The sequence below is a fragment of the Leptosomus discolor genome, chromosome 4 (genome assembly GCF_034619465.1).
Source record: "Leptosomus discolor isolate bLepDis1 chromosome 4, bLepDis1.hap2, whole genome shotgun sequence".
Lineage (NCBI taxonomy): Eukaryota > Metazoa > Chordata > Aves > Leptosomiformes > Leptosomidae > Leptosomus > Leptosomus discolor.
Window position 1 is genome coordinate 28,393,413 of NC_141394.1, and position 71,036 is coordinate 28,464,448.

General features: G+C 43.9%; 2 protein-coding genes across 2 annotated transcripts; one reads left to right on the plus strand and one right to left on the minus strand.

Moving 5' to 3' along the window:
* Positions 1–6,119: 6,119 nt before the first annotated feature.
* MTTP (microsomal triglyceride transfer protein) lies at positions 6,120–33,472 on the minus strand. The gene is made up of 18 exons (XM_009951802.2): positions 33,412–33,472; positions 28,423–28,610; positions 27,705–27,848; positions 25,600–25,707; positions 24,734–24,850; positions 23,402–23,541; positions 22,390–22,540; positions 18,671–18,828; positions 17,620–17,788; positions 16,955–17,062; positions 15,794–16,006; positions 14,518–14,729; positions 13,792–13,889; positions 13,569–13,690; positions 12,565–12,792; positions 7,712–7,836; positions 7,208–7,378; positions 6,120–6,288 (listed from the first exon to the last, which is right to left on the minus strand). The coding sequence occupies exons 1-18, from the start codon at positions 33,470–33,472 to the stop codon at positions 6,120–6,122; spliced, it is 2,682 nt and encodes an 893-aa protein (XP_009950104.1).
* Positions 33,473–39,494: 6,022 nt separating this feature from the next.
* On the plus strand, positions 39,495–49,769 carry TRMT10A (tRNA methyltransferase 10A). Its single transcript, XM_009951803.2, has 7 exons — positions 39,495–39,730; positions 40,908–41,070; positions 42,988–43,059; positions 43,536–43,610; positions 44,605–44,754; positions 45,927–46,032; positions 49,603–49,769. The coding sequence occupies exons 1-7, from the start codon at positions 39,510–39,512 to the stop codon at positions 49,767–49,769; spliced, it is 954 nt and encodes a 317-aa protein (XP_009950105.1). The 5' UTR covers positions 39,495–39,509.
* The last annotated feature ends 21,267 nt before the right edge of the window (positions 49,770–71,036 follow it).

A 71,036-nucleotide genomic window follows, 5' to 3' on the forward strand; every position in this document is an offset into this window, starting at 1 on the left:
AGGACCTGGGGGTGCTGGTCGACAGGCGACTGAACATGAGACGGCAGTGTGCCCAGGTGGCCAAGAAGGCCAACAGCATCCTGGCCTGTATCAGAAATAGTGTGGCCAGCAGGAGCAGGGAAGTGGTCGCCCCTGTACTTGGCACTGGTGAGGCTGCACCTCGAATACTGTGTGTGGTTTTGGGCCCCTCACTACAAGAAAGACATTGAGGTTCTGGAGCATGTCCAGAGAAGGGCAACAAAGGTGGTGAAGGGTCTAGAGCACAGGTCTTAGGAGGTGCGGCTGAGGGAATTGGGGTTGTTTAGTCTGGAGAAGAGGCGGCTGAGAGGCCACCTTAGTGCTCTCTACAACTACCGAAAAGGAAGTTGTAGGGAGGCTGGTCTTTGTCTCTTCTGCGCGGCAACTATTGACAGCACAAGAGGTAACGGCCTCAAGCTGCGCAAGAGGAGATTTAGGTTGGATATTAGGAAAAATTGCTTTACTGAAAGAGTGGTTCAACGTTGGGACAGGCTGCCCAGGGAAATGGTTGAGTCACCATCCCTGGAGGTGTTCAAAAGATGTGTAGATGTGCTGCTTAGGGACATGGTTTAGTGGTGGGCTTGGTAGTGTTAGGATAATGGTTGGACCTGATGAACCTAAAGGTCTTTTCCAACCAAAACGATTCTATGATTCTGTGAAAATGTTTTATGTTACACTTTTTTTAAAGTGAACACTAATGTCACTCTCCGAGGAGACCAGCTCCAGTGCAGGTAAGTCCGCACTGGGGAAAAGAAAATCGGCAAAAAAGGGCCGACAAAGAGCTCTTTTTGGGGCCTTTTTGAAGCCAGGAAAGCGGCACGGCTGTGCTGGGGACCTGCAGCTTGAGGGCGGGCTGTGACGTGGCACGGGTGGAGCTGGAACCACGGGCGGAGCTGGAACCATGGGCGGCAGATCCAAACGGGGCATGAACACGTCAGCGGCCACGCGCCAAGACCACACCCCCCCCGCAAAAAAGGAGCCCCAAGGGAGCCCCGAGCAAACAAACAAGAGGCTAGGGGACTTCACCTGGGGTGTTGCAGTTTGTGCAGCGGGAGCTCCACTGGTGCCAGAGGTGAGTTCAGTCAGTTCAGTTAGTGGTAACTGGTCCCTCCTGGCTTGAAAAGCAAGGGTGAGCCCTGTTAGTGGTTGTCACCCTCTTGGAAAGATCTACCGTGGCGGTTGTCTGTCCAGGCAGGGAAAGTGGGGAGGGCACAGAAGCCCCGACAGCAGCTGGTTTGGCCCTGACGAAATGGGGGTACTCGCCCCGGAACCAAAACCATTGCTTCTTCAGAGAAAGCCGCAGTGATGTCTGATGTATCCACCCAGACAGAACCGGTAACAGAGGAAGCTTCAGGACAGGCAGTAGGCTGCAGAGACTGCCCAAAGCCATCTCCTGGGGAAAGGGTAAGTACCTACACAATATGTGTGCAGGTGGAGGACCTGTCATGTCAGGTGGCTGAGCTGCAGGAAACAGTAACTAGACTGCATAGCGTTAGAGAAGCAGAGGCAGAGATTGACAGGTGGCTTTGGAACTGAGTTCCAGCAACAGGCACCGCTGAGGGTGAAGCACCCTGGACACTGGTGTCCCACAAACATAGAGCTCCACCACAGGCTCCACCCTCCAGCATCTCAACTAAAACCAGATTTGACAGTAGACAGCCACGAGCAAGGCCCACAAGGTGCAACAGAACCAGCAGCGCACCCGCAGAAAGAAACGACGTGTGCTTGTAGTGGGAGACTCGCTGTTAAAGGGCACAGAAGCACCCATCTGCCAACCTGACAGGGAGTCACATGGGGTAAGCTGCCTTCCTGAAGCTAAGATACGTGATGTTGCTGAGAGGGTGCCACAACTTGTCGAAAGTATGGACTACTATCCACTATTACACTTTCATATAGGCACAAATGACACCGTAAGCCAAACTTAGGCAGAATCAAGAAAGACTATAAGGCCCTGGGGGAGAAAGTGAAGAATTTTGGTGCCCAAGTTATCTTTTCTTCCATATTACCAGTTCAAAGATTGGGGGCAGGCAGGAATAGACATATAATGCAGATCAACTTCTGGCTGCATGGCTGGTGTTGCTGTGAGAGTTTTGGCTTTTATGATAACGGGACCTTGTATGAGGACTACAACCTACTTATAAGGGTTGGAATCCACCTGACTAAAAGAGGCAGGGCAATCTTTGGCAGCAGACTGGACAACTTGGTGAGGTGGGTTTTAAACAGAAGGACTCAGGGGCGGTGGGGGGGAGATCCAAAATGGCAGTGCCCACACCACCATCACCACTCCAACCAGCTGGGGAATACATCAGGCCAACCAGAGTAGTGTGAAATGTGCCTCAGCTGTCTTCCTAAATGAAAATCAAAAGACCAGCCACCTGAAGTGTAGGTATACTAACGCCCACAGTCTGGGAAACAAACAGGAGGAACTGGAGCTCTGTGCCCAGTCAGAAAGTTATGATATCATAGGAATAACCGAAACATCGTGGGGCAACTCACTTGACCGGGGCATTAGGATTGACAGCTATAGGCTATATTGTAAAGACAGGCAACTCACATGACCGGGGCATTATGATTGACAGCTATAGGCTATATTGTAAAGACAGGCAGGGTAGAAGAGGAGGAGGAGGAGTCGCACTCTATATTAAGGAGAACCTTGAATGTATAGAACTCAACAATGGTAATTGTGGAAGCCCTATCGAATGCCTCTGGGTCAAAATCAGAGGGGTTGTCTCCAAGGGAGACCTTATAGTAGTCATCTGTTACTGGCCCCCAAACCAAGACAATGAGACCAATGAAGCGATACTTGGGTCAAGCAAGCAAGCTTCAGGTCGACAAAACCTGGTTCTTATGGGAGACTTTAACTACCCAGACCTCTGCTGGAAGACAGCAGTTCACCTGTCATCCATCAACTTCCTGGAATGCTTAGAGGACTCCTTCCTCATACAAATGTTAGATGTGCCAACCAGGGATGGGGCACTGCTGGACTTGCTGCTCACTAACCAAGAAAACATGCTCTGTAATGTCTCGGTTAGTGAAAGCCTTGGCTGCAGTGGTCACAACATTATGGAGTTTGGGATAAAGCTGAGCATGCTGAAGGTTAGTTCCAAGACAAAGGTTTTAGACTTTAGAAGAGCAAACTTCAGCTTGCTCAGGGCTCAGTTGGAAGGGATCCCGTGGGAAGCTTCTGTGGAGGATAAAGGAGCTAGGGAGTGCTGGGAGTTTTTCAAGAACACCCTCCTAGACTCACAAAACCAGTTCATCCCCTCTAGAGGCAAGGGAAGTAGGTGGAGTAAGAGACTCCCCTGGCTTAACCGCGAGCTTCTGGGTCTGCTCAGAACCAAAAGGGAATCATATCAGAGATGGAAAAGTGGAACATTACCTGTTAAAAATTACAAGGGCATTGCCAGGGTATGCAGAGATGCGGTTCAGAAAGCAAAAGCTCAGCTTGAACTGAAATTATCCAGGGATGTCAGAAACTCTGAGAAAGTGTTCTTCAAATAAGTTAACAACAAGCAGAAACAGAAGGAGAGTATTGGCCCACTATTAAACAGGAAAGGTGAACTAGTCACCAACAATGCTGGTCCTTAACGCCTTCTTCACCTCTGTCTTTACCAGTGCTGTCGGGTCCCAGGCCACGGGAACAGATACAAACTGCAGTATCTAGAACCATTTGATTTTGATTTTGGGTTGTGTAGTCATGGGTGAACCTGGCAGACTGTTGATGCAAATTAAGACATGGCGTTGAGGTCATCATTTGTTGAAATCTCAATTTGCTACATGCAAAACAGTAATCATAGCAACTTCTTTGTGCCACTCTGTCCACCTTCTATATTTAGGGTGTCAGATCACTGCAGGAGGGGACTGCCTCTTTCTAGGTGTGTGAATACTTACCTCTGATCTTATTTTTGTTTTATACGACAAAAATAGCAAGCGGTAATGACAAATGTAAAAGTTTGTCTTCAGTTTCAGTTCCTAAAACAGTAGTGGAGATACCAAACAGTGTCTACAAAACAGAGGGTGCAGACTTTGAGCATGGATATTGAGGGGAAGAGACAGCTTTGTGAGAGCCTTGCTGAGAGCAGAAGGACTGCATTTGGGGAGAAGGAGGGGAGGTTTATAAGGGAGGAAGGAAAAACTTGCCCTCGTTGAGGGAAGAGGAATGCCTGGGGATGGGGTGTTGCATAAAATCTTCAACAGAGGAGTGAAAGAGGGCGTTTAAGGCCGAGGATCAGGAGCAGATTTGCTGTCAGTGCTGGCCAGGCAGCAAGGTGGTGTCACGGCCAGCAGTGTTGGTATTGCTTTGGCCTTAACTCATTTCTGCCAAGTATCGACACTGTAGAGGAGTGCCTAGGTCTTACCTTTCCTCTGGACAGAGGATTTGGGCAGGCACCTCCAGCACTCAGTGCATCCTGCTTGGGGTCTACAGCACCCTCTGGAGACACCTCTGCTGACAAGAGGGGGAGCCCAGGACAAGTGGGTGTCCAGCTTATGTTACTGGTTCCTAGGTGGTGCTGAATTCAACTCTTCTTCTAGCCAGTATCAACACAATTCCTTCCCCAACGAGATGCTTTCCCTACCCAGAAGGTAACAGACAAATCCAAGACTGAAAACAAAACATTTTTTTCACACTGTATTTTTACCTGTTTTATTTATGCTTTGACTAGAAGTGTGTCAGCGTTTTCAGGAAAGACAACAAGCAGACTATTTCATCCCATTGATAGTTTGATTTTTGCGTATTTCTGCACTCTTGGTTTTTTACAACACAAAAGAATTTGGAAATTTTTTTTATTCTTGTAATACATTTTTTTTCATGAGAATCTAGGAGTTTTTCCTGCCTGGTTTTGTTTGTTTGTTTGTTTGTTTGGTTTTTTTTGAAAAACAATTGTTCCCAGCTTTTTATTTTACTGTTTTGTGAACAGCATTCACCCACCTTGTCCTATAAAAATTAAATCCGATGGATCATGTCAGAGATCAGCTGAGCTGGGCTGAGGTATGTTCTTTCTTAATCTGCAATGCTGTTGTAAATGTAGAATGTATTTATTTTTACACAGTTCTTATGAAGACACTGCTCGAATGACCAAAAAGGTATAAATCATTTTAATCGGAGGACTTGTAAGAGTAGTGATTACTTTTTTGCATTGAAATATGAGCCTAGCTTACCTAGAAGAAAACATGGTGGCTCTGCACAGGCTTTGCTAGACTGTGCATTCAAAATGGATTTCTTCAGGACCTTTTCCTCCATCAGAGTTCAGAATTGCCTTGGTGCTCATTTTTTGAAATACACGTGCCTTAACTGTACACAGGGCCATAAATTGTCAGGAAGCAACCCTGAAGAGCAACCAGTGTTGGCTTAACTCTGCTCCTGGTGGTAACTACAGAAATTACACCGTTGATTTAAATGGAAACAGAATTAAGGCAACCCTAAGTACTTCTGGAACATTAAAAATACATTTTTAATCAATTGTATTTAACTATAGCAGTTAATAAAAAACCCCAAAAGATAAATAATAACAATAATCGAGCTCTGACAGCTTTAAAAAAGTGAAAATCCTTTAAAATCATGTAAAATAAAACCTGCTTTTTTTGTAAACAGGCAGTATGAGTAAGCAGGAATTCATGGTCCCATTTAGATGTTAATTGTACTTGAATATTTGAATGAGGATTGGTCATAGGTCTAAAACACCTAAATACTTTAAAATATATTCATAAATAATCATTCTTTAGACATCATTATTGTTCTTACTGCATATCAAAAACATGGACTTCTGTATTCCCCAACAAAGAAAAATGACAGATTATTTTTGCTTTTGGCACAAAAATTTAAAGAACTAGCAGCACCCTTAAGGGAGTGCGTGGAATACTACCAAATTGGTCTTCATTTGCCTTAGCTTTTTTTTTTTTTTTACAAAAGTCTTAAATATAGGTTAATATGTAAACACTGTGCACGCCCTGAGAGTTTGATCCTGGCCTGTTGAAATCAACAGCAAATTTGCCATTAACTGCAGCAGTGCAGGATCAAGCTCCACGTTAGTATGGTACGTACAAGCCTAAGTCACTGAGGGAGCCGTGGACTCAGGAAAGCAAAAGCTCAGGTACTTGTTTCAAAACCAGTTGCTGGAGGAATCGGACTTTGCGCTGAAAACCTTCTTGCACATGTTGGAGTTTTCTTGATGGAGAGGGTATTCATTACCTGCCAACAGTTCTGCTTTTCCTCTCCTTGCAGTGTACCGTCTGCCAGATGGTAGACTTTCATATTTAGTCATGTAACGCCTGTAAAGACACAACGTGGTGGTCTGGCATTAGCAAATTTATGCAAAATCTGTACCCTGTAGGTGAGGCTACACTAGAGATAAATACTTTACATACATACGAGATTACACTTCCACAATGTGTGGGTAAAATCAGAAGATGTTTTAGTATCTGCAGAATAACAGATAACTGTTTTATTAGGATTTCCTGAAGTTCCTTGAGTTCTTTAATTCCTCTCGGGCTTACCATCTTTTGGATCAGAAAAGCCTGAATGGAAATCTGGCACAGGCTCTGCAAATGTTTTTGACCATAGGTCTTGGGAAATGGGGATTAGGATGGAGTAGTAAACCCAGCTTCTCACATGGCAATGCAATTACTACTCTTTGGCTACTGGAATATATCTTTTTACCTTATTGCACAGTTGTTTAGCTTTCAGGAAAGTTGGTGCCTTAATAAAATATGATTGAACAGGACAGTTGCAAGAGCTTAACACACCAGGTATTTTTGTTGACACTAGTAAATAGCAGACAATGAAGAAAATTTCCCACTTCAGCTAGTTTATGGCTATGCATTTCCTCTCTCAACAGTGTAACAGAGAACTACTGCTGGCAAAGTGTCAGGTCACCATCAGAACTGATCATACAGTTTCCTACCACTTCAGTTACTTGCAAAACCAAATTAGAAAATTGGTCTAAAGTGCACGTTCAGAGTGAGCTGTGGTCTTCAAAAAGGTCCTTTCTGAGTCTCAGGGGTGAGGGACAGGGAAGAATGGGTTATCAGAGAGATTGGTGTGTGTGACGGCCTATGCTCCACCTGATTGTGTTAGGCTGAAATTCGGCCTCTGTTGTTAATCTCTCGTGGCTGTGAACACCAACGAAAGTTCCAGATTCAGCAGCTGGCTGGAAGGATGCCTCAGAAATTGTGTGCTCTTAGTTCTTACCTGAATGGAGACTCAACTCTGTCCATCTGCATACAGACTAAAAATGGGTACTGTGAAAACTGCACCGTGGAGATGAAGTCTAATGTTGTTTCTACTTCCAAAGTGGTTTCCATACCAGTTTTTACAAAGAAGGAATCCACCTCAGCATTACCAGCTACAAACATGGCTACCCTGCAAATAAATTCCAGCATTACAATTAATTCAAAATGCATTAAGAAAGAGGAAATTAAATTGCAAACAGTCCTACTATCCATACATAAAAACTGCCCTCAAAGGAGCCTGTTCTTCAAGTAAACTTGTATAAATTCAGATAAGACCAGTGGGAACCGGTATTACTCAGGTAGAAAGGAAAATAGAAGTACAAATGATCTCTCATGCACATAACTGTTATTTAATTTTAACTCATCTTCAAGATCTTTTGTATTTAAATTCTTCTCATCTGGACTACCGGGGCTCAGGAGCCTGAGCTCTCTACAGCTATAGCATATGCTGGGAGCATCTCACCGGTTCTTGACGTTGGTTTTGGATTCCCTGTACCACAGGCTGAACTCCATCCCTCCCGAGATGTCGATCGCCAGGCTGCCCAGGAACTCCACGCTGGCCTTTGGCCCGGACTGCAGCTGAATCTCCTAGAGCCGGAAAGCACAGATAATGCCCCCGTCACTGGCTGCAGACCTCAGTGGTTTCCTTACTCCCTTTTGTGTGGCAATCACGCCACTTGTCATCTTGCAGGAACAAAAAGGAATAGAGGGCTTTTCTGAAAGGGTGGACAAAATGCCCTTGATGTACCTCGCTCCCTAGAAAATGGGAGGAAGTGAAGGTGAGGTGCCTTGCATCCTTCCCCTCTCCTCTATGCACCAGCTGGTATAATTTCTGCAAGGAGTATCACTGCAAGGAATATCATGGCCTCTGTCTCCAAGAGCCTCTCTCATGGAGGCTCTGCTGGCAGTCTGGCTAAGTCAGATTAAACTTCTTGCTGGAGCCCCAACAAAGGTGCAGTGCAGTGTGACTTCTTCAGCATGCCCGAAGGCAGCCCCATCCTGGCAGTAGGATGAGAAGTGCTGCAAGCAGTTGTGCAGTGGGTAGTGGCTCCTAACCCACCATATGGCAGGAATTATGTTCTCAGTGGCTGGGTGGCCAAACCCATCAGCTAATGCACCTGACTTGCCACTGTGAATTTGCATTTAATGCATTTTCCATTAAACTTCGAGTGTGCTCATGGCTTCTTCGAACCTCTACGGCTGGACTGGAAGCACATCATGTGGAGTCTGTTTCGGAAGTCATAATACAGCTCGGGGTCACGGCGGCTCATTACTTTTAAGTTTTGACACACAGCCAAGATTTTAAGGTTCACTCAGCTTGGCAATCTAACTCACTTTATATAGTTGTCCTGCTTCCCTAAGAACTAGTGGATCAATTCACTGTTTTAAAAGAATCATTAATTTGGGAAAAGTTTATTTGGATCATGTCCCTCGCATACAGGACACTTCCTCCTCTCTCCCAGCTGGTTTTCTCCCTTCTCCTGGGTTTCTGTGCCTGTGGTATTCTCAGCACTGGTAATGCTGCAGGCATTTGCAGGATGTGTGAATACCAAATTTCCTCCCCGTTTTTGATGTCCAGGCACCTTAAAAGTCTCTCTCCTCTTCTTGGCTATTCGGTAGTCCAGTGGTTCCAGCTAATGCTATCCCAAGATTTCAGAAAGAAGCAAGCAGAGACAGTCTGGCTTCCTAATCCTTATAGCAAGGGGCATCATTTGAGGAGGTTTTTATTCAGAGCATTAAAGTTTTCCTGCTGTAACTGAGGACTTGGATAATTATGGTGGCTGTTTGTGGTTACTTCACCTTTTAGGGTAAATAAACAGTCTCTGTAACAATCTCTTTGGCAGAACCAACTTGGCAGTGAGTTGTTGTTGAAGTGGGCTTGAGATTTACTGTAAGAACACAGTGGAGTGGCTACTACTTATAAAGCCAGCACGCCCCCATCAAGCGTGGTCATATCGTGCTCCGATTTCTTATTTTCACCCAAGTAAAAATCACGGGTTAGAATTGTGGTCTTTCTGAAGTCAAAGGGAGCTTTTCTACTGACTGCGATGGGGCAAGGAATACTTTCCTCATCGGTCTGTTTAGGTGTAGAGATAAAGCTTGTTTTACTTTATTTTACTTTGCTTTTAATTGGGACGGAATTGATGGGAGGCTGTTAATGAGCGAGAAGGTAACAGTACACATTCTGGCAAAGACATGTACACACAACCAGAGGAGCAGGTATTTTTAGATGCATTGTCAAATTACACCTAATAATATTAGAGCAGGTTTGGTTTGCAATGGCTGCACAGTTTAAGGCTTTAAAGGCTGCTTAGAATTAAGTCACTGAAACCAGCAGAGAGGCTGAGGAGCGCTTGTCTTGTGTTTTACTAGCTCATCTATTTCCTTATTTAGAGCTCAGCCCTGTCCTTCACCTCATGTGCAAATCCAATCCAGGCTAGTAGGAGGTGCAAATCACAGGGACCCAGCCTCCTCAGGAGCAGCATTTTCCTTTCCCTTCCTATTTTAAGCTTTGCGTGTCATTTGCAGTGGAAAATGTGATCTGAAAGATCAGAGTTGGTAGTTTGTTACCGTTTAAAATGCTGAAACATGCTATGTTTCAACTAAAACCCAGTTTCTTTATGTACTGCACTGTCAGTGCTACTGTAATACAATGCAGACGGCTGAAATAGACACTTCTTTGGGAACTGGCTATCTTCCACTGGGGTCTGGCTTTCAAATGGTTTCTCTGACCTATTAATACAGTATTTAATTTCTCTGTGCTTCTGGCAGGTGTGTTGCCTAGGAGAAATATTTACACTACTGAACTTTAATGCAGGTGACTTAGGAGCCTCAAAAACGGTTTTATGAGAGCTGTTTATTTTATAGAGGGAATTGTAACTTCTGGATGGTTATTCTTAGCCCCCAAACAACAATGTGAGAACTGCCAATGGCTGTATTTCAAGACACAATAACTTGAAATAATAATATTTCAAGACAAAATAACTTCTTCCTCCCAGGGAGGGATTTATTTGGTAGATTTTACAGCACTTTGAGTAAAAGTCAGTTTTGATCTTTCTATGCAAAATGATCCTTATAAGCAGCAATAGGGGAGCAGAACTTTTCTAATATTTAAAAATCACTTTTCTCAAAATCAGGCTGCACCAATGCAAAAATTGCAACCCAAATATTACGTAAGTTCTTTCCTGACAATTCAATTGTCACATTTTTACGTCCCAGTCTTGGCTTCCAAGCCATGCCTTTGATGCTTGATCTCAGCTGCACTGTCTGTGTCTTACATATGGGTTTTGCCTGTTCTGAAATCACACTGTGGCCAGCTGTGACACACTGAGTTTTGGTATCATAGAATGGGCACTGTTTCCCATGCCTGGTTTTCTTCTCTGAAAGAAGATAAATCCACGTTTGGCTTGGTTGTCTACAGTACGAATTTGTAAAGGGGCTTATGTTCTGGGCAAGGCCTGTCTGTGCTGGCCAGGGAAAGCGGAGGTAGTATTCAGCTATCAAGAAGCTAGATTAATTATGGCTCTCTTGCACTGTTTTTCCTCAGTTCCAGTGTTACACCATTGACACTTCCATTCTGACCGTGTTTTCTGGTATAGTTGTAATCACAGTTCAATCACAGCTTGACAGGTGAAAGCATTTCTAATGAAGCCTAACCGGGTTATGTGGAAGTGCCCAAACTGTGTTGGTGTTGCTGTTGATCTGGAACGTAGCTGTAAAACCATACTTAGAAAGATGTGCTGTGTTTAAAATTCAGCTCAGTCTGAAGCTGTGTTCAACAGTGCTTTAAACAACTTTTGCCTTTGTGGGGTGTAGAGGTAAGAACGTGTGCTTTTCTGGTTGTGAACACACACTTTTGGTTGTATTCACTGCTTGAGTCCCAAAGAGCTTAGGCAGCAACTGTAGTAGGGGTAACCCAAGAGAGAAAGCACGGTGGGACCGCATCTCATCACACTGCTGCCTAGGCTTCCAGAGAGTCAGTGACTGACCAAACATGTTACACACTGATATTGTTAAAATTGGTGTGCAGTCCCAGCCCCAGTGTGCCCCAGACTTTTGTGAGGTTCTCCAAAGACAAGGAGTGGAGATTGTGCCAGCTGGCAGAGCTCTCGTGGTGCCCGGCAAGCTGATTCATCCAGGGTATTTTTGGGGCTTGGTGCATGCACAGCAGTTGGAAATACTTAGTTCTGTAAGCACCACGCTCATACACTCAGGACTGGACATGATTATCTTTCTCACCTCTGCTGTCACTTTCTTAAATAGGTCATGGTAAAGTTTTTGCCCATAATCTGCGTGTGAACTGTAAAGCATTGTTGGAATGAGCTTTAGTTAGCCAATTTGTGCACTACATGGGAAGCCCTCTAGACTTATAATACTGTTATAAAAGGGCTGAGCTGGGTTCAGGATGGGGACAGCTGTCATGTCCAGGCAGTGTCTCTGTGTAATTTTGATCAGAGTGGATTTTCTCATCATCTGCTTTTGGCATTTTCTTTTGCCAAGAATTAAAGGGAGAAAGTAAAAAGTGAAGTTTAAGCCTGCAGATGTTTCATGAGCTGAGTGCTGCTGTTAAATCCACAGGTTCTAAGGAGATCCCTGCTTGGGAAGAACCAAAATATTAAACCAAATGCTGGCCGTGCACTTTCAGAGAGATGCCTAGATTTTTCATCCTCCAATAATACATTATGTTGCCAATTATATTTGTGTATGAGTCTATATTTAAGCATAAAATTAACAGACCATTTGGGTGGCAGTTGTATGAAAACTGTGTAATCCTCATTTTAATTCCTCATTTTGCCTAGCAATAAGCATTTGAAATTTGGACCCCTTAGCATTGTTCTTTGAATGTTAGTTATCTGGGAAAGTCTGAGTACCAGTGATTCATTCATTCAGCACCTGACAGTTACTGCTTAATTGGACACAAGGTCCCTGGACAACTGGCGAAGAGGAAAACTTAGGTGGTCAGATGGGACAATACTGTATTACATGAAACTGGGAGGGGAGACCATAGCTGATAGCAATTTTGAGTTTTCTACAGGAAACACAGTTGGATTTGCTTTTATTCAGTGATACTTTGTTTTCTAGAATGATAATGTGTTCTCACCTTTGTTCTAGACTGCTTTTCCTGTAATTTCATTCTGGTTTTTAATACCTGTGACTTTTCTATTGCTCCCACAGTAAGAGAAGCCTATGTAACATTGATCAGATTTATCAGCATTGAAAAAAAAAGAAAATAAGATGTCCTAAAATAATGGTGTGAGGGAGGGAGCGTCTGTGCTTAAGTGACAGAAAAAGAAGCAAACAGTGTGCTACTAGTACCTGTGAGTAGTCTGTCAGGAGGATAAGTCCTTTCACCACGTTAATGGGATCTCCAGTTGCTGAGAACATCTTAGACATTAAATCACCGTACCCTTGGAAAAATGTAACTGGCCTGAGTTGGACATCGAACAGAATGGCTGACATGCCAGCAAAGGAGTCCAGGTTTTCCTCGCCTTCATCAGGAGTTGCAGCTATTATGGACTCCAGACCTTGAGCTTCAATCACCACCTAAGAAGCAACAGTAATACAGAATCAATAAAAAACCTGCCTGACCCAGGCCATTAACAACCCTACACATTTTCTTAATGACTAAGAGCCTAACTCTAATTTATGTAGTTGTAGATGAAAAAGTATGAGGTTAAGACTGAAAGGATCTAGGTAGAGCAGCTAGAAAAATGGAAGATAAAATAATTTCCTGGCACGTTTTTTTCCCTTTAGATGCAGGCAGAATTTACCCACAGGCAGATCACAATTCCAAGCCCACTTTTCTTTCAAACAAATTTTCCTTTATTCATATGACTATTTTCCACAGACAGTTGGAAGAAAACCCAGTTTGGGAAAACCCAAAGATGTTCCACTGCACAACTTTTGTCCTGTAGAAATTTAGGAGGGTTATAATATTGAAGGTACTTGCCAATATTAAGAAAAGTCCAAATCAGAGGCATCTCATTTAAATCTCTTTGTTTTGTAAATTTGATCTACTCCTTGTATTTCCATTCTACGTTATACCCGAAACACAGGACTTGATTTTACAGACTCACAGAGCTTTTACTGATTACATCAGACAAACTGTCTAGAGACAGGACTTGACAGAACAAAACACCTTTGCTTAGGGCAAGCATGTGCCTCATTGGCTGTTGTGAGTTGCTTTTTCCCCTGTTATTGGCTTGTTCTCTGCCCAGTGCAGCAAACCTTATGGTCTTAAGCATTAGCTGAATTGATTTAGAAGCTGCAAGAAGAGGACTACATACTGTCTTAGCTTTTATGTACAGTGTGGCAGTTACCTGGATGGCATGAAGTTCAGCATTTCTATCAAAAATACGGATGTTCATGTTACTTCTCCTTAAAATGCCAGAGCCTGAATAGAGGATGTCAAAGCTATATGTGGATGATACATCAGGACCACCTTAATTAAAAAAGAAAGAAGGTACCTGTGACTAAACTAGTGGATTAATCAAATGTTTGGGAATACAAAAAGTATTAAAAGGCAGTTTCATGTTTACATACGGGTAATATAGCCAGAGTAGGCAGAGGAAGAGCCCATCTTGGAGAAGCGATCATAGTTATGAGCATGCATGTCCTTCAGAACTTGCCGAACTGTTTTGCTGTGGTATTTTGAAACAAACAAACAAAACCATGCAAAAACATTATGCTACCACACGTATTACTGTTCTGTAGAAATATCAAATTTGAGAGAGGGTGAATTTCCCAGTAGGAAAGAGGGTCTTCAGAACCCTTGCATTTTCCCACTAAAAATCTGCCCTAACCCAGGGCATCTTTTCCAATTTAAGCTACTCTCTGCAGTCACAGGTAGAAAGGCAAGCAAAGGTCTTGCCTGAAAATTAGTGATGTTGAGAAAAAGAGATATTTTAATTATTTTCATTCTAGTGCTGTGATGTTTAAAATTTTTCTGGTTCACAGGTTCTTAAGCTATAAAAGCAAGGGCCCCACTGAGAGAATTAAGATCAATAGATGACATTTCTTACAGTAGTGCAAGTTAGAGGCCTAATTCTTATTTGTACCTCTGAAAATGTGAATAGCTATTAAATGAATGTCACTGAAATGCAGAGATTTATTCTGAAATATCAATACTTAAAAGTGACACAAAAATCGACTGTCCCTTTATATTCTGCTTAAATTTTACAGTATTAGTTTATGAGAACCTGTGTGTTCTTCGGGTTTATGCAAAGAAGTAAGTATAAGCTGTATTTATTTATACTGAACTTAATGTACCTTGAAGGCATTTCAAAGTGAAGTATGTCTTGGATCATGGAGAGCATGTACTTGCTCATTTCTGGAGGCAGTTCACCAATGGAGAGCAGGATGTTTTTCACTTCCATGTAGGATGGGTTACTGTTTAAGATGATAGCAGCTGCAGTGGTTCGCACTGTCTTTTCATGGACTTTACGATTCTGGTGGTATATCCTGTTCATTGTTTCCTTCACCTGGTCAGGAAACAGATTATTCAGTCAGTGCTCACACAGATGACTGGGCAAAGTACAGATTGGCATCTCTTTTATATCAGCTTAAGCTAGGTCCACAGCTAAGGCTGATACATAAGGATATATTTTCAGCACCCTGTTTTTCATGGTCCTTTTGGAATGTCCCTGACATGTATAGCTCAGTGACCACATGGGCAAGCAAGGCATCTGTTATGTTCTTTCAGCCACAGTCCAAACACAGCCTTCTACACTGATTTTCACAGTGGGGCTGTAAATAAGTAGGAGCACTAAGATCAAAATACTGTGGAAGTGGTAAGATCAAGAGACAGATTTCCTTGAGTCTTAACGGAATACGTGCTTTTAAAAAATCAAGAATCTTGCCATTTTAATTTTCTAGATAGTGTCTGTGGTGGCCTTGTGTCCCTGAGAAGGTTGTGACACAACTTTGTTGCAGATAAGTCCATGGAGAGCCATGTATCCTCACTGACAGAACGGCCTCTGGCATGCTCATTGCAGAGCAGCACCCTGGCAACCTCAGTCACAGCTGACAGCAGTAGGTATGAAATGGGATGCAGGGTGATGCAGCAGAGGCAGGACCTCATGTTCTGCTATATTGTATGTCTTCTCTTACTCCTGGAGGCTGCAAGGTAAGATGCAGCTATTTTGCCCTTCTCTTACTTCATGCCTTCTCCCTGGCTATGTGAAAGCACAAGAAAGAACGGGGGTTACACAGGTGCCCAAGGTTCCTGTGCATCACAAGGAAGGCAGCGCTCTTGCGAAGGGAGCCCAGTTTTCCTTGCAGACTGCTTCCCACCTTCAAGGGCTGTGCGTGACTCTGGAACCAAAGGCTGACTAGCACTGGCAGACCGGGAGCTGGGATTTGGCAAGCAGGAATATATAGTTCTCTGTCTGGAACTGAGATGTGTGTAATAATTTCCTGGAGGTAAAAAAACCATATGTGGGGCACCTTTAAAAAGAGTGGGACTGACAAATGAACCCTGTTAATTTATACTTTATGTTTAATACAGTTTCTTGCACTCCTCTTCTTGGGCAGTATATTTTCTTACCTCTTTGGTGAGAAAAGAAGGATTGTATCTCTGTAAGGCAGTGGCAGCCAAATTGCTGATGGCCCCTTCTTCTGACTCCACGTACTTCAGAAGCAGTGGAATTGCTTCGGGAAGGAGGGCATTCTTCAGTGCTAGCAGGTACATCCTCACATTATCATCTTTCTTAGCCTTCTCCAGTCTATTTAGAATCAACCTTTTGGCTTCCACAACAGCCTAAAGAAAATCAACAGCATGTTTAAAACAGTAATCACAAACCTACCTTTTTCCCTCATGGAAGTAGGAGGGGCAGGGCTGGGTTCTGTCATGGTTTTGTTTCAAAACATCATTAGCAGAAGTGTCATTTGTAAACTGTATGTTGATGGCTTCCTTCAAGCACAACCAAAGTGGCTATAGCCACAGTGACACCTGGTCCACAGATTTACCATTTCCTAGATGCTGCAGCCCTGATTCAGGGACTTCACAGGTCTTACGTGTGGGGCCAACATGCCCCCACAAAAAAAAGACAAGGGAAGTTCTTTAGTGCTTCATAACATAATGTTATAGGAGTACTTGGCAATTAACAGGGGAAGGAAAAATGGCTGATCAGGTGCCCTGTGTCTTTTCAGCAGCATGCTGCAACCCTAAACAGCACAGATCCAGCAGGCAGCAGTGCCTAGTCTCATCATTTTCATCCTCTATCACTAGCATCTACTCAGTCCGTGGTCAAGGTGGATTTCTCCTGGGTTGTTCTATGCATGTTTGGGGCAGAGTTGAGTACTTGAACAAACGAATTTTCTTCACAGAGCTGAAATAACCTAAGGTGATTGCAAATATTAAATAAATCCTGAGTTTGCCAGTGTTTCTCTGAGGACATGCAAACCTTTGGACAAGGGCGCACAAGTACTGCTTCTGCTGACATACTAGGCAGTGAGAAGAAGTTCTGTCAAACAAGAGCAAACTGGAAGAAATCCACAGAAATGGAGAGAGACCAGGTTAAAGCCTAAAGCTCACAAAGTATTAAAAAACCCCAACCTCTCTCTATCAAACATAGGCGTTTATGAGCTTATTTTAAAACAGGGGAATATGCTTCCCATGTCTCTCATGCTCTAACATCAGCAGCAACAGATCATTCACGTGTGTTGCAGACCAGAATTTGGCCAGCAGTGAAAAGTAGCTACTCACTGGAAGCTTGCAGCCTTCTCTGTCACATAGCTTTCTGATGAGCGCTCCCATGACGATCACAAGAGTTTCTCTGATTTCTTCATTTGCGATATCACCCTTGAACTTAGCCTGTTATGCAAAAGCAATGCTGTTAGTCTCTCTGTCTAAATATGATGAACCACAGTCAGTAGTGGGCTGAATACCCTCCCTCCTTTCCTGTGAACATTAGTGCAATGCAACAGCAGTGATGACCACGGGCTCAGGTGAAGCAAAGCACTGCTCTATCATTACATGTAATAACTGACTTCCATTTTCCTGTGAGTTACATTCAGAGTGTCATATAGTAGATTCATTTTGAAGCTATGTTTTTTAAAAAAAAAGTATTAAATGGTTACAAGACTTTGATAAGGAAACAATCAAACAATCCTCAAATTGTTCTGCTAACACTCAGAATTATGCTTATTTTCCAAGTAGTGGCTATTGATAACATTTTAGAAAGTAAATAGACCCACAAATTTTTGCTATTTCCAGGCTGTATGCTACTGGCACACTTAAAGGAAACCCTGGAAGGTATAAAGAAAGGAAAATTTGAAACAGCAGCCGTTGTTTCTTCTTTCCTTCCCCTTTGACACAGAGGAGGCTCAAGAGTATTAACTCTGTTGTATTTGTTTTGTGCTTTGCCTTACAGTTAAAGATTTCAGGAGCATTTCACTGGGGTGAGAAGCAAATCCACAGGCATACAGGAATCGCTCCTGCAGGGTAGAAGTGCTTGCATCCTTAAAGTCAAGAAACTCCACTATGGCCTCCAGTGATGCTGGGGTCTGAGCGGAGGTTATGGCATCCACTATCTGCGGACTACAAAGAAGTGGAAATGAACATATCATTGTAATGACCTCGAAAATACCAGAAAGACTCTGCTGCGTATAGAAAGAAAGAAGCTAATAGGCTGAAACATCTCTTCACTGCAGGTTAGAGACAGAATTTTTTACTCTTGTTGGAAAAAACCCCGGTGTTCTTGAATTCTTCCAACTCAAAATGGTAGATGAACTCCAGAAATTACTCATATGCATGGATAGTAGTATTTATATTTAGCAAATGTGGGACAAAAAAGTATTGAAAAAACAGAACTATTAAGAGTGTCTTAAAGTTTACAGGACAACATTGTAAATGGAAAAAGGTGTTTTATTTCTACATACACAATGGCAACTAGGCTTCTATACTACCTGAGTTACTCCCAGGTTTATCTCTGTTGTTAACAACTGCTATAATTTGTTTGAAAGATTCTGACTATATGGTGGGATTCAGAAACGCTTTCCAACTCCCAAGTCTAGGTGTACACACTATTCATACCCAAACTCTAATATTAGAACAATATCCAGGCGTGAACATCCCCTTTGCTGTATTTCCATTTGAAACAAACAAATGGACAAGTCAAGAACAAGTTAGAGTGTTTCAGAACAAGCAGTTGGGATGAGAATCTCTGGGTAAGATACAAAGCACATTTGCCTTGCATTGCAGATACAATCTTGGTGGCTGAACAGTGTGCTGCAAACAGATCATACTACAAGAACAAATAGCTTTTTTTTAAAAAAAAATCCTTTTTCTGTAGACAGTACTGAATACTGGTTTTGCATTGCTAGGACATCACCAGTAGAACTGAATCTGTTTGCATGTAATTTGCCCATCTGCGGTTTTAAGTAACTTAAACTTTTTGAGAGCTTGTTCATGATGACTTACAGAAGTTCTTTATTTTCACTTCTAATAATCTGCAGTATCTCTTCTTTTGTAGCTTTTCTGATGTTCTGAATGAAGGACAAAAAGCTTCTTGCTGCTTCAGCTTTGGAAAGCTTTTCAGGATACATATGTTCTCTGATGCTCTGCCAGTGTTCAGAAAGCTGCAAAATAATCCACGTTATGTCAAATGTCTCAGATTGTGGTTTCAGTTCTTAAAATCAGGCTTACTAAATGTGTGGGCCTGCTCACATTAGCTGAAATCAAATAGACTGATGATCCTTTAGCTAAATATTATTTAATTTATGATAACCCAGCACAAATATATTTGAAACCATTAAATAGCTGTTTCTCTTCCAATACTTTAGTATTTTCCTGATAAAGTACATTGCCTTAAATGCAATCTATTTTGGAAGAAAACACGATTATTTTTACTGTAACTGGAATAAGGCCAATTCTCTTCTCTTGCAAATGCACTATGCTTTCTGGTGACCACAGAGTTTGCCTTCTGTTTCAAATTTCTTCTAAGTCAATTTTTTTAAAGTGGGAGATGCACAATCCCCAATTCACAAATTGATCATATTTTCTTAGAAGACAGTAATTTTGTAAGCAGTTAGTGTGGAACGGGAGTAAATGTCCCATAAGTAATTCCCATTTCTTATTCATAAACCTGCATGAGATGGGGAGGGATTTGTGTTTATTGTACAAAATGATATGTAAGATGGTATTAGAAGAGTTATCAGCTTCTTCATATGCTGTTGCTGTATTTATTCCATACAGCATTTTTGACCTGAATGAGCCAACACGGTACCAAAGCACCTATACCTGCCCTTCCAGATACAATCCGATAAGAAACTGGTGCAGGTATTTTGACCTTTCCTCTCTCGCTTGCCTTTGCCTCTGTTATCTCAAATTATCAAGAACATTCCTTGGTGAAAACTCAGCTGCTCTTTGCAGCAGTGTTTACTCCAGTTTTCCCAAATGGGAATAGCACCCATTTGACCCTTACTAAAATACTTCCCCTCTTCATCATGGGTTTTGTGTTAGGCAATAACACTTGAACATGCTGGCAAAGAGAAGTATCATTCAGCAGTACAGAGTGCAACTTCCATCAACTGTAACAAACAATAATTAGGCAACAATGATTGAGACATAGGATATTTCCTGAGGATTAATGCGCAGCCGGGAGGAGCTCATGTTCTGAGGCACAGATGGGTCTGTTAACCTCAACTGGTGATTGGTGCTTAGCACCAAGGTCAGTGTGGCTATTATAAGCTGAAATTGGATAAACATATGGGGCACTTTCTATTCCCCCTGTTGAAGTTGCACCATAGCCCAGCAAAAAATCTCTAACCTTGTTAATCCTGTATTTTCTCCTGTGTTGTATGGGCTGCTTTTGGTCAGCTCAGGCCATATCTTAGAGCTGAGCAAGGTGGGAGATGCAAGCTGAAGCCATCTCAAGCAAAAGAGAGTGTAGAACAAGTCTTCGTCTTTGGGGGGGCTGCTCTAACTATTCAGCTGCTACAAGCAGCAGCTGCCATCTCCTGCAGTGACCATGACTTTAACAAACAGCATTCACAATTGACTTTTGCGAGGGGCCTCGTTCTCCTGATGTAGCAGTTTGGTTTGAATACCCCAAGTATTCAGGCACAGATGCACACGCTTCCACATGGCAACTCAGCCAAGCTTGGACACAGAGAGATCAGACCATTACCATGGTAGCGTTGTGGGTACTCTAGGAAATTCATGCCAAACAAAGAGGTCCTAAACTGAGCAGGAGCTGGTTTTGAACGTCAGTGCCTGACAGCTGCTTTACCAACCTACAGAGGCTGGCTGCACAAAACAGAACAAACCCACCTCAATTTCAGAAGGGGCAAGCATCTGTTCCTGTAGGAACCATGAGCATAAAAAAAAAAAGTAAGAACCATAGCCTCTTCTGAAAAGAGCATGCAAACGTTGGCCATAACCTCACAAGAATCTCATGCTGCCATCTGTGAAGCGGGGATAGTAATGGTTATTTTACCACAGAATCACAGAATGTTAGGGGTTGGAAGAGACCTTGAAAGGTCATCTAGTCAACCCCCCTGCCAGAGCAGGACCACACAGGATCACGTCCAGGCGAGTTTTGAATGTCCCCAGAGAAGGAGACTCCACAGCCTCCCTGGGCAGCCTGTTCCAGTGCTCTGTCACCCTCACAGGGAAAAAGTTTTTCCTTATGTTAATGTGGAGCCTCCTATGCGCCAGCTTGCACCAAATTCATAAACATAGAGATAAGACCTGTTATGATTTAAAAAGGGTTTTGAAAATGTAAAACTGTAGGCCATACCATGTCAGCATGGCATTAATGTATACTATGATATATAAGTACCAAATGTTATGTTGCTGCTTTGGATACAGTGTTCTGTTTATAGACCTCATCTTTTCATAGCAGTTACTGTAAAATTCAGTGAGAAAGCAGGACTTCATTCTCATCGTGCCATTAGGTTTATAATGACATAGCTCAGTCCCCGTGCAGTGCTCTGGAATTATACCCTATGTTTGTTATCTTGATCTGGAAATCATCTCTATAACTATTATGACAAACTCGGTTCCAAGTGACAAATTGGTCAGCACAAATCCTGATGGGCAGAGTCAGGGAAAAAGCACCTGTCCCTGCTCTGATCCCTTGATGTTCCCTGCTCAGAACTGCTCCAGCACACATGCAACATAATTTCTATTTCATTTCCTCCAACATATTTTTTTATCTTCTCTGTGGCCCAACAAGCATTGGACAAGATAAATTATTACAGTGCAATGCTACTTTCAAATAACTAGCACAAGTTCCAATACAGCAAGGCATTTGTGCTCATAAGGATATCTCTGGAGGATTAAAATTATGTGTGCTGAATAGAAGCCTTATCTTGCTTATTAAAAAATGTCAGAGAATAATAATCTTTAAATTAATGTTCCCATTCACTGCTAAATTCATTCCACAACAGTAACAGTATTAAAACTGTTTGCTAACAATCACTATATCAATTTATATTAGTTTATGATAAATAGCATCAGTAAAACAAAAGGTGACACATTTACAGTACCAAGCTCTTAGTAGCCTTTAGATGTCTTAAATACAAAAACCCAAGGTAATTCTTTTTTTTCCAGGGGAAAAATGAGAACAGTGTTTGTCCTGCCAAGAATACTAAAGCCCCATTTTATATTTACAAAATAGCTATGAAGTCTTTTAAATAAAAGACTTCCTTCAGGACCAGGCAGTAAGAAGAGGATAGATATATTACCAACAAATGTTTAGCCTGCCTAAGGAATGGCTAACTACCTTTAATTTCTAGGAGCAGTTTAGCTCCTCCATGTCAGAATTGTTCATAAACACTGTCTGACCATCTTAAAAGTCATTTCCCACTCCATTACCCAGAGGAAATAAGCTCTTGCCAGCTCAAGTTTAGCAAAGATGAAATAAAACAAAAGGGTGTTGTATTTTCTAGTGGTCTTGAGAACTACCTCACTCAGTCTTTGAAAAAGATCACAAAGGTTGGTACTTTTAGAGGTACATCTTAAAACACCGTTGTGTGGTGGAGCACCATTGCGTCACAACTGTGCTCCCCACTCTGGGGTGTATTTTAAATTGCTACGTTAGACCTCTCCTAGTGGGCTGCTTGGACAGAAACTTCCTTCACACTTGTTCTGCTCAGCTTACCAACCTGACTTCCAATGAGCCCGTGTTTACTTACTGAAGGACACTTTTTGCATTCGGATTTGACTGGCTCTGCTACCAGTGACACAGCAGTGTAACTGGAGTCCAAGGTCTTGATAACACTGGTGACTTGCTTCCCAGCGATCAGTCCAGGGCCAGCTTGTACTGACTTCAGTTCCAGTCTCTGCCTGTGTATCCATACAGTGAAGACACTGTTAGACCTCAACTGTTAGAGCAGAAATGCAGAAATCTCGGCAAGAGGAAAAAAAAAAAACCCCTCCACAGACCAAAACATAAGACACGGATTTATTGAAATCTCATTTTTAAAATGTTCAGAACATGGCAAGTCTATGGCTTTTTTTAAGGTATCAGACACTTCTGTTATCTGATACCAGTAGAATTACTGCTAAAGGTATGTGGCATAAAATATCTAAATAACAGACTTTCTAAAGTATCTGTTTATAGCACCTGGTAAACAGCCTTCAGTGAAACATTCTGAACATTCTGAAATGTTTCTTATCTGTTCATAAGAAGATCTGGAAAGTGAGATTTTGAATGCACATTTTTAAAATGTCATAATACTAAGGAGATGCCTGAATCATTTCTCTTGCATAAGTATCTCCAATCTCCCAGCATTTTGGAGTCTGCAGCCTAACAGATCTAGGTTTCACTGTTGTTTCCTTTCTATACTTGTTTTCTACACTTCTGAACTTTCACATACCAGAAATGGAGATCCGTTGGAAGTATTTCTTAAGAAATGAGAGGACACAGAAACAGAATATCTTCAGAAGTAACGTGTTGCTTAAAATGTTTTAGCCAATTCCAGCTGGTTTAATTTAACTTCTTATGAATGCCATTATTTATTATTTGCAGCATGGTAGAGCCCTTAATCAAAGTTGGACTAGGTACCATACGGATACAAAAGAGACCTAAATCTGTACCTGGAGAGTTTACAGCCTTAGATCTTGATGCTATAAGACATACATATATAACCTGACTGGAACCACTAGTCCTGCTACCATCAATGACAGTCCAATTGCCCAACTTACTTTGAAACTATTTTGGCACCTGTTTTTCGTCGGAAATTCAGAAGCAAAACATAATTTTCTTCTGCCTTAATGGATTTAATGAAACTGTCTTCCAGCACATAAATTGTGGCAGATGAGGCTTTTGTACTGACATCCAAAATCTGAAAATAATTTAAAAATGAACCAGAAAAAAGGGCTGATCAATAAACAACAGAATAGGAAAATTGCTCACAGTTCCAAATCAGGGCAAAACCCACGATGAAATAGAGCCAAATAAGGAAGGTGTGTGTGGGTTGACAACATCTCAAGCTAAGCCTATCAACCAGCTTCTCAAGAATTCCTTCTGCAATAAGGAGCTACTTACTTCTGCACCACATGCTTCAAATTCAATACGTACCAGGGGAAAAAAAAAAAAGGGGGGGGGGGGGGGGAGAGGAGGAAGCTATGGAGCAGGCTGCAACTGAGAAAATGCCCAGTACTACATTTAGTTAAACTTGAAATTAGATGAGAAGCTTTTCCAGGGAAATGTCTTGTAAACAACATTTTCATGTTCACACCCAGGAAGCAAAGTCAGACACCTTGTTTGATCTGTTTGTAAACAAGATGAAGTCTTTGTGGGGAGTATGAAAATCAAGAGTTCAGTCACAGAGTTAAGGTGGTTTATTAACAGAGTGTGTGCTACCTTTGTACTTCTCTGAGCTGAGAAAGGTCAGTTTCTGATGCAGAGAATCCCAGTGCCTTCAACATGTGTCCAGCTTGCACTCGGTAGTAACTGCTTAGAAAGGCATTAACTAGTAGTGGAGGACCATTAGGGCCATAGTAGGGCTTCAGTTACCTTTACGGCACATCTCCTGCATTAGACCTGTGCATTAGGGAAGCCTTTGACCTTCTAGGCAAGCCTGACCGGTCAGCGTCTTGCCTGGCATTTATTGTGTACACTAAATGCTGTGACTTAGCAGCTGGGAAAAAGGTTACTGTTGTCACTATGACTGTGACTGTATCCAGTATTTTCCTCCAAAGAAAAAAGAAGCCTTACATCAATTAAAACAGTCAGGACAAAAGTGCTGTAAATCTGCATATAAACTATGTTATGGATGAGATCCAAAAATTATCCAAATTGGTGTGCTGTACTCAGTGTCAGCTAAGCCAAGGTGGTTTACACAGGAGGAGAATCCTTTCCCTGTTCTCCCCACGGGTGCTACATATGAAATTTGTACTAGTAATCCTACAAAATGTACATGTAGAATTTGCTTTCTTAAATGTAAGAAAGGACTTTTGAGAAAATGAGTAATAGCTGCTAAGAATGCATTTTAGATAGGCAGAAGAGATTTTATTTTGATAAAGAAATCATACCCGGTTGTAGCTGGTAAATCCTTGTTTTTCTATTTCACAGGAGTCCAGGGCTTTTATTTTAGTCACTTGATCTTGCCGCACATGGTAAGTTGTATTGCATTTCCCAGATACGTCCACCTTGGAAAAAAGAGTTAGATTAGGACAATTTCTTGAACTTATGTTTGGGACCCCAGGACACCTTCCAAAGATGAACCATTTTCTGCTGTTGGAATTCTGTATCTGAGATGCTGCACTATTTGGGTTTATTTACCAGTTTCGAAGGTATCAGTGTTTCTAACTACCTGCTTCGGATCGGCAGGGGCATTTTTCATTAGATGGCTGTGAAGGAAAGCAACAATGTTTGTTTAAACAGCAATTTCAGGAAACACCTGGCAGCCGGCACTATACTCTCAAATCGAGTTAAATTCCAGCTTTGCTCATGTGGACAGGCGTAGAAATTTAACAACGTAACGTAGGTTAAATGGATGGAGCTAACCATGGCTAACTTTGTGTGGATACTCTGATTTAAATGGCCTAATCCATTGAATTGCATTTAGGAATCAACTGACTTTATACATCAGTATAATCTCTTTTATAGTGACCCGGTTTAAGTTGGTTTATTACCAAATTCTGCTAAATTGATAAAAACATTTTAAATCAAATGAATTTCAACAATCTTTTACGTTAATTGCAGCAACTCAACTTGTGTCACCAAATATTCAGAACGCTGTCTTTACATCCCCAACCTCAAAGGCAACCAAAAGGCTGATTTCTGTCACAGTTCATTCCTTCTGAAGTCAGCCGGAGACACAGGTCTGCCTTTCAGAGCAGACCGCGCTCTGCCTGTTTCTCTGATGATGATTATCTTGCCAGATATAGCACCATACCTCATAGGCAGCACCAGAGTGCAGTTGTAGCTGGAAAAGGCTAGCCAGACCTCTCTTAATATTTTGAGTAAAACCAGGTTCATTTTGATACGAGTAGAAGTTTTTAACCTGCAGGAATAAAAAACAAATATTCAACAAATCTGGTTAACTGATAAAGGGATAGTGAGGATCCTCTTTAGAAAAACTCCCTTTACTTTTTTTTTTCTGATTGGGAAGCTGAATTTGGACCTGTTGCCCTTACTTAAGCAAACTCCAGGGGCCGCACAGCCTGCTGATAACAGTACAAACATATTTCGGCCTTCAGCTATACCTAAGCACAGTTTCAGTGCAGTGAGCATCTTTCCTCCTGTTAATTAGAGAGAATTTGGAAGGGAAATGGGAAACTTTACATAATTTCACAAGTGACTCATTTTTCTGTATAATCCTCAGATAATCCCTCCCCCCAGGGCATAAAATATGTTGCACTTTAATCACAGGTTACAAAAACCCAGAATGAATCATAGGTAAATCACAGTTAGAGTGACTTAAATGACGTGTCAAACACATCACAACCTTTGCACTTCATGGGTCAACTGTTGTGCTTGAGCCTCTCCTCTGGTAACAAGACTTTGCACCTCCACTCTGCATTCAAGGTGCTTTAAAAGTGGACTTTTTTTCAGGAACTGTAAGTACAATCAGCATGTTATCTCAGGGCAACCCTGGAAAGTGAAATCACTGTGCCAGGGATGAAAGAATCACACAACAGAGAAAGCATAAAAGTGTATAGACCCTATTAGCTGCGAAAAAGCCCAAGTTTTTAATACTACATCTCAATCTTAGCATGTGAACTGCATAATGTATTAGGAGCAGATGTATTTTGACTGTGTTCTTCTGATACCTCTGTTCTCATTTAGAGATGTGTACAGTTGGGAGCCAGTCCTGTCCTGTTTCTTTTTATGTTGTGTAAAACTGATGACAACACTGAGTCTGAAAGTTACTGAGCAGGCCTGATAGCAGCTGCAATTCAGTGGGCTGAGCTGGCGGCCAGGGTGTGTGCTCAGTGCCTATTTACAGCAGGAGGTAAAGATCTTGCTGGGATAGGGTGTCACAGCCCTCACTCCGCTCTGCAGAAGAGAAAAGGGAGTGTGACCTTCAACCTTCCTCCTTTCTCACTGCCCCTCTACCCACATCCCACCTGCCGAGCATTGCTCAGGCTGTAGAGGGGAGAGCAGGGTTGCTGGCCTAATGCAACAAGCAACGAGAGGGTGAAGGAGCATGAAGGGGAGGCAGGAGCAGCCATGGTTCAAGTCTTGCTGTTCCTGGCCAGAGCAGTAGGCTGAGCACAAGGGGACAAGTGAGCAGCTCTGCAGGGAAAAAGAGAGGGAGATGGATTTATCTGAATCCTCTTCTGAGCAAAACTGTGACTCTGAGAGCTACAGTTGGACATGGGAGCTACAGTTGGACATGGGTGCTTCTGTGGTGGGACAGGGCTTTCTTTGGTGGTCTCTCAAGGCAGGCTATAAAACCCAGGCACACACTGAGACACACCTGCTCACTGTCCCTTCTCTTCTGATTTTTGGAGACAGTTTCCCAGTAGAGGAACACCATGACAGATCAAGCTCCTTAACTTGGGACCATTGAAACTGCAGGTGACAGTGAAGTAAATAAGCAAGCCAGAGAGGTGGGAAAAGTAGTCACGCTGAAATATTTGATAAGGTTTTAAAGTGATTAACACTGTTCCTCACAGACTCGGTATAACCTTCCTCGTGACAAACTGTATCTCCTTTTCTGCCTTCAGACCTTGAATAAAATCCTGGCCTCACTGAAGTCAAGAGCACAAATCTTACACAGCAATTGTTCATACATATACATGTGTACCCATATATTTGTGGCCAATCCGTTTACTTCTGTACTGTATGGTGTTCTCAGTGCACAAGAGGCTCGGGCTGGAAGGTCCCCTTGTACAGGTAAATTACAGTCTGTTCTAAACTACTGTACTTTGTAGAGAAAGATAGGACATGATGGCCTATTAAGAACACTGAGAGGATATAAAATTCTCCAAGCCTGTAAGAAAAGATTTGTCTCAGGTTTCCTTATGGATTGAATTTTAAAAGAAAGGGTCTTACTTTTCCACGGACTAGCTCAATAACTATGGGCCTCTGTAAAGCTTCCAGATATTCTTTCCCGATGATCTTCTCTGTGCTTTTTCCTTTGAAGATATTTTTAGCAGCTGGACGTTCATTCACATTTTCAACTTGAACATCTCTTATCTAGCAAAGTAAAAGCAGAAAAAATTTGTGTAGAGAGCAGTCTAGCATTGGCCTGGGGTAGGCTGGATAGACTAAATCACCTAATACATATTTTTTATTTCTTCATTTCTGGTTCTGATCATTAATATTCCATGATTCCTATGTCTATGTTTTCAGAAGAAACCAGTACTCACCACTGGCAAAGTAAGTGGTAGAAAAACTCACCATAAAGCTAAGTATCAAACCCAGTTTGTATTTACCAAATGTCATGATTTGCAGCTAGAACTGAGGACTTGAGACAACTTATTGCCCCTCAGGTAGGTGCTTGCACACCAGTTGTTTGAAGCTACAAAAGCTGCATGAAGCAATTTCAATATATATGAGATATTCTGAAGGTCTGCCTTACGATGTTAGATATATTCTTGTTTTATAGGAACCAGCTTATCAAAGAAGCTGGTTTTAGTTGACAAGACAAGAGAAGAATAAAAGATTTAGCTCATCTTCTGAAAATCAGTTCTTCAAGATTAGATAAATGCAGTTAGATAAATGCAGAAAAGATTGGGCATGTTTTAAGTTGTGTGATGGCATTAATTACCGTAATTTTGATCAACTGGTCATCGTCATTGTCAGGATTTCTCCATAAGAGGTTGACATCCACACCAGAAGAAATCCGGTATCCTGCACTTTTCTGCAGTGATGCTTTCACCCGATCAACATACACTTCAGTTGAGTAAGCAAATTTATATAGCTTGTCATTATTTAAGCTTGGTCCAGTAGTGTGCCCTGTTTGTAAAGCAAAACCAAACTGTTTTAGAATTGACTAACTCTCATAATCTGTCATTTTCTCTAAAAAACACCTTTAGAAATATTAAAAATTTAATTGCCAACAAAAGATTTATGGGACTGATCCTGCTACGCTTGATTACAGAGGCTGTCTCACTGGAGCAGATGGGTTTTTTTTGTGATTAAGTTGACACTAATCTCATGTATTTAAGATAAGTATGTCCACAAAATCCTTTGTTCTAGCTCTACACTCAAATAAATAAGAGAGAGTCAAATTTATTTTGGCTATGTTAGCATTATAAATGAATCTAAAATCAGTTGCAACTCAAAATACTGTAATTAATCATGCAATTTCTGTGCTTAGCAATTTGAAATGCACTGACGTAATTTGTTGGGGCCAACAGAAATTGTTCTCTGCATTTTTTGCATGTTTATTTGGACTTTTTCCATTGAGAGCATTGCCCAGGGGTGACATGAATGTAATGAAGACATTGGGAAAAAATGTTTTAGATTAAATAATTAAGACCTTGTTCTTTAAACTAAATAATTGTCCCCCTAGCTGTGCCTCTGCTGTTAATTATGTATTTTAAGGGATATAAAAGCCAAATTCTAGCATAAATGCAACTTGCATACCCAATTTATAGTGCAGTTTCCATCTGCATTAAAAACAACTCAGATGATAGACTGTTTCCTAGGGATTCCGTTGCACTCGTTAGTGTAAATGAAATCTGTAGTATACAAACGACTTGTATTTTTCCTTTATAAAACTACGTATTACCACACCCTTTCCTGTCTTCTCTTTCTTTTCTCCCATGCACAGCCACAAGGGGAATGAGTGGCACCAGTGTCACAACTCTCTACCCAGCCTCAGGCACAGGAATCAGACTGTGCTCCTAAATTCTGTGGCTAAGGAAAATCAATTTCTTCTTGAATACCCTTTAATGTTGTGTCATGAAGGGTATACATAACATCCCTTTTCACTGCTTTCAAGGGCTTCCCTCCTCTGGTGCGGATGGCTACAAAGGTCTCTTCCACACAAGAAAAATGTCAGTTATGAAGTCAGTTAGTAGAGGGAAGGGAAAGGAGGAGAAGCTGGCTGCACACAAAGTGCTCTTACATCCGAAAAGCAAATACACATACAGTGACCTTAGGTGCTATCTGTAAGCAGCACGGCACTAGCCTCTCGGACCCAAATGCCTCACCACTGGATCCATTGGGAATTCATGGATTTCAGGAGGTACAGAGCAGAAGCAACAACTTCACAACAGTTAATCTAAGAAAAGCAAAGTGCTGTCCTCTGGGAGATGCATCTCCATCTTACGACAAGTGCAGAGGGAAAAGAAAAAAAAAAGAAGAAAAATCTATCAAAACATCTCAGACAAATTCTTAAGCATGCTGTAATGTAATCAGTGTGTTCGAAGTCCCTTGCAGAGAATCAACAGGCTATCTTGATTTATGTCTTGTCTTTCAGTGTTTTATTTGACTCTGCTAAATAAATTTCAAATCACTGCATTGGTAAAAAAGGAAAACCAAAGCCTTTTCGTATTTCACTCCCAGATTTTAAATTCCAGTTAAGTAGGGGCACAGTGCAGTTCCATCGTGGCTGGACTGATATATTCTGCAGTGCTCAAAGAGTCCAAAACCCCCCTTTTTTGGGGTTTTGCTCGCTTCCTTCCCCTGTTTGCTCAGATGTCACAGCAGTAGGTTAAGGTCAGCTTCAAAAAATGCTTCCCTGACCCCACCAAGTCTGGACTGCAAGCTGCGTAAATTGGAAAAACTACACAGAACTAAAATGACTTATGCATTACGCCAGCTGGATGTGGTGCAGCAGGTTTGGTAAACCTGGGAGAGCAGCCTGTTTGCACCTGGGAGCTCAAAGCTGTAACGAATTGATTTTTTTGCAGCGAGGCTGCAGCATTAATGTTAGCACGATGAGGCTCTTCTGCTTTTGCATGTCTTGTGTATCTGCTTCAAAACAAAGTCACCAAGAGGTGTACAACCCTTCCTTTGGGCTTACTATGGATTTCCTAGCCACTTCCCCAATTCCTCTCACTCCTTTGAAGCTACATTGTCTTTGAGAGTAGAGGGTGCTCAGTGCCTGCCCAGGGATGGCTGCACCTTGCAGGGACACCTCTGCTTTCTTGCAGTACCTCGGAGCTGGTTGCTTCCTCATTCAAAATGTCCTTCATTTGCAGCAGAAACAGCGGTGCTAATGATTTAGTATCAGCTGAGATTTTACAAATGCCACCCATTAGGTGCTTTCTAAACACAGAGGGTGACACAGTCCCATCTAAAGATAAAAGATAGGGGAAAAGCACATCCAAGAAAAATGATCTGGGTGCTGAGAGATGTGTGTTATTAGTTAAGGTGGGTGCTTGTGGTTTTGCTCCCTCTCTTTTTTCAGTTAAAAGCACCTCTCACCTAATCTCTTCCTTTTCTCAACCTATAGATCTTTATTTCCTTTTGCAGGAGTTCCTTCCCTCTTCCTCCCTTTTAGCATTTGCTTCTCCCCATATACAAAAGAGCTGTTCCCTCCTGAAGGAAACAGATGAGCAAATGACACAGCAGCTTCTTGCAGGTGTCATGGAAGAGATGAATAATTGCCAAGTATTTCTGGGAGCTAGAAGAATATTAGGTTCTGAAAGCTTTCACCATTCATGCATGTAAAACACTGCAGGAGCCAGGGCAGAAGATGTCTTTAGTTTCCAGACTGGTGTCACTGACGGGAAACGGTGGGCCAGCAGTAGATCATGATAAGAGAAGCAGCAGGGATGAGGCAGTATTGAAGGCACTCCCAAGAAGTTAGCACTTACCTCGGTGGAAATGTGGAAGCCAAGAGAGATAATCAGATAGCGTGGTCAATTTGAGAAGCAAGAGGGATATTGGTGACTGAGGGACAGAGACACAGTGTCACTGCCCAGAACCAGTATTCAAAACAGCATAACTAAATTTTCATGCTATCTTTCATGAAGAAAACATCGGTACTATTTAAAAATGAATATTCCTACACCTTTCTGATAGAAACTTTTCTTAAAAAAAACGCCCTGCCTTTAGAAGCTCTTTCCTTTGTATTCAGCACAGCACTGGGATCCTTGCTGCCTATAGCCATTGCCGTTTGAGCTGATGGCAAATGTCCCACTGACTGAGAAGGAAGGAGAGAGGGACATAAAGACTGCAATCAGCCATGCTCTCTTGGGGTCAGAAGTGCCTGCTTTCAAGGTGGAGTGCATAACGCATAGTTTGAGTAGTAATGTTAAGTGTCTGTCATTAAGGGTAACATGCCAAGTCTATAATTAAATCATGATACTGTATAATACAGAAGGTTACACTGCATGAGTAGAGACAGCTGTCAAGTCCTGTGCCTTTTATTAATACATATGGCATGAGCAGAATGTGCGTCTCTAACTACTTGCTGGCTCTACCTTCATAAATTATATTTGCAACTGTTTCTGATACCAGATACCTCTAAAAAGCAAAACCCATCCACTTCTTTGAAAACATTTTTTAAGTGGAACTGCAGAAGGGAAGTTTCATGTGTGCTGATCTAGCTGACTTAAAAGAATATTCTATCAATATTTCCAAAAGGCAGCATGGCCTGGTGGAAAGCTAAAACACTCGTCCTAATTCCAGCTCTGTCACTGAGGCACTAAGTGGCCTTTGGGCCAGTAATTTAGCTCTCAATCTCTCCGCACAAGATATGAGACCTGACAGAGCTGAAGGGAGGACTAATTAATGAGAAAATGCTTGCTCAGTACCCTGGGGATGTAACATGACAAGCAAATATTACCTCACATCAAGAAGGAGCTTTGCCTAATTGGTGTTAAGGAGAAGCTGGGAAGAGCAGACACCAGAAATGTGGCGTATTGGTGCCTAGCCATAAACTTGGCAGTCTGGTGAAATACACTCATGGAGAACTGCCCGTAAACTTCTCTGCTTTTAATAACCTCTGTTAAGGGAGTATAGAGGTAGAGGGGAAGGTTGCTGTTCTGTGCTTACACAGATAGTGTCCTGAATCACCTGCAAGGTCCAGGAGGAGGCACCCATGAGAGCACCTCTACAGCCTTTTTAACAGTTTAACCTAGGATGGTGTGCCCCCCCTGCTCCTCATCATGATGAGGACATCCTCGTTAAACTAAAAACTAGGTCTCAGCTCATATTTAAGATTGCTGCTTCTCTAAATTTGATGTCAAGTTGTACATGAAGGGCCACTACTGAAGACACCTTTCTTTGCTTCATACACTGGCACTGCTGAAGCAGGCAGTCTCGAGATTTCATACCCTTGACATTTATCAGGACACCTGAGCAAAGCCCTGCTCCCAGGGATTGTGCAGACATCCAGGTTTTCATGACTTATTGCAGAGCAAGCTCCCTGTGAAATTAATAGGATACTTGTTACTGACTTCAGTGGTAGCTGAGTCAACTGCTCAGAAGCTGAAACCTGGAGAGCCCTGAGCACTTCCTGGCTGTGCTCCATCAGAGCACTTCTGTGTGTTTAACTTTTGGGCGTGTGAGTAGTCCCTTTCAAGTCAGTGCCCCCACAGCATGTCCTGACTAAGCAAGGTCAAGATCCCTGGTCTCCTGGCTCACACTGCTGGCCCTGTGCACCTGAAAACATTGTCCTCTCCATCCCCCCTGCTGACATGAATGCCACAAGCACTTAAACCTTTGTAATTACTAAATGTATTTAGTATTACTCAAGGACAGATGAGCAAATAATTTTTGATGCAAAACAGATCTGCGTACACACACTGGTTATGCCTTCGCTGAACAAAAAGCTGAACCAAGCCCGTTACAGACCTACCTTTAACAGAGGCTGAGTAGGTGGAAATGATGCAAAGGAACAGCACGGTAAGAAGAATCATGCTGGACTCCCCCGAGCACCTGACTGCAGCATGAAGTATGAGAGGCTCGAAGAAGTGAACTGCTGAGAGTGGAGGGGCGCTTGCAGAGAGAGCCACTGGGTCGGCCACACTGTTTATCTAGATGTAGTAAAGGTCAGATTCCAAATTCCACACTCAGGTACTAAGTTCATCAAAGGACTTCCAGTTAATTATTAAGAACTAAGGTAACTGGTGGTTTCTACCCCATTTTATCGATCAGCTCGGCTTTCATTTTTGAATACTGCATCCACACAGCCACATTTCTGAGCCGGGGAGCCTACCTCCAGGCCTGGCAAGACCAGGAGATCCTGCCACTCCTCCTCTGTCTGAACAAAACGGCAATTGGGTCTGTTGCTGCCAGGAGCCAGATCCTGATCACTGTCTCCATTGTTTTATATCAACTCTGTGAGCAACCCAAGACGCAAATGCTTTTTAAGGGTCTTCATGGAAGCAGAAGTGCATGGGATTTATCAGTGCCATCCCAAAAAAGTGATGCTACTTTGTTATGCAGACTCAGATGCAATGTCAGTTTCTGCTATATTGTATCATACCAAATAAATTCTCCATCTTGCATAATTGCAGTGGCACATGTTAGAGACTGAAAACATGAGATAAACCAGCCATTCTGTCTCACCTTGGTGAAAAGTACCTGCTTGTCTGGGTCTGGGAGTGGGGCAAACCAAGCCCTCCTTTTCACCCCTATTTTCCCCTTTTCTCATGCTTACTTTACCACCTCCCCTGATAAGCCCCTGGCTGACTAAGCCACATGCTTCCCTGTATTCTTCGAGTAAATTGCAGGCCGTCTCACACTAAGCCCCATGGCCACAGGGCTTGCTAAAGGACCTCCTTGGCCCTCCGGTGACAGTGGGGCAGTAGGTCATCCCCCTTCCCCCCCAACACATTTCTTGGCACAGCCTGGGCGTCACAGTCTGTGAAAGGGCAGCCTCTCCCCTGCCATACAAAGCCTCCCTGGCTCTGTGAGGAGGGAGGATCTGGTCCTGCTTGTAGAGGAGGCACACCCATGAGCCATCACCACTCTCTTTTGCTCCACTTCCAGAGGCTGCTTTAACAAGACTGCAGCTACATGTACCCAACTGAACCAGTGCCGCCCCAGGCTGTGCTTGGCTGCTCCCAACGGGCCATTTCTGCCACCAGCTCCTCTGTATTAGTAAGGGATCATGAGGCGAGAACAGTCTTTGCCTTGAGTGGTATAAATGCCTCCTTTGTTGCCTTGCAGTAAAGGAGAAGCTGAGCACCACGGATGCCAATCATCACACAGCAGTGGGAAACAACAGGTCAATGCCGATGCTCCTCACTCACACTCATCTCTCACCTCATTTTGTGGAAGTGCTCCCAGGAGCTCTTTGTGTGTTGTGTGTGTGTGTGCGTGCACATGGGAGGGAGATTAGTAGGAAACCCTGAGGACTGCTACTGCTGCTCCCCAGTTTGTGGTTATTTATGCTGCTTCCCCAGTGCAGGCTGTGACATGCTCCTGAATTCAAGGGGCTGGGGCAGAGGACTCCAGTTGATCCTTTTGCTGTGTTTGGTAAACGAGGCCAGGCTTTCTGTGCTCTTTTGAAAAAAAATAAGGACATCGTCTGTGTGCAAAATCAACTCTGGCTAGAGAGACCAGAGGTATGGATCCTGCTTTGGAAATGTAATGTGCACACTTCACTCACGAGGAGGAGTTGATGTTGGCCTGAAATCTGAAGAAGAGCAATTGTCCTCTTATGCTCTTGGGACACAGGAAATGTATTTCTTCCTTGAAATAAAGTTATGAAAAAAAAGGGCCTCTCTTAGACACTAGACTATCAGAGACCAGATCCCCTGCTGAGGTAGATCAGCATATCTCTTTGGACACCATGGTAGTAGTGCCAATTATAGAACTAAGGATGTAACCATCATGTAAAGGAATAGTGTACATACATTTCCACGTGCATACACATACCCATAATGCATACTTGCTATATTCTTCAAATGTCTTAAAAACAGGAGGCCTGCACCTCACCTCAGTTACAGCTGGAGTAAATCAGCAGTGGCTTTCCTGAAGTCAAATTACATCAATGAAAGAAGTGTTGCGCCCACCAAAGTCCATTACACACGGAGGCTGCAGGATCAGCCCCTAATGTATGCTTCACGCCATGCTGGCATAGGTACTGGGGTCAAAGTATTACTGTTGCTGCACACTTTCCAGAGTCCAAACTATAAGGCTCGTATCTTTATATGACCTAATAAAACTAACGAGATTTCCTCACAACTTCTGAGGTCAATAAAATGGTTTTGTCTTCTCTTCACAAGTGACAGTGTGAAGATCTCAGTTTTCAATTCAAACATTCAGCTACGTGCACCAAAGTACCCAAGTCCATCCTTGCCCTGCAGCTGGCACCTGTGTACCCCAGCTCCCAGTGTTTTGGCAAGTAAGACACCCCCCATTTGTGCCACAGGGGACAGGGAGAGGAAGATGCCCAGCCAAGCCACTGGCTAAAGCTGAATTGTGCATGTCATTTGTATCCTAAGCCTTGCCTCAAGAGTGCTGCAATAAGACCTGGCCCACAGAGAGTGATGTGTCCACACCTGAGCCTCCACTGAGTATCTTTTTTTCCTCTCTCCATACTCTGCCTCTTGGCCTGCAGTGCTGTTTGTAGAAAAAAATAGTTTTATTCAATGGGGTGTTGAGTTTGTTCTGTTGCTGGAAGGAACTCACCATTTGAATGAGCATCTTGAAGAGCCGTGTTATGGCTCTATCAAAATGATGAAATTCAGTTAGACAGCTCTTCCTCAGTATTTGCAACTGCTCGGGTCTTCATTTTGCTTTGTCAACACTTGGCACGTGGCAAACTTCAGAAAACATTGCATTACCCTGTATCGGTGTCCGAGGACATTGGGGTCTGGTTTAGCAATGCTGCCACTTTGGAAAGTGCAGTATGAGAAAAACAGATTTATAAATCAAAATGCGTAAGCAGTTTCTTCACTCTAAGAAAAAGCAGATCTGAATATTATGTGAATTTGTTAGATGCCTTTTTGTTTTTTTAAAAAAGCAAGCAAGCAAATGGGCTTCTATCGGTAACAGATCTGCAACCTTTTAATCACCAAAAGAAAACAAAGGATTCTTCATAGGGACAGTGGTACATTTGGACTTGTGTGATGCTGGCTTGCAAAGCTAGATATTAATAGTAATATGAGTGAAGTTTTAAATACACATTAGCAAAAGCAAATGCAAATCTAGCTATTTTTAAAGCAATGCAGGGAATAGGAATCACAGATTAAATCAAATATCAGAGTGAATATTAAATACCAATGGCAGTTAAAGGTCAGTGTCTTACTATAGTGACACCATACAGTTTTGTGACTTTAACACAGCCGTAGTAAACCTGAAACCAGCACTAAAACTGAGTGTGTATATCTGGAACCAATGAAATTTGAGATAAACATTGATGCAGATGAAAAGGGTATTATGGTAGCACGCACTCATATGTTTGCTAGCTTTGTGTGCCTCATTAACCAGGGGCAAACAGATACCTACATATTTAGGCTGCCCAAAATATATATATCTCATATAATATAATCCAGGTCTCCAGAATTGTCTCCTGTACCAGGGCATCATTCTTTCATGAAGTTATCTGAAGGCAAAAGAATGTCGCCCTTCGATGAGTACTGACACTAGAGTTTAAAAAGCTAATCGGCGGTGGCCTTCAAAAATACAGAGCGTGAAGGCGTGTACCCCTTTTTAGGGGGCAGAGGGAACACAGGATTCCTTGGGGACCTTTGGAACTAGAAATCTGCTCTGAGGAATGTCACCACTTAAAAATACTTCGCTGGCCCCTGAGTGAACTCAAAACCATCGGATAAAAATAAGATTTCCTTACTTTTTGCTCCTCTTAATCCCACGGAACCACCGCAGCTGTAAGAGGGGGGGGAAGCACAGTTTTCCTCCCAGTTCTCAGCAGGGCCAGTGGCACACCCGTACAGGGCGATTTCCAAGCGATCAGCTCATCTGCATACCTGCCTGCAAGGGCAGGCCCTAAAGGCCCCTAAAGCCTGGCCACGGCACCCACGTCCACCCTCACTCGCTCCACCACCACGGCAGGGCTGGCAGCAGCGGCCACCGACAGCCAACCTCGGCTCGTCAGCATCTGTTATAAGCAACGATGTAAGAAGGAGAAACCCACCAAACCGTGTTTGCTCTTCAAGTGCTTTTGTTACGATTATAGCTTTTCTTTATTTGACTGGCAGGTGTTCCAGGTTAATCCAGAGCTGGCTGAGAAGACAGCAATCAACGCAAACCCCCGGTATCTGGCGGGACCAGGCCGAGGGCAGCTCCTCGCCTGCCCACGGGTCCGGCAACGGTCACGTCCGGCAACCGCCTCTCCTCGTGCAGAGGAGCGGACCCTCGCCCTGCCGCGTCCGGCCGCCCGTTAGCCTCGCGCGACCGCCCGTTAGCCTCGCGCGACCGCCCGTTGCTCGCCGGGATTTGAAGTCGTGGCGGGCGGGGGAGGGCAGTTGCTGGTCCTGTTCCTCCTCCTCCCGCTCTTCGTCCTCCCGTCTCCTACTCATTCCTCACACCCGGACCCGCGCCTAAGGACGCTTGCGGGTACGTTGTAGTCCCCCGCTGTGTCCGGTACCACTTGGTGTATGGTGGGAGGGTCCAGGGAGCTGAGGCTCGGGCTCGGCTTTCCTCAGAGGGAAGGCGGGGAAAATGGCGGCCTCCCAACGGCCTGAGGAGCGTGGTCCCCCTCCCCACGCCCGGCTGTCGCTGCCGTCTGGGGGTGGGTCGCGGTCCCCCCGGGCCCTTGTGGGCGGCCGGTGCTGTGGAGTTATGAGGCGCTTAAGTGCGTGAGCAAAAATAACGCGTGTGTTTATATATATGGTGTGTGCATACATAGATATGTGTGTATATATAGATGTATGTGTGTATACGTATTCGTACCTATATATACATCCGCAGGTGTACGTACAGAAGTGGGTATGTGCGGGCTGTGGTGGCCGCAGGTGCACCCCTGCTCTGGGAGGCCGTGCCGTTTGGCACCCACAGCCATCTCTGCTCCCTGGGCCTTATGTCTTAACAGCCCCAGACAGGGAAACGGGGGTGTGTTAGCTAGAACACCGCTGGCTTCATGGTACTTTGTGTGTTTTCTGGCTCTTCTGTTACTGAAGCAGTCAGGGGATGGTTTTTTCTCCTTGTTGGCTCTGTAGTTGCAGTGTTCTCTGGTGAAGTAGTTATCTCTGGAAAACTATGTGGCTGTTGAGCACAGGGGAGCTACTAGTTTGAAAAAATAATGCTTGCCATTGAAAAGGGGAGGGTATAATTGCAATTGGTTTGAACGCAGGAGGTTTTGCTGAGTAACAGCTTAGTCTGTGCATCCCCTTACTTGCTGTCTTCTGTCCACTGACAGTAGCCAGCGTCAGTGGTTGGCCAGTGTCTTTGGTTCTCAGAAGAAATAAAAATTAATTTCAAAGGGATACAGCTTGTTCATACTTTTTGTTCTACTAAAAATGGCTTTAGTCTCTTTACAATTTTAGTTCTCTAGCATGCTGCCATAGTTATGTTGCAAGATATCTCTTTAACTTTGTGTATTTGAGAATAGTTTGTGTACACATAATAGTACTGCTGATGGTTTGTTTTTTTTTTTTTTTAGTTTAATCCAGTATGATTTCCTACTTTTGTGCAGTTGTGTTTTCACAAAGTTGATACTTGGAAGCAGATGAGTAGCTGCAGATGTGTCAGGCAGAGTTTTGGACATGATCTGAATACAGGTTATAATCTCCCTAGTATTTTATATGTTACTATTTGCAGAGGCACCAACCTAGTTTTAAAGAAAAAAAAGCCATCTCTTATTTGTTATTTTTTCTTTATTCAGGTTTGTGGTAGGTGTAGAGTGATACTTGCTCTAGTTGAACTTCTTGTTAATAACACATACTGTTGTTTTGTTTCTTACAGAATTGGTGAGAGAAAAGTTTGGGTTTAATAAAATATTTATTACGTGTTGAGAAACAAGTCAGTAAACCCATCCAAAAGCTAATGTCGTCAGAAATACCGACAGAGAGTCCAGAGATGCCAACAGAAAATACCGTGTCCCCTGAAATTCCTGATGTGGAAGGAAAGATAAAGTCAAGTGACAACGCAGTACAGAGATGGGAGGCGGGCTCAGACCAGGAAGAATGCCTTAAGCCCGTGTCCAAGAGGCAAAGGAAGAAGCTATTGAAGCAGAAACAGTGGGAAGAACAGAAGGATCTACGGAGGTATGGTTTGCAAAACGGCTTTCCTAGGATCATGTGTAGTATTTAGTGCTAATAATAACAATGATATGTCAGCAGAATTTGCATGTAGATTGCTTTAGCAAATCAAGGCAGTTGAACCAGTTTTCTCCTATGCCAGGTTTAAAGCAGTAGTCACAGGCTACTCCATCTGCATATGAAGAAGCTAGAAAGGTAAGCATCCTCTCTTCATACTAGAAGTGTTCCTCAACTTGAAGAGGATATCAGGAGGGATTCAAATTTGCATGATTTTGGTTTATCAGAAGGGAGAAATAATGTGTGGCCTTGTTCCTTTCTGAATGGGCTGCACTCTCTTTCCCTAGTGCTGTCAGACTTGGTGAATCTTACAAAGACAGTGAATAAATAAAAATTCTTTTGACATGTGAAATGCTGTGCTGTAAGTTATGCTGACCTATAATCGGTTAAAATGATTTTGGAAGGTCATAGAATCGTTCAGGTTGGAAAAGACCTTTGAGATCATCAAGTCCAACCATCAACCCTACTCTGCCAAGTACACCCCTAAACCATGTCTCCAAACACCACATCTAAAAGACCTTTAAACACTTTAAGGGATGAGATGATGAGCTTCTATTTTATTCTGTTGAGAGAAAGCATATCTCTGCAAATGGGCTGATTGTGGTTTATCCTTGTGCTGCTGAATGTGAACGGTTCCTTCCTGAGACAGTGGCTGATAAAGTTGCTATCTTCAAAATTTGATCTCTCAACTGCCTGCTCCCATTGGGAGAACGGGGGAAGAAACAATTGCTTCAGAAGCCTTTTGAAAAACTGTTCAGTGAAACCAGGGGTAAATTGCCTTCCACATTCTGATTCTGATGCTGCAATTTTGGCAATCTTTTTGGTTGTTTCTGTTATGAGACCTGACTCAGAGCAGCCTTAAATCCACGAGACTCCTGCTGTTGACTTCATTGAATTGGTGTCAGATGTCTGTCTTTGTAGGTCTATACAGAACTTCACAAAGACGGGGTATGTGTTTCATGCTGTTACCAGCCTAGCACCAATGCAAGCAACAGGATAAGTTTCAACTACCACAGTCATGGGACAAGCACCTTGATCATAGAAGTATGTCTTTATGTGCATAACATGTACCTTAGCAGATTTGGCAGCAGTTTTTTAAGATTTATTTATTTGTTTATATATTTAGGCAGAAACGGAAAGAAAAACGCCAGAAGAGAAAACTAGAACGTCAGTCAAAGTTGGACACCAATAACGAAGGGAATGACAGAAAGCGTATACGAGGGGAAGTTGTTCCTAGTACACTTCGCCTCATTGTGGACTGCAGCTTTGATAACCTGATGGTGTTAAAGGTAAAAGAAATCCATCACATAGAAATGTTGAAAGGTTCTCCAGTGACAGTGTTGATGCAACGTCAGAGCACAAAAGCTGGAGAGCAGCTTGCAGAGGACAGTTAGCATGTTTCAGATTGTGAAGACTCCCAGACCTGCTTATGTCAGTTGCTGAATTCTTTAGGGTTTGGAACATTTATATAAGCTCTATATAATCTTGCCAAAGATTTTGTTTGCGTTTGTGGAGATGCGTTAAGTTGGTTTGATTCCAAGAACAGGAGTATAGAAACAGTTTGTGCTACATGTTCACCGTGAAGTTAGATGCAGTTCTGCCTCAAAATGGTTTTGCTAGAGGGGCTGCAAATGCCTGATCCAGTTACTTTCTTTTTCATAGCAGACCTGAAGCTCCCAACCACGTTAGAATCTGTGGAAATGAGAATTTTGAGCACTATGAGGATACTGAGCTTTTTCTCTCAGTCACGCAAGAGGCAGTTGGGACAGGAGGACACTATTCAGCCCATCTCTAAAATTTTAGAATGGTCAAAAGAACGGGTGAGATGATCATGGGATGGGTAAATAGGAGAAAGATCAGCATGATACCCACCCACTGGTCAAGATACGTGGTGTGGTGTTTTGAGATCAAAACAGCTTTAACTCTGCTAGGAAAGTATGATATTCTGCAGCCTGCTGTAAGAGTGCAGCCTCTGGTTTCTGAGGCAGACCTCTCCCCTCCTTGTTACCCTGCGCCCTTTTTCCGCTGCCAGGGACTTTGCTGCCATGCAAGACTGCATGAATTCAATCTTTTGCCAATCCTGTCTGGCTGTTTTTTGAGTGTAATGCAGAGCATGTATAGCACTAATGGAGGGTGGTGCTGCTCACCACTAAGTTTTGGGGAAGCTCCAGCTGGTGTTTTGGACCATTGTTCCCTGAGGAGCCCTTAAGTAGTGCCCTAGGAGAGACCAAAGGACCCCATTGATAGTTTCAGAGATGCTGACTGGGTGGTTCTTGTTGAGCTTTGTTCTTTGTAAAATACATTTCCTTCCTTGGTCAGGCAGAGCCCCTATTAGGCCTGATATAAAACCTGGCACTTTTGCAAGTATTTTAGGAAGGGTGAAGTGTTGTAAGTGAAGATGGTTGTGGCCTTTAGCAATGGGATTAAATAGATGCTTTCTCTAGTGTCTGTAAAAAGTGACATTGCAATATTGTAGTGATAAAGTCTAGTTTACTTGAAATCCTTTGGAGGTATCGAAACATTCTCATTTTAAAATGAAACATCACTATATTGCTTTGATTCATATTGTGATTTGAGAATCAGTTACATTCACAAAACATTGCTTTTGGGGCACTGGGAATAAAGCTACGTACCTTATAAAAACCACAATTGGCTAAAAATTAAGTCTGCTGCATTTTAAGTAGTACTAGTTAACTGTTGTCCAAATTGTCATGTCAAAATGCTGGAGCCAGCCACTAGATTATTTGCATTGTTCTGGGTTTCTTCAGGTTAGTTACGCGTATTCAGTTTTCTTAAATATAAACTATATATTCTCAGGGTTTTCCCATGGGTGAAGGACTCAATATTGTCACAGTGATAAATCTCCTTGTTTTCTCAGATTAATTTTGAGTGTGTTATTACATACAGTTAAATCCCAGTGATTTTTGTTTGTTTGTTTTGTTTGTTTCCTAGGCTAATGCAAATCAAGCACATGCATGAAGGTGTCTAAATACACTTTTGTGGAAGATGTGTGTTTCCTTATCAGCATAATCCTTTCACGATGGCTGTTTTTCCTCTCAGGGTCTGATGTCCACGCTCTCTCAGTAATCACTTTTGCCAGTTAAAAGACTCCTTTTTCTCTCTTTAGCATGTGACTGGCTCATGGTAAAGCATTTTGTCATGCTCTGTCTGCAAGACTATGTAAAAATAAATTGTGTTATTTACAGGATGTTAAGAAGCTTCACAAGCAAATTCAGAGATGTTATGCAGAAAACCGCAAAGCGTTTCATCCTGTGCAGGTATGTTTAAACAGACTGGACACTGACTGTATTGCCATGTAAAAACCATGTGAGAAAGCCCAAGTGCTGAGAACTGTAGTAGAAAAAGAATACTTAAGCTGCTTCATTTTAATAAGAAAATTACTTCTATTGTAATAGATCAGTTTTCAACCCACATGTTATAAAAATCCCTGTATATGTGAAAAAGTATGTGCATGCAGATGAAGAGTGCCAGATGCTGGCATGCCGCTGAGATACTGTTGATACTCGGTTTTGTCTGTGACAGATTTTAAAAAAACAAAACATGACTTTAAGTGCATAGTTGTCTCTTTGGTGGGTCACTAACTGTATGAATATGGTCTTACTACCACTTCCAGCTAAAAATAATTAAGAGTTTTAGCTAATAGTTAAGGGTGGAAAAAGTCTTGTATAGGTAGGAAACAGACTGGTGCATTAACGTTTCAGTATTTTGTACCTCTTGTTTGTTCTTTTTGAAGTTTTACTTGACCAGCCATGGGGGACAGTTGAAGAGCAACATGAATGAAAATGACAAAGGATGGGTGAACTGGAAGGTGAATAATTGACTATTTCTGTAAAAAGAGATAAAGAATTCTTGATTATAGTTGCTAACTAGGTTGTTAGTTATGAAGGACCTGTGCTTTTTCTACCTGGGTTTTCCTAAAACATCAGAACAATTGCATATTAGAAATAGCGTAGCTCTTTGCGCTTTTAATTCATTTAACTTAAATAAGCCAAAGACTGCTCGTCATGAACCTAGATTTTATTTTTGCTTGCAAAGCTCCACATGTGTCCGCGTTCACCTGGTTTTATTGAACAGATTCTATTCTCTAACAGACTAAGCAAGACTACTTAATTTAGGCAGTTCTGACAGTTGTCTGTCTTGGCAGTGCCCTTTTATTTCCTTGGCGAAAAATTACTTTGAAGTCATGATGCGATTCTCTTGTGTGCACCTTCGCTTCCATTTCCATTATGTTGCCTCTCAACACTGAAGTGATCTTAGAGAAGTAGCTTGTCTAATGGTCAAACTGATGTTAGTTTTCTTTGTGACTCCCTGTTAAACGAGTATTCCAACAACTTCATATGAAGAGCACTTTGCATAAATAAAAAAAGTTCTACTTTCAGCATGTCTTGGGCAATAGCTGCTTTGCAAAGGCATAGCATAGACCTCTCATCAAACAAGTAATGTTAACTAAGGATTTACTTCTGGTTTCACTTTTTTTTAGAAAGGTGGACATGAAAATTGTTTGGATCCCTAGGAGAAATATGGTGACATTTGAAGGGAATCACAACAACTTTAGGATTTATAAAGTTCTTCTGGGGTTTCAGAAAATTTCCTGATGATTTTGACAAGTCAGTGCTGTAGGGACTGCGGATTATTTCTGCAGAAATCAATCTGTGCTGTGTTTCATACTTAAACGTGAATGAGGGATGTGGAATGCCTGTATACTATTGGATTTATTTTTGCTGGTTCCATCTTGGGTCTGTAAAGCTTACCTAGCAATTAATCAGTTGAATGTAACTTCTTTTAACTACCTTTTTTTTGAGGATATCCAAATTAGAACAGAGCACTATAGTGAACTAATAAAGAAAGAAGACCTAGTATATCTTACCTCAGATTCCCCAGACGTTCTCAGTGAGCTTGATGAGAAGAAAGCCTATGTGATTGGAGGACTGGTGGATCACAATCACCACAAGGTAAACTGTGGGCCTTTTTTTTTTTTTTTTTTTTTTTTTTGGTACCTTATTTGACATTAATGCTGTTCATGTATAAACTAACAATAAATAACAAAAAAACTTCAAAAAGGACTTCAAAAAAATTTTGAAGAAATGGGGAAAAACCCCCCCTTGTGGTAGTAGCGGTGGCTTGTGTTCCAGAGTGCAGACATGCTGAGCTTTTTAGGATTTAATCTTTTCATTTTAAATATAGAAATGGAATTAATAACACTGCTCAGCTTACAGATGGCCATATTTTCAGACAGAAGGGTTTGGTTTCTGTTCATGCACGTGTGTACGTGTGTGTGTGTGCATGCTTGTGTGTGCACATGCCCAAATATAGATGAAGAACAGCGGTTGAATCTTTGATGTCCTTTTTTTAATTGTTTGCTTGTTGGGAGAACTTGGCTAAGTAGCACACATGTCTTGGGGGTCTGGTTCCACACCTGTACGTGGGATCATGCTGTGTGGACCTGGAATGTCATAAAGAGTGCAACTGGGAAACTAAAGCACTGCTACCACTTTTCTTCAGAGATGCTCCTATGTAATTTCTGGTGACATGTTTAATATTTAAATGTGATGCTAAAAAAAGGGATGGATCTTAAGCCTTACCAAATGACATTTCAGCATTTAGTCTACAGTTAAAGGCTAGGAGGGAGCTAAACCAGATCCTGTATGTAGTCGTTACAGTAGAAAGTGTTTGCACAATTTTAAAGGGTTTTTTTTGCCTCTTTTGGGCACAGGGTTGCTACATTTAAAAAAAGCGAACAAAATTTCTGTATCCTTACTCTTCCTCTGGAAAGAAAACCAACATTACTGTAATTTGAGTAACTTTGTACTTAAGCATAAACTCACCTTTAGAACAGGCTATGGCTGACAGGTTCTAGAGCTGCAGCTACATGAACAAGTTTTATTTATGATCCTTTTGACCATACATCAGTGTGACATATATTCAAAGTAGTGAGCTTTCCAAAGGTAGCCCTTGAAGCAAGTACCGTCTAACCGGGGTAAATTTCTTTTTGTGAATATCTTCTAAAGCAAGATCATGGCAGCACTGGCAAAACTGTTGCCGGAAAATTATACTTGTAGTAATCTGTATGGGCTGATCTGAAATGGTGATTTTCAGTCCAGTGGTTTTGGTGTCTTTCCCACAGGGTGTTACTTACAAAAAAGCTGTAGAGCAGGGAATTGGTCATGCACAGCTCCCGCTTGGAAACTTTGTCAAGATGAACAGTCGGAAAGTGTTAGCTGTCAATCATGGTAAGTTTTAAGTTGCAAAATAATGACGTTGTTATAGAATATAGCTGTGATATTCAGAATTTGAACGCTCAAAATGTGCACTGTAGTGCAAATACCTAAATCTTATTCTATTGTGTTAGTATTTCTTGACTCTAGTTGCCTTTGGGATACAGTAATTGCCCTGACCTTTAAATAGTTTTAGATACAGTTCAATGTAAAGAATGGTGTCTTAGCCACTTAAAAAGTGCACTTCCTGTTCTGTTGACTTGTCCCATGAGTAATTTTGACATTCTTACCATCTTGGTCTTACTTCCAGGCTTAGTGTACAAGTGAGTAAAATGTTAGAAACTATCCCATGTATTTTCTCCCAGAGGAGGATAAATGCTTGTGATGTTTTCACCTCTTTGGACAGCTTTGTTCAGCAGTAACTGCTTAAGTACCTGTAGACTCGCCTCGTTTGGTATCAGCAGTACTTCCATCAGCTTACCTTTCATAACTGTATTTTTACCTGGTTTCCTGGTTCTGATTGAAGCATACAATTGCTTAACTGAGTCTTGAATCCCACTCGTTTTAAACTTTCAGTTTTATTATTAGATTATCTTTCAGTGTCATTAAACAAAAATACATGCAAAATAGAGTCTGCTCAGACCTTTATGGAAATTTTTTACTTGGTGTCCAAGTCTTTAGTTTGCCCCACTTGAGGTTCTTTTATTTTATCTTACCTTTCTTTATTTCAAGTTTATTTTATTATGTAACACATTGCTCGATGATAACTTTGTTTTCTTAAAATGCCATTGATGAGGTATGTATTTGCATGATAATCAAGACTATTTAAACATGAAGGAGAATATAGCATATCACTGGAATTAAAAATTATCAAACCCCATGTATTTGTAAGGTTTTAATGATCAAGTTTTAGAAAAATGTAGATGTTGCTTTATGTAAACAAGAATAGGACTTTGTGTTATTCATCAAAAGTTATCAGAGCTTTCTACTGGAGTTTTTCTTCAATAAAATCTTATACTGACCTCTAGTGTCAACATTTTTGGAGGCTGTCTTCTCCATGCTTGAGCACTGGGTATAAATTGGATCACTTACACTGAAGCTTTCATTTATCTGCTTTATGGTCTCGTGCATGTTTCTTATGCCAGGCTTTTATGCACCTGATTTCACTGTAGTTTAGTTGGTGAGATTTTGTTTTGTGTGAACTTGTCTTCCTTTGCCTGTCTAAACATTTTCAAGTTGCAGCTGAAAGGCCCTTAACTCACAGACCCCTTTTAAGGTAAAGATAATACTATGGCAGTATTTTGCTTAAGGTTTTTGGGCAGGAAAATAGCCACAACTCCACCACCACCAAAAGGTACCCTTAGCAGTTGTAACTAACGCTCTGGTGTGTATTGTAGCCCTAATAGCTTACAGCCAAAATCCGAAGACAGCTTTAAAGGGAGTAAGGCATGAGTAAGGAGGACAGAATCAAGCTGCCTCCGAATCTCCTTGATTTTGTGTAGGCGAGAAGGATATTTGCACTGAGATTTTTGTATTTTGCTGTGAGTACATCCACCTTGCTGCTTTGTGTAATTGCTCACCCTTTCTTTTTTGATTTGGTCATTCTGGCCTCTGGGTTACTGCCCTCGGTGCAGAAGTTGAAGCTAGCAGAGTACATTGTGGGGCTTGCCAGATGAGACTGTGGGGCCTGCCTGGTCCCTGTGGAACTACTTTTGATGGGTGTGAATTTGAGAAGTCCCGTAGAAGACTGAACTTCCTTGTTAGCCTTTAAAGCGCTTTAATTAAGTGGGCCCTCTGGTGGTGGGAGATGAACAGGGGGATTCCCTTGTTGGTTTGTACCACTTATTTATAATCCTTCTCTCCTGAGGTCGAGTCTTCATGTATTTCCACAGGTAATTCAGTGCTTGCATTGCCGTGTTAAAATGGCATGAGGAACACATGTATGTGTGAAATATTTGATGCTAGAAAACTGACACAGTGTAAGATGAGACTTTTTTTTTTTAGACACTATCTGAAATTGTAAAAGTTGGAAGTTTTGAGATCTATGTAAAACATGGTATTGCAAAACACAACTGCAAGTATAGGTGAGAGAGTTTGTTTCCTTCTGTTCAGGTTTGTATCCCAAGGCTGACTTTGTCATGTATGTTACAGGACCACATTGCTTCATTCCAGTCTGCACTGATGTCTATCGACTGTTCCACTGCCTTTTTCTGTCCTTGCATAATGTTTTTGTTGCTATTGCAGCCCATGATAGAAGCCTCTATTCTTTCCATCAGTTCTGCTTTTACTATGAAGATAAAGGAAGTTCCAAAGCAAGGGAGAAGACACATGCTCCTTATAGTCTTCTTGTCTTTTAAGCCAACGTTTTTGCCACAGGTGCTTTCTGCAGTAACTCCAGTGATATTAATATAGTCCTTTGAGAGTTCATACCTTCACAGTATGTTTCAGGTGAATAACCTGCTTAGTAAAATGATCAGCTCTTCAATATCAGTGTCACAGACAGCAACTGGCTGTCCAGTAAAGCTGGATCCAGGAAACATCTAGTAAATGTGACACTTTTCTGTAACTTGACTCTCAGTGAGTATGAAATCCATGCTGAACACCTGCCTAACTCTTGGTGTAAGTTGTGGGGGGTTTTTTGTGGTCGTTTTTTTTGTTTGTTTGTTTGTGTTTTTTTCCCCTCCACAGCTCCTTTGATCCTTTCTCATATGCTGTCACTTGGCATCAAGAACGCTTGTTCTGGGTGCTGCCTTTGAAGTCAGCATTCTCTGGTGGTGTTAATGCTATTCCTGTAGCCCCATGCTTAAAGAGCCATGCCTCTGTCCCAGATTTGTCATCCAGGTCTGGCGTACTCACCAGCCGTAGGGCTTCCTCCTGCCTTCCTGCTGCTGCCGAGCCACAGTCTGTCTTGAGAGGTTTTTTGGATAGCCTGGGATTTTTCTAAGTAAGCATTTACCAATGGATTTTGTATGTAACACAATTTGAGCTATTGTTAATTAGTGAAAGTTTTGGAAGCTGAAACAGGAGGAGTAGGAGAGTGACTGTGTGGTTGGTGTAATAGAATCAGCAAGAAAGGTCACAGAAATGGAGACTAGTAAGGGTTTTTACCATAAACTTGTGTGGAAATGAAAGAGAAACCTAATTATGGCATGTTTTAGGAAGACTTTGGTCTGTCCATACATTAGGGAGAGGACAAAGTCATTGTTAAAATACATCCACAGCAAAACATATTGAACATGGGAAAGCATTAGTACCTAGAAGTATAGAAGGTGCCTGTGGGACTTGAGGTACTGGGGGGACATTTCTCTTTTCCCCAAGAGAAATTAATTCAAGCTGGAGCTGCTGCAAGAAAGCACTGATGTAGCCATTGTCTCACAACTGAAGACTCAAAGTGTGCTTGGCTTTAGACTGTGGCAGCAGCAGAATTGCCTTGTCTGCTTCTGCCTGTATTTAGTCAGCTTTACTCTGAAGATGCCACAACTGAATGCATGTAAACCTCTGTAAAGGCGGTTTTGGGGGTGTGTTCCTGTCAGCAGTTCACTTATCTCCCTGTAAAAGAGCTGATGGTCTGTCTTGATGTTGCAGTGTTTGAGATCATCCTTGCCTACCTGGAGAAGAGAGACTGGAAGGAGGCCTTTTTCAGTGTCTTGCCACAGCGGAAAGGGGCTGTTCCTTTGGGAGAAGCCAATGATTTGCCCAAACGTGCTCTGTCTGGAAAAGAAGATGAAGACAATGACTCGAACAGCAACTAGGCTTCAGAATGAGACAGTGGGAAAGAGGAGACACGTGGTTCGTGAGTTAAAACTGGGACATGACGTAGTTACGCTCCAAAGACCATCTGCTGCCCTTGTCATACTGAATTGTCTCAGTGCTCGGTAGTTCCAGAGCTGTTTCTGGACATGGAGGGTAAAGGTAAATGCAAGACTTTTTAATCTGAAACTTCCATATTAATAGCTTTTTTTTTTTTTTTTTAAAAAAAAAAAAAAAAGGCAAGTGCAGATTTAATTTTGTTTCCCAAGGAAGCTATTTAATTTTATTTTTTAAAAAATATTTTGTTATACATACCAAGTTGGGCATATTACCCAAGAGCATTAGTAGTTACTATTTTAATGTATGCATTCTTCTCCATTTCTGCTCTAAGTTTTCTTAAAAGCAGTGAATGACAAGCGTTCCTGTGACCTCAAAACCTGTACCACTGCTGCCTGTTACAAAGTGTGCATGAACACTCAAAACAAACAAACAAAAATTCTGATTTTTCCAGGCCTCTCAACGGACAGTCACAGGCAACTCACCTGCCTTTATTAGCTGAGCCACACTGATTTGTATGCTGTGTTTAGTTAGCTGGGGTTGGTAGGTGAAATACAAGTGTGAGGCTAAACCAGTGCTTTATACTCTAGCTTGAGTGGGATGGATGTCTGCACAAGCGCAAATGGGTGCCTTGTTGGCGCGTGGTGCACATTAAGTTGAGGTGACACAATCACTTTTGATTACTTCTTGATTGTCTTAGGAAAATTTATCACACAGCCTCAGAACAATACCAGGAGACAGGAGCTCTTTCTTACAAGTCATTTATTCAGTTTCAGTATACCTGTTTTGTCACGTGGTCCTGTATGTATTGTATTGTCTGTCAAATATTTTTCCTTTTTAGAAAAAAAAAAAAGTCATAGTCTCAGTCATGGCTGGATATTCCGATTCAGCATATTTCTAATTTGACCAGTGCTTTTGCACTTTTTAAGTGCTGAAATGGCCACCTTGGAAGTGTGGCTTCATTTCAGCCCTGTGAGCCTGCCCCATCCCTTCCTTCTGTAGGGACTAGCCAGGTAGCTGCAGTTTCTGAACAAGAATGGCTTTCACATAGGTTAGCTGAAGAGTGTAAGAACATGTCATCATAACTGTTCATCTCTGCTGAGCTGGAATTGGAGAGCTGATCCAAGTATGGCTTGGCTTGTATCCATTTTCATTTCTCCCTCTGTTGTTACTGCTTTCAAATGGAGACAAGAAGTGGGATCCCTACAGGTCCCTATGGTCTGTAAAGGACTGGCAACCAACTGGTTATGACTTTATACAGTCAGTGCACCGCTTTCTGTACTTTTTGAAGTAACTATAGAAAAGTTTCTTCTCTTAAAGAAGTATGGATTGTAGTTTGCTCAAGTAATGTGATTGCTTTTGTTCCAGAAACTAGATGAGCTTTTTCATAAAAGCATTGCTGGCTTTATTTCTCTAACAAAAAGTGCAGCATAAGTACACCCACCATATGTTACACTGAATCTCTGATAGAAATGTGTAAAACAGTGAAGTTACAAGGAGTTACATCTTTCCAGCTGACGTTCTGCGTGTTAATGCCCATAGCACCTATTAAACCTGATCTAAGACTCTTCAGTCTCTCTAAGGTTTTCATAAGACCATTTCATAAGTGTGCCTCATTTACTTGGGCTTGAAAGCGCAAGAGCACTTTGGAAACATTCTGAAAGCGTCCAAAAGCATCTTATGGAATTGCTTTGCAGCTTAAAATACAGTCTGTCTTACATCTTTACCAGTGAAATTAGGTAAACGCACCCACCCGTGCTGTGCATATGTTTTTAAATCAAGCTGTTACAAATCTGAAGCTTACTTGTCTATAGACAAATAGAAGAAAACGATGGTCTGGCGTGTTGCTCTGGGAAGGCTCCTAGTGCTCACTCCACAAAGTCGCAGCAGCTTGGTGACTAGCTGTTGTCTGTTCGTACACATTGCTTGTCTCAATCTCCCGGTCTTGCTGTCCTCGCTGGTGCCTTAGCCTATAGTTGGCATTGCTGCTGTTTACCTTTTCTCTGTTTGTGCTAACCTAATCAAGTCATACTAGGCTGAAGTTCATGCCTGTTGCCATGAACTGTCTCTACAGGATGCTCTCCTCGGGATATGTTAACTGGTGAAATGTAGCAGAAAGCAAGAGTAGACTGGGGTTTCAGTGGGCATAGTCCTCTTGACTACTGCTGCTGTCCTCAGCCTTTCACTGTCTGTCCTAGGTTACAGTGTAAAATGTGCCAAAAGGAAAAAAAGTATTCTATTACCATCTTCAGTAGCTGTTGAGACCGGGTGGGGCGGTGCTCCCTGCCTCCCCCCTCTGGACTATCTTCTGTTAATGGGTACAACAATGCCTTATCGCCTGACCCATGGATAACTCCCTCCTGGACTATCTCCTGTTAATGGCCCATCAAGGAACTGCCTCAGGACTCCCCATCCCATTGTGAGATGCTCCGCCCGGGGGGAAGGAGCCAAGCAGTCCCTGCTAAATATAAACTGAGATCTCGAACACCCTAGCAGCCTTCTTCCACTGGATTCCCAGAGGAGTTTTTTCCCCCACTGAAGTTCCAGAGGACAAGAGCTACCTACCTACCGCTGGACCTTCGGAGGAAGGCCAGACCCTTTTACAAGATCGCTGCTTCAACAGCACTACATCCATCGCATCAGGAGGACTGCAGCCACCATCTTATCGGACTGCTACTGCCACCCTAACAGGGTGTCAGGTTGTATTTCTGACTCTGTCAGTGTAAACCAGTGGGTTGTTTTTTTTTTTTCCTGCCTTGTGTTTTATATTTTTATATATATATATATATATATATGTAAAGAATTGTTATTCCTATTCCCCATATCTTTGCCTGAAGGCCCATTAATTTCAAAATTATAATAATTTGGAGGGAATGGGGTTGCATTTTCCATTTCAAGGGAGGCTCCTGCCTTCCTCCACAGACACCTGTCTTTCAAACCGAGACACTATCCTACAGTTCTGCAGCTGTCTAGAAAAGGCTGTCCTTGTCAAACCTGGTTTCACACTGATGAGATTTTTAACCCTTTTCCAAGTGATTTACATGCTTCACTGTTTGTTGGTGGAGTCAGCAGCTCTAGACATGATCATACTAGAGTAAAGTGATTTGCTTTCGGGCAGCAGGCTGCAGCTGCGCAGAAGTTTGCAGGGGGAAGTGATGGTTCAAGAAGCCTTGAAGGGCCATTCTTGCAATGAGTTCAGTATAAAGTTACTGATAAAAACAGTTGAATTGGTTGAAGCAGATGAAAGTCACCGCAGCGTCAGATCAAGTGCGAGGAACTGAAACCTATTTGTGAGAGAGTAGCTTGTGAAAGCTTGTGCTATTTGTAACATCTCCAGCCCTGCCATGATGCCACAACTCATGACAGACCGGGAAGGTAGTCCTCCTGTATTTCCAGCATCTTTTTGCAACGTGAAAGTGGAGGCTGATAGGGTGGCCATTTGCTGACATCCCTGAGAAGACCATCCTGAGTGTCTTGGTCTTGTGCTGTATTTCACTTGATCCTAAAATACATACTCCGATGTATTTCACATGCTGTGCCCTTTTTTTTTTTTTTTTTAACTCTTTGAGTATCTATGGCTGCCTCTGTGAAGAAGGTCATGGACTTCTCAAGTAGTACCTCCTACCCCTGCACCAATGGGCAACTGGTTGAAAACAGTCAAGTGACCAGAAATCTGTATCATGGGATTTGGGAGAAATTAGGGGAATTCTGAATGTGGCTTTCAAGTTTGTCTGATTGTAGTGAGGGGCCTCTAGGCATTTTACATCTGTCATTTGGCTTTTCAGTATTTTTAATCTCATCTTAACAGAGACGCCCTGCATTATGTATTTTTTCCTGTCATTTCCTATGAAACTGATGGGGGATGAGTTGGGGAAGACAGTTCACCCTGATTAAATTGTGAAGTCCAGGTGCATGGCATGATATATTTTCTTTGGAGGACACTGTTAAGTGTGTTTCTCCTGGCTTCCTGCTGTTGTCAGGTAGAACTAAAGTGTTACTTTGCTTACTTAAAGTGAATAAGCCATAAAGTAGAGTTGATAATAGTCAATGTTATTCTAATGCATTTTGTTGTTTTTCTTAACTGCTTAATGCAATTGCTTTAAATGGCAGCACAGCTACCTGAGCTCAGCTCTTTGGTTTTTTTCCTGCGAGCTCTGAAAACTTGCCCATATTTAGTTATCATGATAAAGTGTATAACTTGTAATTATTTCTGTGTTCAATGCACAACGCAAAGATGAGCCAGATCTGCAGTGACAGGATAACTCTCTGAAGAAGGACAGAAATAAATACTTGCAGAGGACTATTGGTTTGGAAACTGAGCACTTCATGAAGCATTTAGAAGTACTTGACGTGGATGCATGGCCATTTAAGTTGGTGTACTATCCAAACTTTCTCAGTAAGAGCAGACAGATCCTAAAGACTGCAAATGCCCAGCTGTTGGGGGCAGGGACAAGTGATAGTTCAGAAGATGGGACATCTAATTTTATTAGAGTCCATAGAAATGCTGCTGCCTTGCCAGAGTTGTCTTAAGAGTTTCTCCATCTCTGCTGCACCCTGGTGTGATTGTAAGAATCCCCTTCAGCTTCTCCTCCTAGAGAATCCAGGTCACTGATAAAAGCAGGCAGATGGGATCATGGAAGGTGTCAGGGGACAAGTGCACAACTTAAGCTTAGAATGATAACTTGACTGAGAAACATTTATATTTAGGAATGGTAAAGTTGAGGCTGGATCAACAGGCTACTACATCTCTGAGTCTCCCAACATAAACTACTTCAATTCTGATCTTGAGATTCACACATGAACATAACCTTGTTCTTCCTTTACTAATAAGATGGGTGAAGTGCCCTTGAGGGAGCTTTGTTCTCAGATATCTAGCGAATAGCGTAACAGATACTTTCAGAAGGGAAGTGACTGAGAAGATGCAATTGACTGCAACTGTCCTTGCAAACTATTGACCTTCTGACATGTTTGCTCAGTAACTTGTCAGCTTCATGGAGGAAATGTAATCGTGCTGTTGAAAGACTATGTTAACATGGTTGCTTTAATTGTGATTCTGTTCAGTACTGAGCCTCTTAGACCCCTGAGATATAATTAAGCTTTTCAGGCTCAGCTAATGCAGCATGATGCTGAGAGACAGCTGATAAGAAACACTCAGGACAGAGATTATTTGGATATAAGGCAAACTGAGTGTGGCCCAAAAGCATGTGGTCAAGTATCTGGCCCATACAGTAAGTCATTACCACAGCACAGTCACTGTCTGGTCACTCAACCCTGCTATTTGGTTCCCAGTTCACTTGGTTTCCAGTTTGGTCTCCAGCTGACTTAGTAGTGTTCACACCTACGACACAAGGGAAGTTTCCGAGCAGTGCCGGCTGCCCTCCTGCTCCAAGCTCTGCTCCCATTTACCGGGGCCTGCAGACTCCTACTCTGGCCCAGCTGTACAGAAATTACCTATCTGGGAAATTCACACCCGTTTCAATGGTTTTGTACCAATGAGTTGCTGCATCTGTGGCCTGAGTCGGCAAGTGGACCTGAGTAATGACCGCTCTGGGCGACGGGCCTTCTGCTGGCTGTCCATTCCCAAGCACTCTGTTTGTTGATCTGCGGCTCCAGGTTACTTCACGGCCAGCAGCCTGCGTCATCCGGCACTCTAGCACGGCTGGGCATGTGCAGCAGTGAGCGAGCAGCAAGAGAAAGCGGGGCCGAGACGGCCCCTCCACGTCTTAGCCTGCTCCTCTCCTGCAGCGGGAAACGGGAGCGGAGCTGGTAGTAGTGACTGCAGTCGGCGCGATTTGAAGTGAAGGCAGGGGCTCTTGGAAAGGGGACATTGAGCTCTGCTCCGAGCTAAGCTCTTCTTTCCTTAACACTGTGCTAACAGGATTTCTGTCCTTCCCCCTCAAACGGCCAGATGTTTTGCATGAGCCTGTCTGCACTGAATAATCTTGCTCTGGAAAATAAACGCAAGTAGGGTCGATTTAGCAGCTGGCTTTGGTTCTGTGAGAATAAATGGGCAGAGGTCCATTTAAAACAGGTAAACCCCAATTCTGCTTTCACAGTTCACTCCCAAGGCCTGAAAAAGGGCCAGATACGTTTCTGTCCTTGTTGGCCTCTATTTCAAAGGCCTGACGTTTGCATGTCGGTTTTAATGTTTGTTTGGGGTCCTCCCATCCCGTCCATGTCCTGCCCCCGGACCGTTGGAGACTGCAGTTTGTGATACTTCTCTGCGAATAACGAGAGCTCTGCAGGCAAATGCTAGCTCGCTGTGAGGCGGACATCTGCAGTCGCTCTCTGGTTTAGGGGTGTGCTTGGTTGTCACGGTTTGAGGCTGGGCCGGCCACTAACAAATGACAGATGCTCTCTATGAACCCCTCTCCACTCCCAAAACGGAAAAGGAGAGAGAGAAAAAGGAGAGAGAGACTTTACGCTTTGGAAAAGAAAACTAAAACAGCTTTAATGAAACAATAACAATAAAAGAAAAGATAATAATAAGAATAAGGAAATAATGAAATATATACAATATGTACAAACAGATACAAAACCAATACCGAACCCAACTCCCCCCACCCTGATGATGATACGTCACCACCAACACTGCAGGGCTGGCACTGGAGCAGTCCCAGGCTGGACTCAGCAGCAGGCAGGGACGGGATGCAGTAGCTGGACTCAGGCACTGGATTCAGGGATGCATGGGTTGGGATCGACTACAGAAGAACAGAGTCCTCCTCAGATGTCGGCCATTGAAGAACAGAAAAAGAGAGCGAGACCCTCATGATCTCTCAGCTTTTTACTGAATATGACGTATATGGGATGGAATACTCTGTTGGTGAGGTTTGGGTCACCTGTCCAGTTCACTCCTTCCTGACACTGCGACCCTTTTCACTCCCGGCACCCCAACAGGGAGCACAAGATTTAGCAGTGACCTTGGTCGATATAAGAAGAAGTATAAGCAAGGGCCTCTCTGCACACCATTCCTTGGTACGAACTGTAAACATCAGGCCTTATCACTGCTGGGAGCAGTCACTGTCTGGAAAAACATGGTGCTGTTTCAGAAAATGCCGTTAGTTACTGGAGACTTAACTGAAAAGTTAAAGCACTAAAACAGAATTAGTTCTGATTTAGCCCAAACCAGATCATTGGTAGAGTAGGGTTGACGGTTGGACTTGATGTTCTCAAACCTCTTTTACAACCTCAATGATTCTGTGATCCCTGCAGCTAATGTGGGGGTGCCCTCTCCTCACCCCAGTGTGTCTGTGACTAAAGTCAAGTCCGCACACAAGAGCTGTTTGTGCAGGCCTGGCTGAGTGAAAGAAAACGATGAATCACATGCCAGAAAGTGTTACCTCTGTCGTTTCTTTCGTGGAGCTCACATCTGGAGCACTTGTGTCTTACCTTTATATGCTGATCCAGGTAGCTGAGGTCGGAATTTGCGTTCTCCTGGGTGCGAGGACCATAATGAAAGTTGACCAATGGGGAGGAAGGCTGGGTGAGAGGCGGGACGCGGATTCCCTGTCTACTTGCAGGCTGTGCAGGGGCTTGGAGTTGTTTCTTCAAAAGCTTTTCCAAAAGAGAAAACAAGAGTGTAAAAGAATGGCCTGACTCCATTTAAGCAGGTACTAAAAGCAATGTGAAGTATACGGCTGGCACTAGTCCCCAGGAAGGCCTTGAATGCTTAAGTATTACTTGCTGAGGAGAGGTAAAGGTGCTCAGTGGATTGAAATGAAGGTAACGGCTCTTTTTATGAAATGCTTCTCTTAGACAGAAGCAGGAACACGGGAGCAGTGGGTACTTTTGGAACAAAACGGCGTTCCGCTCGCCTTTCTCTTTGTGCTTGCCAGGACGGTCGTCCAGGCTGTCTGTGTGGTCCCTCAACAGCTCTTACCTCATATGTGGTGGAGCATCCTGGCATGGGGAATGTTCCTGGAGATGTAGTACTTTTCCCCTGAGCAGCTGGAGTGGGAGTCGTCCCCATGGTACTTCCACATGTCGTGGCCGGACAGAGGTTGGCGCGCTGACGTGGGGTTGGTGTTTGTTGCGCAACCTTTCTTAGGCTCTTGCGGGGTGTCTTTGCGCAGAGCAGGTGGACTCCTCCGGTGGTTGCCTGAGGCCAGACGCTGTGGGTGAAGTCAAGTAACGTGAACTCCCATAGACTGGCAGGTAGAGGAATCCTGAATTAGTGGTTTTCCTGTATTTTCACCTCTTCCATAGCCCATTTGGAGAAGCCGTAAGCAGCGGAGGTCAGAAGCAAGGTACCTGCTGCTCCGCTCCTAAGTAGTTAGCTCGGGCAACCAGTGCTGCCTGGGGGCACCTTCCAGCTGCTTTTACGCCCTTGCAGTTCCTGCTCCGGAGCTCAGCCGCTCCGTGCCCCTTGCCGTGCATGTCTGAGGCCCCTTTTTGTCGTAAGAGGCTACAGTGAAGCAGGGGGAGCGGATTGCTTTCTGCCTGGCGACGAGGAGTGCAGGGCCAGGTGATGAGAGCAAGGGAGATGTCGAGGCCTTTGGGGTTTCTATCGTTCCTAAGGGTTGTGTATGCAGAGAGGCAGTCCCGTGTCCCTTCGCACTTGCTATCTGCTCTAGATTGTGGTTTTCGAGGTTGAATAATAGACTAGTAGCTGTTACTACCGTTCACTTGGGTTTTTTCCCTTCCCTGTAGTAGCTGTCCCTAATGTTCCCAGTGTTCTTTGCTCCCAGCACTTGCTTAGGATACTCAGTACCATAACGTCTGGGATGGGGATCATCCCAGGGATGGCGGTTTATCGAAGGACCCTGCTCTCGTCACCCAGACGGGTTTGCTGATCTGTTTGGTGATGATGCAGAATCAAGTTCGTCAGAGCTATTAAGAAGCGGTGGTTTACTGAGTGTGGCTCTGTGGCAGTATCTGTCCATGACGGAGTTCTTTTGCAGCCAAAGCCCAGTAAATACAGTTTGAAGAACTGTGTTCTGCAGGTATAAGTGAGCAATAAATATAAAGCCTGGTCTTTACTGCACCCAGCTCAGGAACGAAAGGGCAGCATTTAGAGAGACCCCCACCCCGCAGTTAAAACAGGACAGGAAAGGGAGTCCTTATTAAAAGCATCTTCCTCAGTGCCCTCTGCTGTCCCCTACCACTGCAGCAACACTTGCATTTCCTTTTTATTAAGTGTGCTGTTCTTGTGATACCGCTTGCAGTGGAATGCTGCCTTAGCCCTCGTCTCTCGTACAGGCGCAGGAGAGGAGAGGAGTAAGTAGGTGGCCTGCAGCTTGAGACTAAAGAGCTATTGCTGAAAGAGTCTTTTACAGGAATTGATGAACACGGCTGCCAAGTTGGATCTAAACCCCAGCGTGCTGCTTCTACCAAACAGTGTCAACGAAAGTGAAACTGTTGTCAGTAAGTAATCTAAAGAACCTTTGTGTTGTGAGGGGTGGAGGCTTTTCCCTGTGCTTGTCTGCTGTACGGTGTGACCTTTTTTCCCCAGCAGCGTGAAACAAAGTGAATTTTCTTCCCATCTTCTCTGGGTTTGACCATTTCTCTTGCTAGCAAAGCCCAGTGAGATTACAGAGCTGGAAGTGAAAGAGCTGTAGCTTAGTTATCGCCCTGCTTGACACCATCTCCCTTCCAAGCTCTCATGTTCTACACGTGAGATCCTCGCATCCCTCTTTCTGGTTCCGTGCTGTCCTCCTTAGCAGTCTGAGAGGGTCAATTCAGGTTAGAGTGTTGAGAAGCGAGAGAGAGTGAGGAAAGAGAGAGCTGTGTCTTTGTTTCCGTTACCTTTTCAGATGAAGTGGGGCTCTCTTGAATGCTTTCAGGAACATCTGCACGTCCTCCTGGAAATGAAAAGGCAGCGTTTTTTCTCAGGTTGAAAAATAAAGGCCAAAAGATAGAGCTTGTGTTATGTCGGGGTGGGGGCCGCTTTTAATCACAAAAACGCAGAAGCGATATTTTAGGTATCTCCAAGGGGCTGTATTTCTTTCCTTTTTTGTTAGATTTTACTGCCTCCCATAGTCCATTAATGCAATTGTTTGCTGAGATGCCTAAGAAATCTGAAGAAGATCCCAGAAAGTGTATTCCATAGACGCGTCTTCTAGTACTGTTTAAGCACTGCTGCGGTGTGTTGCTTATGGATGGAGTAATTGCTGATGGTTGTGAAATTATTACACGTAGACGTCTAGTGAGCATATAGTCTCTAAAAGCTATAAAGGGACAAGGGTAATTAGCGAGGAGAAGGTGACTAACACTCGTATAAGGGAAGAAATACTTGTGTTTTAAATGTCCGTCCATGGCCCTGTGTTCCCTGGACCTGGACCTGAGCTGTGATGGCCCAGTCGCCTCTTTAACAGCTCACGTTCCTCTTCTGCTGCCGTCTGATGCGGCAGTTTGGTGCCTCTACTCACGTGTCACGGACTGGGAAGTGCGTAGCTCCCTTCGTGTAGAACCCTCGAGCTTTGGAAGGCAGCAGCAGGCAGATGAGTTGGTTGTGCTCTTACCAGACAGCGCAGGGTTTCGATCAGCTCCTTGCTTGAGCACGACTCTGTTGCCGGCAGATGGGTGTTTTCTTGGAAAGCTGCTCTTTACCTCACAGATCAGTTCGTTGTTTGCTCCTGCGCAAAAGCAAAGGACACAGTCAGTCTTCAGTACAGTAACCACGCGCGGTTAACTGAGCAGGTGATCTCCAAGGAGCGTCTGTGCTGGAAGGATGGAAAGCAGAGGTATCAGCCCTGACATTTGTATGGAACACTGCAGGCTTCTGGAACGGGGTGTAAACAGCGAGCAGGCTTGGCGTCCTTGAAGAATAGACGGCAGAGGGCTGTAAGCAGTCTGCTACAGTGGGCGGTGTGCTCAAGCACTGCCCGAACAGTGGTGATGTTCCAGGTGAAGTCTGGAGAGTGGCCAGGTAGGGTGAAGCACCCTCATTTAGCAATGCCAACAGGAGATGAGTATCATTCTTCCGCCTCTGGTAAGGAGCTTGTGGGTTTCAATGAGAGTTGCAGCATTTAGTGTGGAATTAGGGATTCTTAGCCAGGGCGAAAGGAATTTTATAGACAACCACTATTTTTGTCATTAACGCAAGTCAAACTGGATTTAACGTGGCACAGAAGCGGTGCGATTAAGTAGCTGGATTTTCAGAGCCATGATTCTGTTTAGAATCTGACCTAAGACCAATACTAAGCAGAAAGTAATGGCAGCTGAACATTCCTCTGCTGAGAACAGAAAGACACTTCAGTGGCTCTGAAGAGGGAGGCCTCCACTGGAAAGGGGATATCTGTTGCCTGGGGGTGGCTGTGGCACAGGCGGGACTTGTGATAGCGTGTGAGGGCAGGACAGTCCCTGGTTTCCAGAGCACTTTCTCAGTGGCAGGTCTTTCCTGGGAATGGTGCGTCTGCCTGTGCTCGACCTCGAGCCTTGAGAGCAACCGCCATTCTTTCTCCCTCTCTGGAAAACCTGTTGAGAAAGCAAGCCGTCTATTATCAGGCTAGGCTTGGGGTTATGTTAGACTGGTTTGGCTCTGTTGCCCATGCAGCTGACAGTAGAAGCACATCCACTCTTTAGCAAAGAAGCCTCTCTGGACACCACTTTGAAAAGCAGAGATTGTTGCTTTGGAGGCTGCTTCTTTTTCTTCTTCTTACGCAAGGTGCTCTTCAGCCGCTCCTCCAGTGGAGTTACAAACAATAGTACCTGCTGGTAGCATTAGAGCTGGCGTGAACGGCTTTGTTACAACGATAACGTACTCTGGGACTGCCTTTTGTGGCCTCTGTGTGCGTCAAAAGGAACGGAAAGGGGCGATAGTGGTGTTTCTTGGGAGTGGCAGTATTGTTGGGTTGCCCTGACTGGGTAGAGGATGCACAAGAGGGCTTTGGTAGCTGAAAAAGTGGGAGAAAGCGTGATACAGCCTGCCAAGAGTGAGGGAGGTGTGTGAGATGAGGGCGAATCCCAAAGTTCGCTGGCAGAAGGCGTCTCAGCTAGCGGAGAACTTAGAGGAGCAGATTTTAGTGAAGAGGTTAAATCAGGACCTCTGCTGCTGTGTTCTCTCTAGCAAGGGGCAGGTGCAATTGTACGCGAGTCCCTCATCTGGCTGTACTTCCGAGTTGCACCAGTGAGGAGAAGATTAACAGGAACGTCAGTCGTCAAGAGTAACCAACTGAGCGGCCACCAGAATAGAGGGTCTTGGGTATCTGGCTCTTAGAGAACTGAAATGTGGGTTTTGAACGTAATTGCTCGTATTGTCACTGAATCCTGGGATTCTAATGTGGGTCCTGCTGCAAAGACAAAAGGTGGAGCTTCCGAAGATTCGCAGTCCCTGTGCCGTTTGGTCACTAGCATTCTCGGCACCTGCTGTCTCAACGTTTCTCATTTCCCATTACTTACCCTGCTCCGTGTTTCTGCTTGCCACTGATTCTGTAGCCGAAGACCTGAGTGAAAAAGAAAGACTGTCTCACTTTACAGTGGTATAAACTGTGCGCCGCAATATACAGGAGGCTTTTCTCAAAGGGATCCCAAGTGCTCCGAAAACTTTGTGGAGCTGTTTGCAGTTAGGAGCATTTTTGGTAAGGCTATGCACGGTAAACTTCAACCACAAAGTCGTGTTTTCCGTGGGAGGAGAAGAGAAAAATTTCTGATGAGTGAGGTTTAACTTAGCCCTCATCCTAGCAGCCTCACTGCAGATTTTACCTGGACTGATTTGCTTTCCCTTCTGGACTTCTCTGCAGAGGAGGGAAAGGCTTTAGCGGACGCAGGCTGTTCGTGTTCTCTGCGGTGCCTTCCTTAGGAGTCAGCACGCCCTTGTCAGTCAGCTCTCAACAAATCAGGCTGAACACGTAGTCTTTCTCTGAAATGTGGAGGTAGCAGAAATTTTACTAAAGTTCCCACTTGCTGGTCTGGATGGTTCGGGGTGAATTCAGGAGTGCCCTTGCCTCATTTTCGAAGGTCTGAAGGACAGGAGACACACGTTCTGTTTGCTTTCTGCCTCCCCGCAGCCCACAGCAGCCCAGAGCCCCATTGGCAGAGCACATTTTTCTCCCCTGCGCCAGACCTGAGCGGCCGAGGTCCGAGTGTCAGGGCTGCGTGCCGTCGCCTTACTGCTCAGCACAGCCGCGGCTGGGCCAAGCACGCTTCAGGTGTGGATCCTGTTCCTTCCACCTCAGCAACCCCACTCGCTTCGGGTCTATGAGCGTTCCAGGGTTTTATGCGAACGTACTAGAGCTTGTGTTTTTCAGGAAGGGGTGCAGATGCGTATGTTTTACCTTCTTCACTTGCCCTTGCGAGCCACTTTCGGATCTCGGGAAGCGAATCCGTCTGCAAAATTTTGCCCAGTTTTTCCAGCACCTGGAAGATGTACGGGAAGAGCTGCTGACTGACGGCAGGTTTTGCATCCGTGTTAGTTTAGCTCTAGCTATGCAAGCGGGCAGTTCTACAGCGGTGCAAATCGCCTAGCCGGTCCCATCAGTTTTGCCAGAGCGTGAGCTGAGGTCACCAGTCTGCAGAAGGTGATGTGGAGCCAGGACCACGTACACAGCCCCTCAGAGACACGGGAAGGCAATCCCAAGCAGTGTTTACTACATACAAAGGCCCTTGCGTGTGCCGTGTGATACTTGCAGGCTGTTCTTTAGAGAACAAGTTTCAGCCTGTGTACCAGCTGCGGTGCTCCCCCAGTGACGGCCCATAGCGACTTCCAGTTCGGTGGAAGCAACGCAGGAGTAAAGGTTCAATACGCAAGTCAGCAGTTTCCATGCTGGGGTGGCGGGGGGCGGGAAATCTGACCAGCAAAGTCCCACACCATCCTCAAGAGAAATAAAAACGCGTAACGTCCTAGGAAGCCGTATTCTGGAGCACTCGTGTCTTACCTTTCTATGCTGATCCAGGTAGCTGAGGTTGGAATTCGCGTTCTCCTGGGTGCGAGGACCGTAATGCAAGTTGACCAATGGGGAGGAAGGCTGAGTGAGAGGCGGGACGCGGATTCCCTGTCTACTTGCAGGCTGTGCAGGAGCTTGGAGTTGTTTCTTCAAAAGCTTTTCCAAAAGAGGAAACAAGAGCGTAAAGGAATGGCCCGACTCCATTTAAGCAGGTACTAAAGGCAATGTGAAGTATACGGCTGGCACTAGTCCCCAGCAAGGGTGTGCAGCAGAAAACGCGTCTAAAACTGTTATTTGATTGCATATGACCGGCTCTAGGTTACTTTTTACAGCTCCTGATACACATTCACCGAGAGCAATAACAGCTATCCATGGCATAACGCATAACATTGGATGGGAATGAAAGTGATGCCGGGTAACTACTGAAGGAAATCGGATGAGGAAGGGATTAAATCTGGACCTCTGTGGTCTGTTGGCTTTTCCCTCCTGGGTTTGTGTTGTGCTGCTGAGCCACTAGTCTTTGTTTCTCTGTGTGCAGGCTTCAGCTGTCTGTTGAAGGCCCAGGAACCAAACTGTGATTGGCAGGAGGTTCTGTTTGTAAGTGCAGAGGAAAAGCCAGAGGCAGCTCAGAGCTATTAAGAAACAGGAGTTTACTGAGTGTGGCTCTATGGCAGTGGAGTGTTGAGAAGCGAGAGAGAGTGCCGAAAGAGGGAGCCGTGTCTTTGTTTCCCTTACCTTTTCAGATGAAGTGGGGCTCTCTTGAATGCTCTCAGGAACATCTGCACGTCCTTCTGGAACGGCAAAGGCAGAGTGTTTCCTCAAGTTGAAAAATAAAGGCCGTAAGATACAGCTCGTGTTGTTATGTCGGGGTGGGGGCCACTTTTAATTACAAAAATGCAGAAGCCATATTTTGGATATCTCTAAGGGGGTGTGTTTCTTTCCTTTTTTTGGTTAGCTTTGCTACCTCCCGTAGTCCACTAATGCAATTGTTTGCTGAGATGCCTAAGAAATCTGAAGAAGATCCCAGAAGGTGTATTTCGTAGACGCGTCTTCTAGTGCTGTGTAAGCACTACTGCAGAATAATTGCTGATAATTTTGAAATAATAGAATCAGAGAATCAGAGAATCGTTTTGGTTGGAAAAGATCCTTAGGATCATCAGGTCCAACCATTATACTAACACTACCAAGCCCACCACTAAACCATGTCCCTAAGCAGCACATCTACATGTCTTCGAACACCTCCAGGGATGGTGACTCAACCATTTCCCTGGGCAGCCTGTCCCAACGTCTAAGCACTCTTTCAGCAAAGCAATTTTTCCTGATATCCGACCTAAATCTCCCCTGGTGCAGCTTGAGGCCGTTACCTCTTGTGCTGTCATAGGTTACCAGGCAGAAGAGACAAAGACCAGCCTCCCTACAACTTCCTTTTCGGTAGTTGTAGAGAGTACTAAGGTGGCCTCTCAGCCGCCTCTTCACTAGGCTAAACAATCCCAGTTCCCTGGGGATGACATCTAAATTATTAGATGCCTAGTGAGTGGGTAATTCCTAAAAGCCATAAAGATGAAAGGGTAACTAGCGAGGAGAAATCCTGTAAGACATAGTGACTAACACACGCACAGATGGGAAGAAATACTTGTGTTTTAAACGTCTGTCCACGGCCCTGTGTTCCCTGGACCTGGACCTGAGCTGTGATGACTCAGTGCCCTGGCTGAGACCCAGTCGCCCCTTTAACAGCTCACGTTCCTCTTCTGCTGCCGTCTGATGCGGCAGTTTGGTGCCTCTACTCACGTGTCACGGACTGGGAAGTGCGTAGCTCCCTTCGTGTAGAACCCTCGAGCTTTGGAAGGCAGCAGCAGGCAGATGAGTTGGTTGCGCTCTTCCCAGACAGCGCAGGGGTTCGATCAGCTCCTTGCTTGAGCACGACTCTGTTGCCGGCAGATGGGTGTTTTCTTGGAAAGCTGCTCTTTACCTCACAGATCAGTTCGTTGTTTGCTCCTGCGCAAAAGCAAAGGACACAGTCAGTCTTCAGTACAGTAACCACGCGCGGTTAACTCAGCAGGTGATCTCCAAGGAGCGTCTGTGCTGGAAGGACGGAAAGCAGAGGTGTCAGCCCTGACATTTGTATGGAACACTGCAGGCTTCTGGAACGGGGTGTAAACAGCGAGCAGGCTTGGCGTCCTTGAAGAATAGACGGCAGAGGGCTGTAAGCAGTGTGCTACAGAGTGCGGTGTGCTCAAGCACTGCCCGAACAGTGGTGATGTTCCAGGTGAAGTCTGGAGAGTGGCCAGGTAGGGTGAAGCACCCTCATTTAGCAATGCCAACAGGAGATGAGTATCATTCTTCCGCCTCTGGTAAGGAGCTTGTGGGTTTCAATGAGAGTCGCAGCATTTAATGTGGAATTAGGGATTCTTAGCCAGGGCGAAAGGAATTTTATAGACAACCACTATTTTTGTCATTAACGCAAGTCAAACTGGATTTAACGTGGCACAGAAGCGGTGCGATTAAGTAGCTGGATTTTCAGAGCCATGATTCTGTTTAGAATCTGACCTAAGACCAATACTAAGCAGAAAGTAATTGCAGCTGAACATTCCTCTGCTGAGAGCAGAAAGATAGCCACCAAATTAATCTGGCTGAGCCATGTAAGACTTTGGTCTTTGCTGGCTGTGGTCAGCTTGTCTTTTTTACCGGGTTCCAGAAAGAGAGGTGCACCACAAATACATACCTCATTTTGTATGTGTTCTGTATTTTCACTTGAGGTACATTTTATACATACATAGATGTGTGTCTGTATATGAGAGACAAGAACTTGTGACAGCCTGTCTCTGGCACTTCTGGGCCACTTGTGAGCACAGAAGGAAAGAGGAAGAAATTATTTTTGCTGGAAAGGAATTTTTAGCTTAAACCAAAAATCCTGGGCAGTTGTCTTGGTGAAATAGTCTTAATTGTACCTTGTAAAGGATTCAGTGCTGCCAACCTTTATGTTTCCAACCGGAGATTATTCATGGAATCACAGAACGGTTTGGGTTGGAAGGGACCTTAAAGTCCATCTAGTTCCAACCCCCTTGCCACGGGCAGGGACACTTTCCACTAGACCAGGTGGCTCAAAGCCCCATCCAGCCTGGCCTTGAGCACTAAAGTATTCGTTGCTGAGGACAGGTAAAGGTGCTCAGTGGATTGAAATGAAGGTAACGGCTCTTTTTGAGGAAATGCTTCTCTTAGAAGCAGGAAGACGGGAGCAGTGGGTGCTTTAGGAACAAAACAGCGTTCCGCTCGCCTTTCTCTTTGTGCTTGCCAGGACGGTCGTCCAGGCTGTCTGTGTGGTCCCTCAACAGCTCTTACCTCGTATGTGGCAGAGCATCCTGGCATGGGGAATGTTCCTGGAGATGTAGTACTTTTCCCCTGAGCAGCTGGAGTGGGAGTCGTCCCCATGGTACTTCCACATGTCGTGGCCGGACAGAGGTTGGCGCGCTGACGTGGGGTTGGTGTTTGTTGCGCAGCCTTTCTTAGGCTCTTGCGGGGTGTCTTTGCGCAGAGCAGGTGGGCTCTTCCGCTGGTTGCCTGAGGCCGGACGCTGTGGGTGAAGTCAAGTAACGTGAACTCCCATAGACTGGCAGGTAGGGGAATCCTGAATTAGTGGTTTTCCTGTATTTTCACCTCTTCCATAGCCCATTTGGAGAAGCCGTAAGCAGCGGAGGTCAGAAGCAAGGTACCTGCTGCTGCGCTCCTAAGTAGTTAGCTCGGGCAACCAGTGCTGCCTGGGGGCACCTTCCAGCTGCTTTTACGCCCTTGCAGTTCCTGCTCCGGAGCTCAGCCGCTCCGTGCCCCTTGCCGTGCATGTCTGAGGCCCCTTTTTGTCGTAAGAGGCTACAGTGAAGCAGGGGGAGCGGATTGCTTTCTGCCTGGCGACGAGGAGTGCAGGGCCAGGTGATGAGAGCAAGGGAGATGTCGAGGCCTTTGGGGTTTCTATCGTTCCTAAGGGTTGTGTATGCAGAGAGGCAGTCCCGTGTCCCTTCGCACTTGCTATCTGCTCTAGATTGTGGTTTTCGAGGTTGAATAATAGACTAGTAGCTGTTACTACCGTTCACTTGGGTTTTTTCCCTTCCCTGTAGTAGCTGTCCCTAATGTTCCCAGTGTTCTTTGCTCCCAGCACTTGCTTAGGATACTCAGTACCGTAACGTCTGGGATGGGGATCATCCCAGGGATGGCGGTTTATCGAAGGACCCTGCTCTCGTCACCCAGACGGGTTTGCTGATCTGTTTGGTGATGATGCAGAATCAAGTTCGTCAGAGCTATTAAGAAGCGGTGGTTTACTGAGTGTGGCTCTGTGGCAGTATCTGTCCATGACGGAGTTCTTTTGCAGCCAAAGCCCAGTAAATACAGTTTGAAGAACTGTGTTCTGCAGGTATAAGTGAGCAATAAATATAAAGCCTGGTCTTTACTGCACCCAGCTCAGGAACGAAAGGGCAGCATTTAGAGAGACCCCCACCCCGCAGTTAAAACAGGACAGGAAAGGGAGTCCTTATTAAAAGCATCTTCCTCAGTGCCCTCTGCTGTCCCCTACCACTGCAGCAACACTTGCATTTCCTTTTTATTAAGTGTGCTGTTCTTGTGATACCGCTTGCAGTGGAATGCTGCCTTAGCCCTCGTCTCTCGTACAGGCGCAGGAGAGGAGAGGAGTAAGTAGGTGGCCTGCAGCTTGCGACTAAAGAGCTATTGCTGAAAGAGTCTTTTACAGGAATTGATGAACACGGCTGCCAAGTTGGATCTAAACCCCAGCGTGCTGCTTCTACCAAACAGTGTCAACCAAAGTGAAACTGTTGTCAGTAAGTAATCTAAAGAACCTTTGTGTTGTGAGGGGTGGAGGCTTTTCCCTGTGCTTGTCTGCTGTACGGTGTGACCTTTTTTCCCCAGCAGCGTGAAACAAAGTGAATTTTCTTCCCATCTTCTCTGGGTTTGACCATTTCTCTTGCTAGCAAAGCCCAGTGAGATTACAGAGCTGGAAGTGAAAGAGCTGTAGCTTAGTTATCGCCCTGCTTGACACCATCTCCCTTCCAAGCTCTCATGTTCTACACGTGAGATCCTCGCATCCCTCTTTCTGGTTCCGTGCTGTCCTCCTTAGCAGTCTGAGAGGGTCAATTCAGGTTAGAGTGTTGAGAAGCGAGAGAGAGTGAGGAAAGAGAGAGCTGTGTCTTTGTTTCCGTTACCTTTTCAGATGAAGTGGGGCTCTCTTGAATGCTTTCAGGAACATCTGCACGTCCTCCTGGAAATGAAAAGGCAGCGTTTTTTCTCAGGTTGAAAAATAAAGGCCAAAAGATAGAGCTTGTGTTATGTCGGGGTGGGGGCCGCTTTTAATCACAAAAACGCAGAAGCGATATTTTAGGTATCTCCAAGGGGCTGTATTTCTTTCCTTTTTTGTTAGATTTTACTGCCTCCCATAGTCCATTAATGCAATTGTTTGCTGAGATGCCTAAGAAATCTGAAGAAGATCCCAGAAAGTGTATTCCATAGACGCGTCTTCTAGTGCTGTGTAAGCACTGCTGCGGTGTGTTGCTTATGGATGGAGTAATTGCTGATGATTGTGAAATCATTAGACGTCTAGTGAGCATAGAGTCTCTAAAAGCTATAAAGATGCAAGGGTAACTAGCGAGGAGAAATCCTGTAAGACATAGTGACTAACGCACGCACAGACGGGAAGAAATACTTGTGTTTTAAACGTCCGTCCACAGCCCTGTGTTCCCTGGACCTGCACCTGAGCTGTGATGACTCAGTGCCCCGGCTGAGACCCAGTCGCCCCTTTAATAGCTCACGTTCCTCTTCTGCTGCCGTCTGATGCGGCAGTTTGGTGCCTCTACTCACGTGTCACGGACTGGGAAGTGCGTAGCTCCCTTCGTGTAGAACCCTCGAGCTTTGGAAGGCAGCAGCAGGCAGATGAGTTGGTTCCGCTCTTCCCAGACAGCGCAGGGGTTTGATCAGCTCCTTGCTTGAGCACGACTCTGTTGCCGGCAGATGGGTGTTTTCTTGGAAAGCTGCTTTTTACCTCACAGATCAGTTCGTTGTTTGCTCCTGCGCAAAAGCAAAGGACACAGTCAGTCTTCAGTACAGTAACCACGCGCGGTTAACTCAGCAGGTGATCTCCAAGGAGCGCCTGTGCTGGAAGGACGGAAAGCAGAGGTGTCAGCCCTGACATTTGTATGGAACACTGCAGGCTTCTGGAACGGGGTGTAAACAGCGAGCAGGCTTGGCGTCCTTGAAGAATAGACGGCAGAGGGCTGTAAGCAGTCTGCTACAGAGGGCAATTGTCTTGGTGAAATAGTCTTAGTTGTACCTTGTAAAGGATTCAGTGCTGCCAACCTTTATGTTTCCAACCGGAGATTATTCATGGGATCACAGAACGGTTTGGGTTGGAAGGGACCTTAAAGTCCATCTAGTTCCAACCCCCTTGCCACGGACAGGGACGCCTTCCACTAGACCAGGTGGCTCAAAGCCCCATCCAGCCTGGCCTTGAGCACTAAAGTATTCGTTGCTGAGGACAGGTAAAGGTGCTCAGTGGATTGAAATGAAGGTAACGGCTCTTTTTGAGGAAATGCTTCTCTTAGACAGAAGCAGGAAGACGAGGGCAGTGGGAATAAAACAGCGTTCCGCTCGCCTTTCTCTTTGTGCTTGCCAGGACGGTCGTCCAGGCTGTCTGTGTGGTCCCTCAACAGCTCTTACCTCGTATGTGGTGGAGCATCCTGGCATGGGGAATGTTCCTGGAGATGTAGTACTTTTCCCCTGAGCAGCTGGAGTGGGAGTCGTCCCCATGGTACTTCCACATGTCGTGGCCGGACAGAGGTTGGCGCGCTGACGTGGGGTTGGTGTTTGTTGCGCAGCCTTTCTTAGGCTCTTGCGGGGTGTCTTTGCGCAGAGCAGGTGGGCTCTTCCGCTGGTTGCCTGAGGCCGGACGCTGTGGGTGAAGTCAAGTAACGTGAACTCCCATAGACTGGCAGGTAGGGGAATCCTGAATTAGTGGTTTTCCTGTATTTTCTGTATTTTCACCTATTTACTCCGAAATTAGTCTGACTATAGGCCAGCCTCTTCCACCCACCTCTCTACCTACGTGTGAGTTTGGACATACACATTTGCCTCCACCAGTGTGACTGTCTATATACTTCCCCGGATCCAATATTTCTGTCTGTCTGTCTGCCTGTGTTTCCAGTTCTATAGTTTTTTGGTTTTGTTTTTTTTTTTTCCCTAACGTAGCATACCTTGCAGTAAGTTACTGGGAATGTCATCATTCTGGAATCTGTAATTAAGTTGCTGTTTTAATTATAACATATTCTACTAAATCACCTTGTGAATCCTTAACTTGGTTAATGATTAAGTGCTGCTAAATTTCAACCTTTTGATCTA

Coding starts and splice junctions, on each gene's coding strand:
- TRMT10A (XM_009951803.2), top strand. CDS start 39,510: ATGTCGTCAGAAATACCGACAGAGAGTCCAGAGATGCCAACAGAAAAT. Junction 43,611..44,604: donor AAGGATGGGTGAACTGGAAG/GTGAATAATTGA, acceptor CTTTTTTTTGAG/GATATCCAAATTAGAACAGA. Junction 46,033..49,602: donor AGTGTTAGCTGTCAATCATG/GTAAGTTTTAAG, acceptor TTGATGTTGCAG/TGTTTGAGATCATCCTTGCC.
- MTTP (XM_009951802.2), bottom strand. CDS start 33,472: ATGATTCTTCTTACCGTGCTGTTCCTTTGCATCATTTCCACCTACTCA. Junction 17,789..18,670: donor AGTGAAAATAAAGAACTTCT/GTAAGTCATCAT, acceptor ACTTCTTTGTAG/TCCGCAGATAGTGGATGCCA. Junction 6,289..7,207: donor AGAGTTGAGTCTCCATTCAG/GTAAGAACTAAG, acceptor GTGTCTTTACAG/GCGTTACATGACTAAATATG.